Consider the following 72089-nt stretch of genomic DNA (forward strand, 5'->3'; position numbering starts at 1 on the left):
AACCAGAGCTGGTGGGTTAGTGTGACGCCAGCAAAATGTAAATTTTCAGTAACATAAATAACACACCTGAGAGAGAAGGTTATTCAGCAAGACATACAGGTAACACTGAAACCACTGCACTTGACAAAGAAATAGTAGATTTCTTGGAATGATGGATTACACTAGGACAATTGCACTTTATACTGCCGCCTGCATAAATAAATAGAGAATGCTCCTATACAATGACATTGCCTGACCTTAATAAAAAAGTCTAAGAAGTAAAAGGAATTAATTTAAGAGAATGGTATGTACAGAACTATATTGTCCACAGGTACCTCTAAGAAGGATTTTGGTACAATCTTCTTTCAGGAGGGTAGACCCAGCTAGAGAGCAAGGGTTTATGCATAGTAGATGCTAACAGGAAATGAGAGTTAATAAGCTCAGATAGAGAAGGAGGCTTTGGCATGGTTGTAAAAGACTTCATGTCTTAGTTGTGGGAGGCCTTAGCTATTACTATTTTATTAGCTGAAATCGACTGCAAACCACTTATTGCTGTTACTGAAAATGGCCTTGCAAACACTCCAGAGAATTCTCAGCTTATTTTTTTTCAGCTACAAATGGATGATTTGTAAATTGAATCTGAACCTGGAAGAGATTTGGAGATGCAGACATGCTCTTTAAAGCATTTGACAGAGGTGGTAAAGTCCAACATTAGCATGTTATGCTAATAAAAATAAACTTTGTGTTCTGAGGTGAGCTGAGGACCATGAGTTTCAGATTGACTACTTAGGATGAGGCTCTACACAAAGTAATTAAGGTTAAAATGATAGTGGCAAAACCAGCATATTCCTCATCACTGTTTTCGGTGTAAAGAGAACTAACACCACTGCATGAAATCCAGTTTCAAGAATCATTACTCCTAAGTTGCTGTTAAAAAATATGTGAAAACTAGTTGTGGATGTCGATAGGGATTCTTTGAGGAAAAAAAATCTAAAGGAAAGAGGAGAGTTATTTTGACCTTAAATGAACAGTAGTATCAAAGAGGCTCTTAAGTTTTGCTGCACATGCCAGAAATAAAGATCAAGTTGTAGAAAAGTGTTGTATTGATGGTACAGAGAAAAAAACTCACTGGTGCAAAGTATGCATAGATTATTTACATCGATTAGGGGGAAAAAAGTCCAAAACAGAACTCTATGAACTATGTACTTACTATTATTCTGACTCCTCTGTGATATTTTTGTTGGAACATAACAGGTAAAGAACTGATGATAGACATCAAAGTTCTTGTTCTGCCAAATACACTTTACTTGACAGCAGGATTAGGTGCATGTGAATGCAAACAGTTTGCAGTGCAATATTGGCTTAATCAGCTATGTTGACTTAAACAGTTGTGTGTTAGTCCCGATGAGCTCCTGTCCAGCAGGCGGGTGAAATGCAATGTCTGAGACAGGAACAAACCCAATGTGTTTAGATAATAGGTCTCCAGGTTATCAACTAGCCAGGAGAAGCAGCCATCCTGTCTTCTGACAGGAGCAGGTCTGATCTTCCAGAAGAAGCAAGAGCCCACTTCAGACACTGTTGGACAGTTTAGTTATTGTTGTGACTTCATGTGTTTGCATTAATAATGATTTTAATTATAGCTGTCATTACATTCTGCCTTGGAATGGAACGTGTGGTATTTGGGGCTGCGCCTTCAAAGGCCAAGCAGCTTGGCAGGGCACTGTGAGGCTCTTGTTGCAGCGCACAGACAGCTGGAGGCAGACAGAGGATTATTCCCAGCACCTCCGCTGCCCAGTGGCACTGGAGACCACAGAGGGAAGAGCTACTGAGGGCCAGAAGACAGCCAAGAGGCAACTTGCCCTCCACCTATGATTGATCGGCTAAGACCCTGTGGGAGATAGGCCATTTGCTCCTGCTGGCAGAGGAGATGCCAACCCACCCAGAGACAGGGATTCTGAGAAGTCTCTGAAAGGGGAACCTCAAGGAATGTCCGTCCTCCTGCCGGCAGTCATTCCTGCGGGAAACACCGCCTGCCTCTTAGGGAGGTGGTGAGTCCCAGCGTCTGTGATAACAGGCAGAAAAGCTCCTTCTGCCCATTTTCAGTGATGTGAAAGGCCATCAGGATTTGGTCTATGGACAGTAGAAATTGTAAGGCTTACGTTAATATGAAATAAGCTGACAGGTACTGCAGGTGAGACATTTTTCTGGTATGTACAACTTTGGCAGGTTGAGATGGCGTGACTTGGTTCCAAGCCTAATAAACCAACAGAACTTGTGTTTCCTATGAATGGGCTCATTCATTTCAATGGCAATGTGTGTACACATATGTTTGCGTGTGTGCCTGCATGTAGAGAGAAGAGAATCACTCTTCTCCCTTCTCCTCCTGGCCTATATCATACAGCATGCCGACATATTCAGTCTATCAAGTCCTTCATAAGGAATCTGAAAGAGAGAGTCCAAGGAAACTTTAACAGCTTCGTAGCTTGTAATTCTCTTTTGGCCACATTTTGTTTGTCAGGGAGAGCACAAGAATGAGGCCACACATAATTTAACACCTTTCCCTATTTAGAGTTTGTTAGTTTAACTTTTTCTGAGATTGTTTTTTTTTTTAATGTTTGTCTGAATTTAGTGGTTGTGAAGGAAAGTAACAGCCCTAAATATGGTAGTTTTCCTTGCAGAATGGGCATGGGACAAGCTCCAGGAGCAGAGTGAGCTTCCCCATATTACCACCCTGATTTGACCTTGAATGACCTTTTGCAGGACTCGGTAGAGTCAGTCTTCATGTCTTCCCAGTTCTTGGCCTTTTTGCTAAGACTGACAGCTGGGCTGTGCCAAACAGGGCGGTGCTTCTGGGAGGCCGATATATGTCCAAATCAGAACCTGACTTTTTTCACATAGGCACAGTGTTGTAATAACCTTTCCAACAATAAGGAGGCTGGCGAGCAGAGCTAATGAGATGGAAATCTCACGGTAAGTATTTCAACACCTGCAGCCATGGAAGGGCCACCTTTCCCAAGGGCTCTATTATTACAGCCGTGTTTGGGCTCTAATGCTTGCTAGGCCTTGTATTAACCTAGAGCAAGACAGGAAAAAAAACGTGGGAGGAGAAATGCTTAAAGCCACAATCCCTCCTACCAGATCTCTTCAATAAAGAAGCAGAGTGAAATATTAACAGAATAGCTTTCCCTACCGCAGTTAAGTGGACAAAAGGACTCGACTACTCCAGTGTCCTGGTTAGCACGGTGCATTGATCCTGCTGTGTTTTGAAGGTGGATGATGAGAGGCTGAGCTTACCTGCAGCAAGTAGGTAATGGCTCAGGCAGCAAGGTTTTACTTTGCTGCAAACCCAAGTTTTGATATGTTTTGGAGGTTTTTGAAAACAAGGTCCCACTCCTGAATATGCTTTAACAAAAGCCCACCCCATAACTTTTCTTAACAAAGATTCTCCAGTCTAGGCACAGTGTCCTCAAACCTCATGCTGGCATCACCATAGGGGCCGGTGAACTCGCCACTGCAAACAGTTTTGTGCTCATTTCACCCCTGCTTTAATACAACATTATTTGTTTTTTTCCAGCAAGATGTGACCAAAATCTGAATCTGGATTTTGATTTCAGTGTCTGGGAGCATGACTCTGAACATGGTTTCTTGTGGGAGTTTATTTGGGACTGTAATAAAGACAGAGACATTTAGACGCTGTTTACCAACTTCCTGCAAAATTCTGGCTTTTAAATCCAGAAAGTTTGTTGGGCCTATCTCTGTAGAAAACTTCTCTATCGCATTTAATCTTTTTCACATGGTATCAAAATTAGCAATGGCTAGTGAAGAAATTACTATTATTATTCATTAACTCTGGTCTCTCAGAGGAACCATATGTGCAGAGCAGACGGAAAAGAATACTGTTGGTTTTTAATACTGAATCACTGTTGCTGATTAAGTATTTCTATCTTTTTTTTTTTTTTTCTTTCTGAGAAAAACAAATTAAAAAAAAGTCTGTTTTTTTGATGAAGCCTAAATGTCAGGAGAGCTGATTTCCCCTAGGTGACACAGTGTCTTCAGAAAGTCTTAGTCCAGCAGGCCACAGTGATATCAACCAGCACTTGTTTTAAAGGATATCTGTAAAAAATTCCTGGTTAGATTCCTGCATCTCAGGTCACAGGAGAACGTGACTATTAACAAGTTCCAGCTGCTTTATGGAGTTTCACCAGCCATTTGTGGATATTTTTTTTAAGGAAATCTTTTAACTGCATTTTTTTTTTCCTGGAGGTATATTAAACCTTTAAATCTTTTTATTTTTTTAAAGTTCACATTAAATACTCCCTTTGTGTCCATGCTGAGGAAGTCTTTAATTATATTAGTTAAAAAAAAAAAGAAGAAAAAGAAGGAATAGTTCTGATTTTGCTCTCAATTGCTCTATGATTGCGCAGTCTCTTCTAGTCATGTTTTTTGTATTTATTTTCTCAGCAAGGTACCTGTTTTAATACTGCAGCTGATGATCTAAAAATGCATGAGATATGTTTTATTATACACAAAGCGCATAATGTGGATGGCCTGCTCTCTGGGGCTAGCTGAGCTGTGCTGCACTCAGCACTGAGAAGAGCAGCTCCAAACATCTTGCTCTTCCACACCAGATCCCCATTGGAGTTCGTGGCAGCCTTGGTGGTGGTGGCGAGGCAGCACCGTTCGGGCAGCACCTGAGTTCAAGGAGGTCCAGCTGTGGCTCCTTGCAGTCTCAGCCTGCTCCTCTTGCTGGAGCCTATCCCAGCGGCTTGATGCCACCTAAGAACTGCCTTGCTCCCTCCTCCAAGGAGTTTTGCTCAACGCCCTGCAGCTGCCAGAGCTGGGGCTCAGCACCAACCAGTCTGTTCTACCTCCACTGCTGTTCGTTCAGAACTGGAAAATGCTGAATAAGAAAAACAAATATAACAACGTTGTTTTTCTCTCCAAATTTAGGGGTCTAAAATTTTGGCAAGAAAATCTTTGTTTGGGCATTTGGGCCCAGATCATGAAGAGAGCAAACACAGTGACTTACTGTAATATCTGTGTTTGAATTTAAATGAGAGTAGGCAAAGGTATTTCTTCATTTAAAGTTGCAGTATTCAGAAAGTGAGAGTCTGCTCAAAGATGCATACTATGAAGAAACCACAAGAACAACCCTTTGCCAAGTGATTATTAACAGCAACAAAAATATGCAAATTATTTCTTGCAGATTTGGTGTTTGCTACACTTGTGTTTATCCTACAGGCATATATAGCCTCCTGAATGTAGGTATGCATATCTATATCACACATATGTGGGTGTGTACTTACAGTATGTATATATATCTATCTATATATAAATATATATATTTCGTGGATGGAGGTCATCATTCTAGGTAAGGAAGATGAACACAGAATAAAATAGCATTTTAGTCAGTATCTATTCAGGATTTTATAGGAAATCTGGGGCATTGCCATGACAATTCCAAAAATGGTTAGTTAATACTTTTGTATTCTTGTAAACACATACTCATTTACTGCAGCAGTGGTGAAAACTTATTGAGAGTGCTTGTTCAGGCCAAGTATACATAGAAAACTTAGAATAATCCTCCTTCTTCTGTAAAATTATTGTTTTTCTTAGCACAAATGTAAATTGATACAAATAAATAAATTCTAATTACCATGAATCTCTGCATGTCTACAAAGTTTGGCATGAATTAGGAAATGCACCTGGAACTTTGTAGCTCTTATGTAAAATTAATAATAAATGTTTTCTTGCCAACATCAATATGTTTATATTATGGTCATGGGACTCTCTCTGATGCCTAAATTATTTAACACATTAATTTTTTATCTCCACTCTAGCCTGCTACAGAAAGTTGCTGAGTTTGTTATCAAAGGTGGCGGTTCCAATCAAACTGATATTGCATTTTAATTAAAATGGTGTGAGGACACAGCTCACAGCTCAGGCAAAATGTACTGGAGTAGCCAAACCTTGCTTTTCCTCAGCTTCTGGCCTTGCCAGATGCTGGCATGGCTGGAGGTAGGCAGGCATCACATGCAAATACTGCCTCACTCCTTGCTCCATATTTTTATTTGCCACTTTTATTAACAGGTTGTACTACTTAAGGCTGTGCCACAGAAGAAAAAGTCAGGGCTGAGTCACATGCCAGATCCTCAGTGCCATTCTCATCATACTGTGAAATACGTGTGAATGAAACTGTGAAGATTCCCAGCCTGAGGGCAGATGTATCCTTCTGTCCCCTGAAGAACACACATGGTATCTCAGTGGAAAGGCAGTCATGCTTGGACAAGTGCCTGGTTGGTGAGATTTTGGGCTTGATCAAGGATACAAGGGAAGCTTGACCTGGATGTGCTGATACAGTTCTTTTACCCTTAACTGAAGCAAAGGTCTTAAGCACACAGGATCTGCTTCAGGTTTTGACTTCCAAAGTTCTCCTTTGCCAGGGTCACTTCCAGCCCCTGCCTTCTCCGGCTCTGTGCTGCTCTTGGGTCCTCTCGGGTTCGGTGAATTTCACGTCTGGAAGAAACTGATAAGCAAACAGATGACTGTAAGCTACTGATGGGTCTTCTGCTTCTTCTTGTTGTAGCAAACAAGCAGACCTCTACCCTTTTTGAGGGAGAGGTTTGTTCAAAAATTAAGAACAGTGATCTGTCACTACAGGAAGAAAAGACTCAAAAGCCCAACCTTCCTCCTGGAGAGATGAGCTGGCATCTGGCAGTTTCCCAATGAAACTGTCATTTTGGAAAACACTGAGACCAACACACTACTTTTTTCTTTTTTTTTTGTTTTTTTTTTTTCCTTCATTTTTTTTTTTTCCCCAGGATAGCTTCAGTCACAACAAATGAGTGGCCTAGGATCTCTAAGAAAATGCTTGTATGATACTTTTGAGTCGCAATGACTTAAGGCACTTGCTTGAGATACCTGAGTTTGAGTGATGCTGACTCTCATGTAACATTGTGGGCATGCTTTTCTCAGTCTGCTGGTCAGCTGAGTAGCTGCAGAAGGGCCAGTTGTCCTTTTCAGCACCTCCCCATCATGGCTGTGAGGTAACAAGGGTCTTGGCCATGTAATTGCCTGAGCTGCTGCTGTTTAAGAATTGCAGTTAATTGTTAGTAATTAACCACTGATAAATTAATAGCTCAGGGACCTCTGGTATCCTCTCCCATGTCCCTTCTGTTACCATCTCATGCCTACAGTCTTCTACACTGCATAGTCTTAGCTTCATAGATATTTCTTTCTACCAAGAATAATTACTTTACTATACCTAAATAAAAAATATGGTTGCCTCAAACAGCTATGAAAAACTGAACAGAGGTTTATCAAACAGAAGAATAAGCTGGGCAATAGCGAGCTTGTCATCAGGTGATTGCTGATACAGCTAAAACAAAGGTTCGGGTAGGTGAAGACAAGTCCAGACGAAGCCTTAAGAGTTTTGAGACCTTACAGAATTAGTGTGAAGCCTGTATCTCATTACTAATGATTTACTAGGATATTGGACAACATGCTGCTTGGCTTAAAAACTCAGTCCACTTCCAGCTCTTCCCTATAATCACTCTCTAGGCAGCAGGCTCCTTCCCTGGGAGGATGAACGGATGTATAAACAGTGAGTTTCCTTACCCTCCCTTGTCAGAAGCAGCTCTTTCTCTGATGAATCATTCTGTGTTTGCCTCACTCCCAGAGAGGGGAAACAGTCTCCTGTACAGAGCACCAGCTGCTCTTCTGTCTTCAGGGATATGCACCATCCTGTCATGGAGCATCTCTTTGTGTATGAGTTCCCATACTAAGCAGGGTGCTCCCAAATTAATTCGCTTCTCAAGCTCCTGTGAAAGTCTTCTGGAAGCCACAGCCATCATCTGAGCTTGTGTTTGCCGTGAAATAACTCTGCTCTTGAAACATTTCTCTATACTCTATTCTCTCTGCCAGGGTAGTTCTCCTTGAGGCAAGAGTATTCAGACACTGCCTTTTATTCAGCATAAGATGAAATGAACAGATATCACTGAAGCCAAAGGCCTATCTCTGGATACTGTCAACATATTTCCCCTATTTCTTTTTTTTCCAAAATACTGAGGCCAGACCTTGCTACCCTGTGTTATATTCTCTCTGCAGCAGCCTCACAGGAAGATTTTGGGCCTCCATGAATCTATGTTTTGTGTTCAAGAAGGACACAACTGTCATGACTGGTGACAGCTGACCATTCAAAAATGATGTTTGCACATTCCTACCTATCACTAGTCCTCTTTTAGTCCTCTTTTTTTCTTTTTTGGTGTCACTATTTTTTTTCCTTATTCACAGGAGGTGGCTCCTCAAATGACATTTGTTGCTGCTCCTGTTGAATTATCATGCTTTCTTCCTTCCTTGCTACCTTGTGCATTTACCTGTAAGTTATCTTGCTAGGAGATATGTGTCTCTGGTCTGACAGTCTCTGATTTCTTCAGTAGCCTGCTCTCCTTCACCTGCAAGCTCTTTCTCTATGAAACTCTCTTTTGTAGTGATGTTTCCAGACAGACACAACATCTTGCTAAAGATTCTTGTTTTGAATTGGAACTCTTCTTGTAAATTCTCTGGATTTAATACACATCAGGCTCTGCCTGCCATACACCTGCCGGTGAGCAGCCAGTGTTTTAGTCAGTGCTCAATCAGATGAATGTTACTCCATGAAAAACAAGGAACCTCAGATATAACCCAGGCTCTTCCTTTCTAAGCCATTCCTCACAGGTGTATGTCTAATTCATTTAGCAGATCTCCATTTATGAGGTCTTCACAACATTTCTGCACCTGTGGCATTAGAACAGATCCCAACGTCTAGCTTAGACTTCTTTTGCTGTAATGAAAGCCTGCTGGGTTCAGCCTATTTGTCATGGATGTGGAGAACAGCACATCCTTGCCATACTGTTTTCCAAGGAAGACAGATCCAGCACAGCTGTCCTTATAGACAGCACATGCAGGAATGTGGGGACTGAACTGAACTGAAAACTCCTGTAACAACAGAGGTATTTGTTACTCATAGGAGCACCTTGCCTATCTCCTGTAGGGAAATAGTCTCTGTGACTCTGAGTACCCAAGGGCAGGTCTTCACACTCATGGTGAGACCCAAAGAGCACTGAGATCCATAGCAGTCCTACGCCTTTACTGACTTAAGTGGCCTAAAAAATAGAGGAGCCGTATTAGCATTGACCTCTAACAGATGGTAGCAAAATGACTGCTCCAGAAAGCACCATGACATTAGAATCACATCCAGCTTGGCAGTGCTGGAAGGGCCTATACAAGATCCTATATAAAACCCCAAATGTCTGTGAATGTTTATGACTTAAAAGATAGTGCAGGCTCTGAGACTGCTCACTGAAAGACAGCTGCCCTCCTACAGGGAAGGAAGAGTGTTTCTCTACCAGACTCATCCTCTTTCTGCTTACCAGCCCAGATGCCTCCCTTCCTCAGATCTGTTAATCATGCTGCTGTGTGAAAAGCATATTAGAAAAGGGCTTTCTTTACTTATAGTTTTTTTTACCCTCTCCTATGGCCAAAGCAACATGCATCTTTTTTTTTTACAAAATACCCGACCCATGATTTCTGACTTGTGTCTGGTTCCTTCTCAGATGAATAGCGAAGTGTGAGCTTATCCGTCTTTTTCTTAAAATAGCATAGGTGTGAAATATTTTGTAATCCTCTGCAATTAGGGCACAGAGCAGGGCTTGAGTTGCTTCTCAGTGAAATCATAATCACAAATATTTCTTGTATTACATTGTTCAGTATGAGGACTCTTGTTAATTCTTTGTCTCTGCAGAATGGGCATGTGTTTTGGCTCTATAATCTAAAAGTTCAAGACTAGCATTTTTCTGATTCTTGTTGTCCTGCATCTTGTAAGCTGAGTATTTAAGTTTTAAGAGTAGCATGTTTATTTATATATGTTGCTACTAATCCAAACTGTCTGCTAAACTAATCCCTTGTTAAAATGAAATCAAGTCAGCTATTTTAGATTACGAAGTTAAAACAATAGCTCAGTCAGACACTTCACACATCTGTTTTACTTTTCCTGAATAGGTATGCAGTTTTTCTTACATTCTTTCTCTGCAAAAGTGCCACCAATTAGCTATACTTTTTTTTCTTTCATTTTTCTCTTGTGACCTAAGTCTTTTGTTTTCTCAGTTCTATTGCTGATTACTTTTGAAAAGCTGGCTTTTTTATGTGTTTGTTTTCTTTTTCAGTAATACATTTTAAAATGGATAAAAATTTCATGCTTATTACTTGTTAATATGTTATCGTACTCTATTACCCAAATTTGGACCAGAGGTAATTCCAATGTGGGAAATGCCAAAATAATACATTCTTGGAGATGAGATCTTAGACAGATATGGCAACCCAAAGTAGGCTTTGATTTACTTACAGTCTACAGGAAATGAAGCATTACCATCAATGTGGTACATAGAGATTTTAACTGAAGATAACTTTATTTCAGCTTTACCTGCTGCTTTGATTCAAAGTGTTTTTCACATCATCTAATTTTTCATAAGCTTTCACATGTTTAAGGTTTGGCTTTTTTAGGGGATTGTATAAGTTTTCATTTTGTGCAGAAGCCCCCCTCTTATTTAGTGTATGTGGAAAGCATTTTAAAATGACATCAGGTGAGGGTTCCTCCAGACTTCTGGAGCCAAAAATGTGGAACAATACCCCTTGCTGCTGCACGTGGGGTTTACCTCACCGCTTTTTAATAAACTCCATTTTGGACTGATATTCTGAGAGGATGGCCCTGTTTCAGCCAAGGTAAACTTCAGGCCCACTCCAATCTGATATCCTTTTCTTGATCCACTTCTTGTGTTGGCCATCTTTGAAAGGTGGAAAAGCAGCCTTCTGAGACAGATTGATCCCGTCTCAGCCCTATATTTAACTTTACATCAACCACTTGGAGGATTATCAGCTGAGCAACTTTCAGGACTTCACCTGGCCCAGAAACTTGAATGACTGTGCATCATGGGCAGGTGGGAAGAATTAATACTTCCTTTCCACTAAAGAGAAACTAAGGCATAGAAAAATCATATAACGTAAATTCTGATTGTTCCATAACACAGGCAGGCTGTGACATGGTCAGGAAACAAAGCTGGCTCAGCTTGCCTACCTGACCTTGTGGGAGCCACGTCTATGTGCTGAGCACCACACTGTCCTCTCAGCAGCCCTTCTGAGGGTAAACACCTCCTGCCACTGAGGACTCTTTCCCCGTGGATGCTCACAGGTATACATTACCTTTGCCTTCCTAGCAGGTCTTTTTAGCCCCTGTGCCCAAACACCCATGCTGCCTTGACCAGTCTTTCACACACCATAGCACATTCCTATAGGCTTTAAGTTCAGCAGGGTTGCGATACTGGCCTTAACAAGGACATATGGTTGCAGCCTTGGACCCAGTGGTAACTGCAATATTCACACAAGCACCTACCAAAGGTGTGAAAATCCAGCTTACATTCCCAAACGTGGGCCAGGCAGGGTACACCTCTCAGCCAGTGTCTGAGTGCATGTCCTCTCTGCCAAAGGTCTCCATGTTCTTGGGCAGCACTAAGCAGCTCCCCGTAACTGCCTCTGATCTGAAGTTGGACTCACTGGTTCCTACCTAGCCGATATGCTGGTGGCAGTATGACAGGAGATCATATCAATGTCATTATTCTTTTCCATGATGAAGTCCAAACCCTATTGAAATAATTAGGAAGCGAGCATTTTACTTCAGTGTTTAAATCAAGATGTCAAGACTGCATATTTCCTACACAATTTTGTCATATGGTGGAAGAAGTAGGGTCTGAGTATAGTCAATGAGAAGGACAAACACCTCCATAAGGAAGCTCAGTTAGTCTCTGGCAATGGGTTTGATATCTTCATGCCTCATGTGAAAGATCTGACAATTTTTTTAGCGTGGTGGCTGCTGTCTCACAGGGTCTGGCAGGAGTAGGTGCCCACCATGACAGACAAAACTGCCAGACACATGGTTAGATTTTTTTTGCCTCCTGGATTTCAGGCCTCCTGGCTGAAGGAGTGACTTCAGCAAGTCAGTGGTGGCACAGTGATCTCCAAATAACGTCCCTTCCCTCCAGACCTGCACAGACCCCACTCGTTGCAGTTCCTGCAGGCAGAAGAGCTAATCTGTGCCACTCGGGGCTACCACTGAGGTCCTGAACTGCAGCAGGGCCACTCTAGAGGCAAATGGGGTCAGGCTACTCAGCACATTAAAGCTGAGCTTGACACTGAGGACATATGTGGAAGACAGCAGGAGTTTGCCTGTGTAATTTTTATCAATTTGCTAGTGCACATGAAGCCTCTACAGCCTGGATGAACCTCTGCTGTCACAGCTCCACCAAACTCTTTCAGGCCACATGTCTTCCAGCACTTCGTGTCCTTCCTGCGCTGATACTCAAAACCCTGCTTAGATCTGTTTCCCAGAGATGGGAATCACTGCCTCGGCCTTCTCCTGTTGACAGCTGCATCTGAGCTGGTTACTCAGAGCTCTTTCTGTAGGTGATGGAAACAAATAAGTGCTTTTAGGATGTGATACATATGGCTTCTGCTTTTGGAGGAAGTGAGTTGGGTCTTATAAGGGCCCATTTTCTTTCCATCAGCTTTAACAGGAATTTAGGGTAGCAAACTCTGATGCAGATATCTTACTTGAGAAGACGATCGATGTTATCTCAACACTCTGAATGTGAAAAACACCACGCAACTACTGCATATTGATGTTTTTTTGGTGAAGGACTGTAAAAGCATGTGGCAAGTTAAAGTGTGTGGTGTTTTGTATACTTAGCACACTTTCTGGATGGGCTGTTATTTACTTTTCTGTTATCCCTGTAGCATATAGGCATGTTCAGTCCTGGATGAGAAGTGTACAACTGGATCACGGTATTAATAATTTGTCAGGTCTCTCACCAGAGATAGAGGAATATTTCAGCTAGTCTGCCATGCCCTGTTCTGTTGACCTTCTATTGTAATCAGCAAAAACAGCAAATAAGAAATAGCAGGAGGTTATCTCTGCAGCTCATGCTGACTCTCTTTCTGGAAAGAAAGATATTTACCTAGCTTAATAAATAAGTCTGTAATGTTAGTGCTATGAAGGAATTGGTTTTGAGAAAGACTCTGGCATTTGGAGGATGTCATCCTCTGTCTTCTGATCACATTAGTTTCTTCCCTGTTTATTACAGCTGGGAATCCAGGTACCTCTGGGAACTGCAGCAAAGAGTTGTTGCCAGCATCTTGTGACCCACAAATACATTGTGCTCACAGTATTTTTCCTGCATGTGATCGTCACACATGGAGTAGCTGACCAGGTGATGTCCTAGTCATGCTTTTGCTGTGACACCAAAGAAAACTTACAAGTGACTTGGTCCTAGACAATATGCTCAAGAAAATATTGGCTTGCATTAGAACAAGGTGCTGGATTTCTAACATTGATGAAAGAAGGCTCTAGTATGCTATTTTGGAGCAGAATATTAATTATTATTAATTAATATTAATAATATTGATCTATATTTTTGCAGAATATGAACCCTGATTCTTAGCATATGTCATGTTTCTAGCATTTTCTATTCCCTTCTTAGCCATTTTCATGGTTCTTGTACCACAATTTTACATTATCATAGCTTTTGAGTTGAGGGGTAGTGGACACAAGAAATTCAATGATTCCTGTATTCCAGTTTTTAAAATCTGAGATCTATTTCACTTTCCATTGCATCTCTTTTTCAAGTGTCTTGATACTTCAGTGATTCCCTGTGCTATGATATCTGCTTTTTTTCCCCCATGTTTTCCCTCTAGGTACTGCTGTATGATAGGAAAGTGTGATTATGGCTTTCTAAGCTTCAGTGTTACAAACAAAATAATGAAGATATTTTAGAACCAAATTTATGTTAAATAGTTGAGAATCTGGGGTAAGGTAACTTATCCAAGTGTCACAAAAAGATCTGTGATGAAGTAGGCAACTGAGTAAGCAAAGTAGGGAAACCTCCAAATCCCAAATTAGAGGCCTTTTGACTGACTATTTTTTTTCTCCAGGAAACACTGAAGCTGTAACTAAAAGGAGAAGGGGTAACCAACATTATTCCAGACTTCTCACAGTTATACAAAACCAACTGAGATTCATGAGGTGTGCCAGCAGAGAATGAACCATGACAAACAGCCAGGACCAAATCTGCAACTGTAATCTGGCAAAGCTTTACATTACCAGCATGCCATTTAAGAGCTGGAGGTGATTCTGCCTGGTAATTTCTTCTTCATGTTTTTAACAAGATGAGGTGTGAGTAGGTCTTTGAGGCACCTATGACATGCTCCAGTATCTTCACTGAATCAAGAAGTACTGTGCACGCTGCTGGTTCTCGGAAGCTTTATGGGAGGCACATTGCAGTGGAAAGCTTGGCAGAAGGCAACATCTTTTACCTTGTCCAAAACTATAGAGTTGAACCCCCAGTTTATTCATTCCTTATGTTTACTGATTTGTTTGTCTTTTTTTACACCAGGGAACATTTTTCCCAGAAGTTTTGCTAATTGAGAAGATGAGATTAAGCTGGTGTGTTTGCTTGATCCCATTCTCTAAACAAAAAAATGAGCAAAAGTCACTCTTAAGGAGAAGGGGAGGACACTGCATGGGATGGGGGTAGGGGAAGAAGGAGGGAACAGGAGAAGGCAGAGAGAGAGAGTTGTGCAGATTTCCTGCCCACACTTCAAAAGGAGCTCTCTTCTCCTGTATTATTTCCTTTCTCATTAGCTTCACTTTGTTGGCTTATGGTTCCAAAATGCACCAGGAGTCAACTCCAGTGCAAACCTGATATTAAAAACTAACAGGCTAATGCCAGGGAAAACACACTCTCCTCCTGGTTTCAAAGACAGATTTTTTTTTTTTCATAAGTGCAGCCATGCTTTTCTAATAAAAATTCATTAAACAATGGTTATGAAGGATGAAGGGTGGGGGAGGGGGAAGGAATACAATCAAGTGAGTCCCTTTGAACTCACTTGAAAAAATACAAAAGCAAACAACCAAGCTGTTAGTGTCACACGTTTCCCTTATGAACAGAGAGGCCTATCCAGGTTTGCTCACAGTCAAGAGAGTAAAGATGAGTTAGGCACCTTCTCTAAACTTCTCCCTCCAAAAACTGTAGGGTTTCTATTCCGTAAACATGGATGTGGAGGCTCTTTTATGTTGCTTCAGTTTACATTATTGCGGGTCTAAACGAGTCTAGTAGAGGCTGCTTAATTCGTTTATGTAAAGTAAAAACAAATGTAGAAGCCCTCACTATTTTTTATTGTTAACATCCCATTGGGAGGCAGGAGAGTAAATATTTTAGAAGTTTAAAGCAATCTACTTAAGCTTAATAATAATGCTGGGTTTCAAGTAACAGAGAAGAGTACAAGTCACTGGAAGATCAAAGATTACACTGAGTTTTATAGCAAATCTGGGCAACGATCTCCTGGGAGGGGTAAATCTTCAGAACTCTCCTTTCCCAGTCTTTCATGGTGATTGTTTGACATCTATGGAACAAGAAAGTGAGGAAGCGAGAATTCAGGCAGTTCTTGGGTGCCCAGAGAAACAGGAGGCCAGAAAACTGAAGGAATTCTGGCATTTTGGATAGCTTATAGCTTAAAAATTCTTAAAAAAAAGAGGAAAATAATAATTAAAAAAAACATGTGCCAGAGCTACTCTTTATTTTCCTGATCAGCTGGTAATCTCATGCTAATTGAATTTTGAGTGACTCATCTCTAAATAAGATTGCTGACAGTTTGCCTGGGTTTATGTTAAGTGCTTTTGCTTGTCAGCAAATTTTCTGAAACATTTACCTGTTGAGAGACACTAGACACTCTTTACATTCTTCTGAGCAACATCGTCACTTTCATCTGAAACACGAAGAAAAGATTTCTGTGTTTTGGGCCATGGGCATGATAGTATATTAAAAATAAAAAGAAAAAGGAGGAAAAAAAGGAACATCAAGAAGATGAACTGATAGTGAATGATGCTACATAACAATACCGCAATATCAGGTATGTGTGTGTGTAGATGTGTTCAGGGGATTGATATTTAGAGAGCATAATCAGGAATCTCTAACATAGGAACAGAAACTGGGCCACATTTTTTTCCCATGGCTGAGAAAGTTTCCACTGGCCTGGCTTCCAATTATAAAAACACTGGAGTCTTCAGCCGTCACACCAAAGCTTGTAAATCTGCTAATGAATATTTAAAATAACCCTATGGAGTTTTTTAATGTTAATGTATTTCAGCCTTTGACTAACACGAATATCCTACAGGGCTACCATCATGTTTAGCTACATGGTTAATTCCATTCTTTTCTTTTAATGCTAAAATATAATGCTAGAGAAAAAAAAAAAAAATCTTTGCTTCAGCTACTTTTGGTCTGCATTTTATGTGTTTTTTTTTGCCACAATGAAGTTCCAGACATGGAGAAGACCCACACAACCAGTTTCTTTCTAGGCTCTCTTACAACACAAAAGTGATGTGTGCACTGCCCCCCCCAAAAAAAAAAAAACAAACCAAACCCAAACAGTTATTGAAAATCAATACCATAATAATGGTGAGCAGAGCTGTGTTTTTTCCTTGATAGCCAATTATGAGCAATTTACTAAAGTTGTCAACTCATGGCAAAACAAATAGTGTTAATAGTGTAGATTTCATAAAGACCTATCTGTCTTGTTATTGCTGCAGTCTAAGCGGCGTTCCAAGTTCAGGATGGTAATGGAGCAATAACTCACCTGGTGATGGAGAAAGTACCATCGCCAGCACCATTGCCTTTGCAGCAGCGGGACTGAGTGCCGCTGCCATGCAATATGTCCAAATGTGATTCCCTCTCCATAAATAACCACAGGGTTTTTACAGGAAAGGTGGAGAAACATAATACCTAACAAATTTCTTATGTGCTTTTGGGGTGTTTTTGGACAAGGCAATAATCCACGGCAAGTATTTCGGGAAGAATTTTTGGACAGGGAAGTTAATGCTGTATTTTTGATTGCTGGCTTCAGGCTTGAAGGCAGGCAATGCAAGTTTGCCATGTGTTTGCATAGCATCTAGCACAACAGGAACTTCGCGGCTTCTCAGTGCTACTGGCGTGCCAAATTATAAGATGAAGGAGCATAAAAGTGATGTTAATATAGTAGATGAAAAGTTTGGTATCAAATCAAACAGATTTCTTTGTGTTGATGACAGTGTTACTAGGACAAGTTCTGCCAAATCGCTGTAACTGTGGGAAGCTGTATCTCATACATTGCAGCATACATAACAGTCTCCGCCCTTGGGAGAGGAACACGGTGATGATCTTGGCATTGTGTACTTGCAAAATGATTCTCATCAAGTAGGGCTATATTCCGCTTTCCTGCGACAAAAAACAACAGTGCAGAGAAGGTGAGTAAAAAGCTCTCTGGATCTGAGGTGTTCCCACCAGGGGAAAAGGTGTGAAGGGGGCAGGTTTCTTTTTCTAGCCCTTAGGAAATTCTCAGAGATGAAGGGTGTTCATGTGAGATCAGATGTACTGTGTATGTCTTCCCAGTTGAGCTTGACCATGATTGGAGTTGTTCTTTAAACTCTTAAAAGTGTATAAAAAAGTATTCTGGTGCCAGCTCAGGGCATGCTGAGAAGGAAACCCACCTCATGGTTGAGCTGTCCAAATGGTCTATGCTCCTGCTGAAAGCCTTGGGAGGGTGAGCAGAGTTACACCAAGTGTGCACCTGCCCAGGCTGAGCTCAGCTCTTTCAAATCCAGGCTTTGAGTTTGTATCTGAACTATGGCCAGGCTTCAGCCCAGATCACAGATGGAAAAGCCCCCTGGAACGTGGGACTTTAGCCCATGTTCAGGTTTCTTTGTGCTCCTCAGCTCAGCTCTCCACCTCTTTGGGAAGACACCATTCCTAGTCCCAACCTTTGCCTTTGCATAGGTGCAAGAGCAAGATGTGGGAACACAAACCAGAGTCAGCAAATGTTCATCCCTGGATTTATGAAGGACCATTGCTGTGCATTGAGAGTTTCCAAGCCAGCCTCATCCTCTGGTCTTTAAGCATTGTGTAAACCTACAACAGCAAGGCATTACTCTAAGAGACAGGAGAGGAGACATGAGACTTCTTGTAAGCTCCTGGCCTTCCTGCCTTCTGAAAAATGTGTGTGTGTGTATTTGGCATTTAAGTGGAGTTTCCTCCTTTTTTATCCATCCAGCTAAGCATTGGAGAAGCAACATGGGCCTTCCACTTGCAAGTAGCTGCCAACAGCTGTGTCTGGTGTGATGTCTGCCACGCACATGTGGCGCTCCCTAATGACGGTCTGGCGAGGGTCTGAAGATAGCAGCAGCACTTGCTGGCAACTTTGAGACACTGTTCTGCTTTCCTTTTGTGTGTCTCAGGCTCCGGAGCAAGTGCATGCTCTGCTCTCCCTCCCTAGGCGCAGCTGTCAATGAAGAAGGGGTGTCTACACTGGGAACTCACTCCAAATGCTCCCTTAAGCTGCCTTGTCTGTTCTAATCTACAGTCTCCTTTCCCACATACTGGAACAGCCGCCTACACTGCAAACTCCAGCTGGTGCTCACAGGGTGACTTAAGTGCCTTAACGTGTTTCTCTGCTGGAGATTGTGAACATCTCCCTTGTCATAATCCCAGCTGCGTGTGGCAGGGGTGGGAGCTGGTGGAGCTGGTGTCCCACCTTTCCTGGACAGCTTTAGCAATTAAGTCTTTCTGGAAAACAAAGGGTTGATTTTTTTTTTTTTTTTTTTGCTTTTTGCCTAATCTCTTTCTAGCTAAACTGAGCCTGGCGAGCAAATTTTAGGTGCCTCTTTAAGCATTTGCAGATCCTGCTAGGAAAGAAGAGGAAACTGGCTTGGGGAAAATAAAAAACAGCCTTCACATGAAGGAGAAATTGGAATCAATTTCCGTGTCAAGTTTAAGGTCTGTTTTAAAGTTGAAGTTTGAAGCTGAGGTGCAGAACAAAGTTTGGTAGCGCTGAAACAGGGCAAGCTGTTTTGTGAGGTTTCTTCACTAGCAGACATATATCCAAGAAGCAACCTGGCCTTAAGGGATTTCTACCATCTTGGTTTGTGTAGGAAAAAGAGCTGGAGTCCTTGGACCCTTGTTATGCTGGATTTGTCCTGACACTGAAACAAAAGGGAAAGTATCTCACTACTTAACAATGAACGGGTGGATGTGGAGATTTATTTAGTAGTTCAGAGCAACCTCCTCTGCCATTTTAAGGCATGAAGAGAGGAATAACAAGCCCTTCAAATGATTCTGCATGGAGTCCTTGATGAGGCAATGCTCATGCAATTTGGCCAAGATGCTGTCATTAGTACAGCTCTTCTTGGTCAAAAAACCCCACACGATCTGTAATTGACCACAAGTTATCAAAGTTATCAAAGGAAAAACAGGTGCATAAACTGGAGGAATACCACCAGTAAACTCTGCATAATTACCCACATATGTGTCCAGTCATGACCAGAGCAGCAAAGCGAGTCTGAGTGATGAGGAACACAACACTGTATGTGAGAACTAGTAGTCCAGTAGGTCTTCCTTTCCACACACATCACATCACATCACAGCAGGCCTGTGTTGGGAGTGTAGAGGAAACATCAGTTGAAAAATGGAAGGCTGGAAGATCTGGCTTGGGAAGGAAATGCCTCCATTTCAGTCATTTAAATACCCTCAGTTTGGAGCATGATACTATTACTTGTCACTAGATTTCTACCTATGAGTAGGTGAATGATTTTGATGCCATTTTGGTGTATCTCTGTACCTCTGCTATTTGGCTAAACCTTGACAGTAATTTTCCAGAATCACTGGTTCTAGAAAGTGGATCTCCCCAGAGAAGAGTCAATATGATTTCTGTTGAGATTACTTGCCTGAAACTCATGTGTCATACTGCTGGTCCTTGCAGACTGGTTCTCTCTGCTCCCATGTGTATATGGGAATTGTCCTTCTTGGTTGCCATCCAGTGGTTGCTGCATGACATTATAATGAATATTCACAACTTCTCACTTTATGTCCCTAATGCAAGTGTCTAAATTTGGAATTTAGACTCATGTTTCCCTCTGTAGTGTTCTCCAGATGGCAAAAGATAGTATGAGCCCAAACTAAATAGTGTGAATGGTCCTCCAGAGCAGCCTTTCTGTCCCTGTTGTTTACAAAGAGGTTCTAGGAAAAGCCACACCCTAATTAAGTCCTGAATTTTGATGCCTTTGCAGTGTGAGTGAATGTCCTCTGTGTGTTTTGCTCTACCAAAACCGTGACATCAGTGATCTGGTCTGTGGAAAAGGTGCTGCTGACAAAGCCCATTTGGAGAAAAACTGGGTACTAAAACTCTTTGTCTTGAATAATTTATTTCATACACTGCCTCTCTTCTGGTGTGCGAATTGCGTGCTAATAGCTTGCAGTTTTCTCACATTTGTTGGTTATTTGAAACTATTGTCTGAATAATTTCTATGAATAATTCTTGATCTATAGGTCTTTCACACTCATTTCACTGGGATTATTTTAAAACTGAAATTCATCTTTCAAGCTGAGTTAGTTTTTATTGGTCTCATAGATCATAAAATGTATTTCTTTTCATGGAATTGACTGTTGAAAAGTAGCATGTATTGTCCTATAAAGAAATACATTTGGGTTCCTGATGAGCAAATCTCATCTGTTTGTAGGGTCTATTTAATTTGTTTGAACTATCATTCATAGAAACAACCATGCTATCAAACAAGCTCATTGGTTCACCTAGCCCAGTCCCTTGAAATATCAGGTCATTGTGTAGTAATTAAAATATTTGAGTATTGATTCAAATACTTACAGATTTTTAGTCTATAAATCAGCTAGGGAGTAACTTCCCTTATGCTTTTGATCAAGTTGCAGGTTCTGAAAACATTAACCATTTTCTTATGGACATTTTATTTCTTGTACATCTGGTTAATGTTGCATGTAGAAAAGTCATAGAGAAACACGGAATATAAGAAAGGTAAGATGTAAGATACCATCACTAAGGCTAGGCAATATTTTAAAGAGGAAAAGATAAATATTTATAAGCCTTAGAGAATAGTTTATTTTGGATTAGTTTTGCATATGAAAGTTTGGGTTGGTTTCTTTTTATCTCAGGAGGCTCTGTTATGCCTGTTAGTCACTTCTCTGCAGGAGTACCTCAAGGAACTTCCTATCGCATTTGTGAGTAAACTGCAAACATTCATGTCGGCTGGCTGCTTCTTGTCCAGAAGTGAGACCACGTGTGGAAGTCCATTTTAATATTTAAGTGCTTTTTTTGTGTGTTAACATCACTACTATGCTCTTCAGCATATTCTCCTCATTCTTACTGGAGAATCGTTTTGCTTTTATGCACATCCCGCAGTGTAAAAGCAGAGAGAAAACAGGGAATTAGTTCTGGAGACACTCCGTTGTTAAATTTTCTTCTCAGTATCAGCCAAAAATAACTGCAGTGAGCAGAACAAAATGTAATGATGTAAAGTCTTTTATTCCCAACCCCCAAAATTCCTACTTTCTAGTAACAAGCAATAAACAATTCAATATCATTTACACTTCAGTCAATTTGGATCCCATACATGAATTTTTATTAATCAGTAATTAATTAATCAATTCGGACTCTTGTTTCTCTATTAAAAGTAGTCAAATCTTAAAGGTCCACCACACGAACATGAATGCTTCCACTGTGTACCATGAAAGTAACACTTCTGTGCTCACTGCCCATCTTGACTGAGTCCTTCAAGAATATTTCCCCTAAATGTAATATTGTAATACAAAAGAGAGAGACTTTGGGACATGAATTTTGATTACCTCTGCATTCACAGACCCCCAGGAGACAGCTGGTGGACCAGTACAGTCAGAAGCAGGAGGTGATGGCAATGCTGTTCCAAAAATATATTTGGGCAGTAGGATGGCACATGCCAAACCATGGATCTGCTCAATTAAGTGAGTGATACTAGGGGCATACGTTACCTGCTGTGGGATGCCAGGACATCATAGAGCTGGAAGGGATCTTGGAAAGTTGCCTGGTCCAGCCTCCTACCCCAGGGCAGGTCCATTATCTGTCTCATTCTGGTGGGTGTTTGTCTAAGACTCAGTGATGCTAACACCATGGTCTTGCCAAGCAGTCTGTGTTGGTGTTAGAAAGCTTCTCCTAGACATAGCTTGAATCATTCCATCTATTATTTTAGCCCACAATTTCTGAAGTTATCAAACACAGGCACAAGGAAGAGATTATCCGCTTTTTGCAGGAGAACTCTTACACAATTGAAGACTATTTCTGAGTTTTTTCAAAAATTTATTTCTTAAATACTTCCAGTTCATTCAATCTTTCCTTATTTCAGGTTGTTTTCTCTAGACCTTTATGTGTCTTTGTTCTCCTCTAAATGATACCTTCTTGCAGTGCCTGACCTGAATACAGGATTCCTGTGGTGGTCTGCTTACTGATGTGAAGGGAAAACCTCATACATCTTGTGACCAGTGCTTCTTTTTATATACAGGCCAGTACATTGCGTGCTTCCTTCAGAATAATGATATTGTTGCCCTGATCTTAATTGAAAGCTGATAATTCCTGATTATATTACTAATACACTCTTGAATTAAACCGTCTGTCAATTTTGAGCTGAGTAGCTTAGCTGATCCATGGCCATTTCACTCTATCATGCTGTACCTATCTTCTAGAATATGTTGCCAAAATCTTTGCAATTCCCTTAACTGTGTGCAGGCACAGGTAGGCACAATACCTGGTATTGTATTAACACTATTGCCACAAGCTCAACTTGAACAAGTGCAACATATATTTACTGCTTGAAAAAAGCCTAAACCAAATAGCTATTCTCCTTTCCAGAGAGAAGAAAAAGATGGTTTTCAATTCCTAAGTTGTCAGCTTGCTTTCAGGATTAGCATCTGGGAAGCTCTAGCCTGGTCATGGTTATACATGAGGAAATCTAACTTGCTTCTAACAGTGCTACAGTATTACAGGATAAGTGAAGCCAAGTTCATCCAAAGATGTTGATATGCAATGCAATAAGCCCTTTGAAAATTTGCCCAGTTTCTGCCTATCTGGGGCTGGAACCATCTGGGAAATCTGGGTGCAGCAGGAAATACTGAACTAATTTGGGCTACCAGCTCAGGGCTCCAGAAAATGAGTTGCTGCTGGAAGAGTTTTTGGTACCAGAAGGTTTTCAGCCAGTTGAAATGTTAGATCCCTTTTAATGCTTCAGCCTTAGCCTGCTCTACATTTACTTTTTAAATTCCTCACTCTCTTCCTCAAAGCAAGATAACTAGACAGCTATGTGTTTGGGGTATGTTGGCAAGCATCCGCTACAAGGAGACACGCTTTTTTCTCATGAATTTTGAGCAAACTGTTACCTCCCTTCTCTAGGGGTGAATGGTTAGCTGCATTAACTCATGTCTACTGTTTTAAACCACATACCAGCCACCTTCACTGTAAAGTCAGCCGTCAGATGCGATAACACCCCCATTCAGCTACTTCAAACAGTTGTTGCACCACCTGTGTGATAGATTAAGTAAAGGACAATAGAGGGAAAAAAATACACAGCTGTCAGTTTGAATTAGATAGGTGTTTTTCTGCAGTTTTATAACTTATCAATTGCTGACTAACAGCCATGTCTTTGTTCCCAGTATTGTTTCTCACTTCCTAATGAAGTATGTATGTGCTCATGACCTCAAATATGCATGTAGGCACCAAGGTTTTCACAGAATCACAGAATGTTAGGGTTTGGGCGGGACCTCGAAAGATCATCTAGTCCAATCCCCCTGCCGGAGCAGGAACACCCAGATGAGGCTACACAGGAATGTGTCCAGGCGGGTTTTGAATGTCTCCAGAGAAGGAGACTCCACAACCCCCCTGGGCAGCCTGTTCCAGTGTTCTGTTACCCTGACTGTGAAGAAGTTTCTTCTCAAATTTAAGTGGAACCTCTTGTGTTCCAGTTTGAACCCATTACCCCTTGTCCAAAGATGTTGGTTGTCACCGAGAAGAACAGTTGTCCTACCGTTGGTTGTCACCCAGAAGAGCCTGGCTCCATCCTCGTGACACTCACCCTTTATATATTTGTAAACATTAATGAGGTCACCTCTCAGTCTCCTCCAGGCTAAAGAGACCCAACTCCCTCAGCCTTTCCTCATAAGGGAGATGCTCCATTCTCTTAATCATCTTTGTTGCCCTATGCTGGACTCCCTCCAGCAGTTCCCTGTCCTTCTTGAACTGAGGGGCCCAGAACGGGACACAATATTCCAGGTGTGGTCTCACCAGGGCAGAGTAGAGGGGGAGGAGAACCTCTCTCGACCTACTAACCATCCCCCTTCTAATACACCCCAGGATGCCATTGGCCTTCCTGGCCACAAGGGCACAGTGCTGGCTCATGGTCGTCCTGCTGTCCACCAGGACCCCCAGGGCCCTTTCCCCTACACTACTCTCTAATAGGTCATTCCCCAACTTATACTGGAACCTGGGGTTGTTCCTGCCCACATGCAAGACTCTACACTTGCCCTTGTTATATTTAATTAAATTTTTCCCCGCCCAACTCTGCAGCCTGTCCAGGTCCTGCTGGATGGCAGCACAGCCTTCTGGCGTGTCAGCCACTCCTCCCAGCTTGGTGTCATCAGCAAACTTGGTAGTACACTCTATTCCCTATTGTGTCTCACGAGGCAGATAACTACAAAAGTAGACACATGCCTATGGCAGGCACCTGCATTTAGCTGCAGGTGACTACAAAAACTAGATAGGTCAATGCTTTCCACAAAACAACCCACACGACCTCCCAAAGGTGGATTTTCAAAGTTAGTTCTAGCCTGAGAAATGTGCAAAGGAATGACAGAGCCCTACTCCTTCAAAGCCCACCTGAAGTTAAATACAGCTGCCTCCAGCAAGATGATCAGCACAAAGTACCTTTCAGGCAGAAGGAGACAGAGTGTTTGCCCACACACAGCATTTGCAAATGGAGGTTGTGAGCTGGAGGAGTATGGAGTGTTGTTTTGTTGTTTGTGGCCACAGGTTCATTGGTTTTGGAGCCAGACAAAGTGGTGGGGCAGGCAATTCAGCTGTCTATACCACCACAAGTATTTGAACACCTGCAGAGAATAGAGAAAGGGAGTTTGTCAAAACTTTCTGTTCATATCCCGCTCGTAGCTTTTCTAGGCATTACACTAACCACAGCCTAATAAAATACAAGTAGGACAACAGGTTCCAGCAAGAGGAAGACTCTGTGGTGTCGATGATCTTCAGGAGTGAGGACACTGAGTACGTAACAGGAGCCCTTGGACCTTTCCTTGCCTCTGCCACTGTCCAGTCTCCCAACCTAGAGTTTCTCTAACCATGTGAAATGTAAGACCTGGGACTTTCTCTTGCTCCATATTTGAATAGTACTTAGTAACAGCCTGTACATACTATTGTAATAAAAAGTACACTAGTAAAGTTCCTCTAGACACCTGCTGGAGAACTGTTCAGCAAACAAATAGGAAACAAGATAATGTAAGGTGCAATATGCAATACCTCCCAAGTAACTATGCAGTGAAGATGTAGTGATCACGGACAGGTGACCAAACAATACATCAGCTGCAGAAGAAAATTATGCCAGTTTCAGAAACTGGAGAAAACTGTGATTATGAAATCCCCTTGAAAGTAAACCAGTCTTTAACTATCTGACCCTGAGGTGTCTGGAAGTGACTTGGCAAACAAGTAGGTACTTTTGATGTTGGGACTTTCAACAAGAATGGGATCCAGCTGCTCATGCCAGTGGTTGCTGCTGTGACTGCTTTTGCTCTGTTAATTGTCGTTTGATTAATTTTGTGTAAATCTGGGCTCACCTAGTCACCATAAACAGGGAATCATTTTAATTTCTCTTTTCAGAAGGGGAAGTGCCTACTGGCTCCTTCCAGATACCAGATTTGGTTAATAACAGTACCAACCTGGGTTGCCACAGTACATGTGTTTCAGCTTTTGGTGTTTTCAATACATCTGAAGTGTTTGATCATCTGTGAAAGTGTACAAACAACCACAGAAGAATGAAGACATGGAAATTTCCTAAGGCAATGACAAGAAAGATATTTTTGTCTTTTTATTTGCTCTGAAACCCCAAGTGTGGTAGAGCTTAGGTGGTCAGTTGTAGACACAGGAAAGATATTTTTGAGGTTACAGGACACTCTTTGAGATGACTGTTTACTTGAATCAAGATCAGATAAGAAACTTTGACTCATGTCCAAGTTTGCTTGAGGTCTGAGAAGTGCAGGGCTTGGATCTCCCTTCGGTACCTCAATAGTGTAAAGCCCCACCTCTGTCAGTACAGGTGCACCTTAGTCCAGAGAGCTGACTGCAGCTCCTACAGGTAGATCCATATCGGCTTTTATCTACTCAGCTTGTGTATCAATAACTACAGAGTGAGAACAAGAGGTAACTCAGAGCTGGCTGTAAAAACAATCCCAACAAGTGATGGGGTATAGACTTCCAGAGCTACCTAGCTTTGAACTCTTGTGTTGTCACGGCTGAATGGCCATCTTGCCACCTCAGCTATCTAATTTAAAGATATGCCTGTGCCCTCTATGAATACTGTGTGCACTGTCATCCATACACAGATGGAGGTGAGCCTGCTCCCAGCAGATTCTGCGCTGTGTCAGGGGGAGAGGAGCATATTGAAGCCCCTGACAAATTGCATTCCTCATGTCCTACTGGGCTTCTGCTGGTGCTGCTTTGTGCAAGTTGACTTGAAATCAGGTTTTTGCTACAGCATGGAGGGAGGTTTTAGCCCTTAGTTCATGCTGCCAAGGGCAAGCAGCCTAATTATGACTTTCTGTGATACTGGGTTTCTTGGTAGCTGAATAGGTGCATTGGACCTCCATCCCTTTTTCTGTCCCTCTGCAGGGCAGACAGACCTGAAGCATTTATTATTTCCTAGGTGTGAAGCAGGTGCTTAGAGAAGAGCATAAATCATACAGAGCTAAGAGGAAAAAAAAAAAAAACACCAACCACTTGGTAAAATAGATGCTAGGGGAAAAAGAATACAAATCAGTAATTCTGCCACCAGGCACCTGCTGGCATTGTCAGCAAAGTTTAGTAAGAGAGGTGTACAGAGCCATAGCTTTTGCAAATGCTTTTTTTCGAAGCCTGTTATAGGTCTCTCTGCATGTTTATTTATTACCTTCTTCACAGCACTTCATTCAGGCTTTTTAAATGATTCTGAAAGGCAAGAGGTTTAACATCCACAGGTCTGATGTCATGCTTTAACCTCCAGAAGAGGACCAGCAAGGGCAGCATCTGGGTGACATTTCCCACACTGTTCCAGCAGTGTGTCTCTTGACTCCTCCTGGAAAACTGACTGCTTGGGGTGAGAGGAAGAGGTCATCTGCACACTCACACCAACAGTCCTTGACCTTTCTGTTGACAGTATCCACAAGGTGTCCTTTCTGGCAGCTACAGCGACAGAACAGTTTTGTGATAGGGACACATGTTCAGGCTGAAATCAGCAGTGCATTTCATCTAAGCTGCTGAGTAGCTATTAGAAAGTTAGTGCTTTTTGGCTGCTCAAACAACTGCTCTGATTTTGAACTAGTGGCCTTTTGGTGACAGGCTCTGATATCCTATTACTAATTCCCAAGCCATCCAGCCCCTCTAAACACATGCACACTCAAAAACCAATTACATAAAAATGTAAATTACTCTGAAGTGTCAAGTGATAGAGATGTGACCTTCACCTGGGTTGGTTGGATTGTGTGAGGCAGCATGAACTGGAGGTAAGGTGACACCTACAGCTTGGTTGTTTTGGCAATTTCGGAAACAGACTCTAGCCCCAGACCCTTGCTGCCCTTTGCTTCCCTTCACCTCCACCCTGCTTACGAACAATAAAAACAAGACGCAATATATCACTTTTGTGATGGCTCTATTTTCAATCGAAATGGGAGATCAGGATCTTGCAATGACTTGTGAGATTTACGTTCGACTGCTGTACAGGGTTGTTAGGAAGCTGTAGTTTGGGCCACTTCAAAGTACTTTTATTTTGAAAAATTGGCCAGAACTTCAGCTGGTGTACATCAACACAGCTCTGTTGCTTCAGTAGAACTGATTTACTCCAGCTGAGGATGTGGCCTCATATCATATGGCTGTTTTTTAACATAAAAGTGTATAATGCTGCCAGGTAGAAGACAGGCAGACACAGGGTTCACTATGAGAGTAAAGGAGAATTCTTTGTAGGAAGATCTTGCTCCTGTATAAAGATGTTTATAGCAAATGATTAAGAAATTATGTGTCTCTACATTTTCTATGCATGCCATGTTTGGATATGATTGTGTTACTTTGAATATTATTACTTCCATTTACAAAGTGAAATTCCAGCCCTGCTCTTTGAAAATTTGCCTCTTCGTACTTAATAAATCATAATTATACTGTCACAGCGGTTACCAGTGGACCCTGAGGGTCAGTGGACTACTTCTAAGGGAATCACAAAAGGTAACTAAGAAAATCAAATCTATTGTTAATAATCTTGAATTCATTATGCACGGATGTGCAGCACCACTGAAAAATGATTTGGGGATTGTAATTTGTAAAAGGCTGGAAAGTGCTTTCAATGAGGTTATATTTCTTTCCACCTTTCTTGTTTTTTTCTCATGTTCTGTTCCTATTTCGTTTTCAATCTCTTCCTGATGGTGTATTTATGTTTTCTTTCTTTTCACAGGACAGGATCTTGAGTCTTTAAAATGTATCTATCTAACCTACACCAAGGCATCAGCGAATGTTAAGATATTATCCCCATCCTCAGAGCTTTAGAAGTGGCCATCACTGATGTCACTTGAAGAAGGCGTTTAGGACAGGACCAACTGTCCAGATGTGATATTCCCATCCTGACAAATCAAGTGCTTTGTGAATTAGCTGTGTTGAGCTTATGCTTCTTAGAACTTTGACTTTCTTTGGTTCCTGCTGTAAAAGATCTGAGTCTTTCAACTGAATAAGTGCCTTATATGAGATTGGTGATCCTGTCAGAAACCTACAGCAAAATACTGAACAAATATTTATAATAAAAAGATAACTTCTTTATCAAAGAATATACAGTCTAGACAAAGTGCCTTTAAACAGCTCCCTGATACACTGCTGACCTGTGTAAATGGGAAACTTTCTGTCCCCATGCCCTTGCTTTCTTCTGTGTTCAAATTCTACTGTCAGGGAAGCATGCAGCTCTCCAAAGGAGCTTGCTCATTTGCATTTTCGTCTTTTGCTTCTCCCTGTATGCTGATAGCTTAGCTGGGACAGAGGGAATGAATTTCCTTCAAACACCTCATCAAACAAAGACTTCTAAAAAATGCTCACTTCTCAATGGCTATTTAGCAATTGGAGTTGATTTAGAATTTCCAGGGCCAATTCTCACATCAGTTGACATATACGCTATTGAATCAAAAATCGATATAATGAACACCAGGATGGGTAACAATGAGGATTAAGTGTACATATCATTAACAAAATTGTATCCTATTCTTACACAGAATGAAAGGGAGAAACTGCTGCTAGAAAGTCTTCAGTCTTGGGTAGGAACTCTTCAGCCTAGGGTAGAAAGTGAGGACAAGAAAATACATCTGAGGTTTTATCCACAGCTTCTGTAAGTGAAGTGAAGTTATTAGCAGGGTACTCACCCTCTGAGGGGTATAAAAGTATTCCATAACTAAGGTGTTAGGAAAAGCTGATCAAGTAGCTTGTTTATTTTAATTGCTTGTTTGCAGAGACGTAAGAATAGCTAAAAAGTGTCCATTTTCCATCAGGAAAACTGAAACATACTCATTAGAAGTAATATCTCACACAACGTTTTTTTCCTGAAGAAGGGAGGATATTTTGTCTTTTCCATTCTCCTCCATGTGCTGGCAAAACAGAAAAAAAGGACATAAAGAAGAGGGGAAGAACGTGAAAAAAATATATGTGGAAATGCAAAAATAGTAACATATATTAAAAAGTTCCTGTTTTCACTGCAAGACAAAAGAATTTTGAAGAAAATGAAAATATTCCTCATTTTCTTTCCAGAAATATTTTTGATCTATCTCCCTTACTAGAACTATTTATGGTGTTTATCAACAAATAGATCAGCAACACCACATAATTAAAAATGCTTTTGAAAAGAAGTAGAAACTTACAGCTTAGATGTGAAATAGCAATGGAAAACACCTCTCTGGACATATTTAACTACCAACCTACAATTCTGTTTAAGGCTGAAAGAGAACAAGTTGTTATAATACCATATAAACCCCTCCTCAATTTCCTTCCCAATAATATGTTCTTATCTCCTCTCCTTGGGGCTGGCCAGAGCAGTCATACAGTTGGATAGCAATCTGGATTAAGGAACTTAACTGGCTGAAAATTAAACCAGGGAAATAAAAAGAAGTTTTTAGTTTTCTCACCAAACTGTTTTGTGGCCATCAGTGTGAGTCTTGGCACAAGAGAGCAATGAGTTCTGTCTGGGAACATCTTGGCCTTGTGTGTAGGCCTTGTCCCACATTTTGGGCAAGGTCTTTGGGATGCTGACTCGCACTGGGGAAATTCTGGAAATGGGGTTTTCTGTATTGTACACGTTGTGACCTGACATGGGGCTGACACAGGACCTGTTGTATGAAACAGGCAATGCAGTTTGTTAAGCCGGAGCTCTACTTCTGCCTTGACTTCAAATGTAATGGTTTCATGGCAGCTACTTCTTACTCACATCACAGCAGGAGAGGAGATATTCTGTGGTTCGTGTCATAACTTTTTAACAAAGGGAAACTGGAAAAAATTGCACCAGCCTTCAAATTATATAACTTCTGAATATTTTCTTACAGGTAATGAAATGCATGACATGGCCTTCTAAAATTGTACTACAGCACCTACCTACTGGGTATATATTGTCAGTTCTGTTTCCTCTATATAGGCTGAGAAACTGAAGAACTGACAAATTAAACCCAAAACCACACAGCAAATTTGTGTCACAGCTTGGACTAGAACTCAGATCCCCATCAGGAATATTTAGCAAAATAAGCTATACAAATATATGTGTATTTCTAAGTGGTGTAACAGAATCCATTGGAAGACTAGGTAGATAGAAAAGTTGAGGAGTTCTATTTTTTAAACTGGCATAGGAAAGAAAGATAGGTATCTTGCAGTTCACAGCCCTTGATCTGATTTTTAACCATCTCACACTGCTGCAAACTATTTGCCCAAGCTGAGGTGAACGCCTGGCCTAAACAACTCGCTCCAATACACACAGAAGAGTTTTTTGTGAACTTGAATTTCCTTTCAGATAATTTTTCACCATGTCTGCCTGGACCTTTTTTTTTTTTTTTTTTTTTTTATGTATTCCTTCAGTACCATTAGTGAGGCAGTGCAATGCCATTTTTCTAAGGTCCTGAATGTTTACTTCTCCAGGTAGGGTGATTATGGGCATGATAGAATGATGTCTTTAGTCAAGTGTAGATCTTATCTTCCCATGTAACAAGGTAGCCTAATGAAATGAGTTTTATTCAAAGACCTTGTCTCATAACGCTTCAGGAAAACATGATAAATTGAATGATTCTTTTAGCAAATGCATCACACAAAGCACTGGCATATTGCTTATGAAGTTTAATTTTGTAATAGTTCATGGGGTATAATATACCTGTAGCTATTTCAGTGGAATGAATCTTACAAGCTCATTACAAAAGCAGAACTGTTGTCCCAAAATATTGCTTTTCTTGTTGAACTGTTGCTCAGATTCAGGGCAATTTGCATGTATAACCTCCCAAGGAATCTCTGCATCTCACTTTTAATTTTTTTTCCTTTGATCGTGCTATTATTATGAACTATGGAGAAAGTATTTTATCTAAGTACTGAGAGCTTAGCTGTTATTAGCAGTGGTTTTACTGACCAAATGTGGCAGACAAAATCTAAATCCAGAAAGAAATTAGGTATTTTTTAAACTAAGAAAAGTTTGGTTGTTTAACAGATATAAGAATGTAAAACTAGACAAAAGCAAACATAGTGTGATTTGGACATACATTTGTTGTCTTTGATCTTAAACTTTTTTTTTAACTTTTCTTAAGACATATATTAACTTTAACTGAAAGATGGCTGATTCAATTACTTATAAAAATGATAAATTACTTTCCTGATACAGCTATGTTTCCAATAGTAATTCAACATTCCTTTTACTATAGAAAAGTGCATAAGGTAGTGACACTTGTGATAAACCTTGTGTTTATATTACCTGTCCTTCATTGTCCATTTGGGCTTGTCTCTAGCTGTGGTGGGCCAGGAGTGGCACTTGTCACTCCCATCTGTGCAAGACTTTCAGTCCATCCAGGATTTCCTAGTGCATTTCCAGGAGTGGTGTCATGAGTGTGGGCATGAATACAGTGTCCCACTTCCCACTAGCATGAGAACTCCCCTTCTACTTCAGCAGAATCTCCACATATACTCTTATTGGCTGCTGGGGAAAATGTAAAGGTTGATGGTATACTTTCCTCTAGTGAGAATGGGTGTGGGAGTGACCTAGTAATATGCATGGGTATAATCTAAGTGATTTACTGAAGTTTTTGGCAAAGTATGTACTTGGTGTCTCCTGGTCCCTGGAGACTGGTACCATAAGCATTTCACTGTTTATCCTTTCTTAAATAGGGTAGCATATTTTTAAGTACACTGAGTTGCTGTGCATACAATAGCAGTTTCTTGAGACTGCTAAACTGACCCTCCAATGAGTGCTGTGCTTACACCCACGCTGTATATCCACTACCTCTTCAACCAGAAACCAGTGTGAGAGCAAGAGCTGATACAGATGTAGGTCTTGCCCCTGTATTGTTTTGGGATGCAAGAGTACGCATCCATAGGTTCCTAGACCAAGGGTCTCTAAAACACTCCAGGTAGACCTTTTTGGATATAGATTGTAAAACATCTGGAACTGTCACAACACACTGGGGTCATTACATTTCCATAGCTTTTTCTCAGCTCCATTTATTTCTTCTTGCTGTTTCCTTCCCTACAATATCTCTAGAATTAGAAAGACTGAAAAGTACAGAGGATGAGTTTGTGGAAGCAGGATCAAAGAGCAGAGCTGAAGTCCATTGAAATCAATGTGAATTTTTCAAAAGGGTAGAATACCACAGGCTTTTTTAATGCTTTCATTCTGTGTTGTTTGTGTTACAGTAGTCTTTAGAGGAGCCTAATGAAACTGGAGCCTCACTGTCAGCCATGGCAAATGCAGCACTGGCTAGATCTTCGGCTTCCTTGGGTTCATTGGAGTCACGCAAAGGCTGAGTAGTGAGGCTCTGAATCCATCTCTGCTGCAAACATCTTGCTGGATGGGAAACACCTGGCCTCAGGAAGCTCAGATCTGGAGCCTTTACACTCTAGCATAGCAGAAAAGCCCATTACTGCTAACATTAATGTTACGGCAGGGGAGTTGAGTGATTTGCCCTAAGTCATGCAGCAGGCTGTGACAGGACTGAGTCTCCTGGGATCCAGATGCAGACTCTCAGTTCTCTTCTGTCTGTCTGAGGAAATGCTCTGTCTGAGCACTGTGCCACTCTGGGAGCCAGTTCCAACAGCGATTTCCATGTTTTGAGGGTGAATGGGAGAAGTACATGGGCACGTTAACTAGGAAGAACAAAGGTGGTGCATTTGCTGGAGTCTGAACCCACACTTGAAATATTCTGGGTTCTGAAGGGCAAAAAGTTGGAGTGCAGCGAACTGTAGTATTATCTCAGTTTGTGTTATTTAATCCAGTTGTAATGAGATACACTTTTTTACTGATTACAAGAAATCTCTCCTTTTTGGCTCCTGAGTGAATAAAATGAAACTTTGGTAACTTGACTTTGAACATTGAAAACTGTCATATATATACATATATATATATATATATATATATACAAATATAAATATATAAATATAAATATAAATATAAATATAAATATAAATATAAATATAAATATAAATATATATAAATTATTGATTTATGTAAATCTACAAATTATATTCAGTTTGAAAACTTGCACTCTCAAGATTGTTGAATCTCTTTAGCCATTGTTTATCTCATTTCAAAGCACTGAAAGATGCCTCAGGGGCTGCATCTTGTACAGTCTGGAGTCTACTTTTCCAGATCTTTCCGAAGATTATTGGTTAGGATGTCCAGGCCGTTTAGCTTGAAACTCTTAGTTAATGAAACTTTTAGTAACACTGAACATGGTAGGATTTATCATGGGATAAAGGATTTTAACATCTCTATGGAACTGGTTTGAAATTTATATAATGCATGTACTGTATTGCACATATATACCACAGTCAGTATCTTTAATCACATTTGGTGTCTCTGTCTGTCTGCATATGCTTCACAATTTTTTCTTCTGTAGCTTCAATTAGTGTTTAATGAACTTAGTGAGAGTTAATTATTAAAAAGCGACTTCAGGGGTCAAGCCTGTTTTACTTAGATCCACAAAGACACAGCATGAATGTGGTTTTGCCTCTGTGAAAATTGTAGTGAAAAGCTCATTATTATTTTTTTAATCAAGGAATAAAAAGCTGACCAGTCTAAGTATCCTTTCCATAACACATTCTCTGGCATTGTTACTATACATATTTATAAAGCAGCAACCTGTCCTGTGTTCAGGTATACCACTCTTACAAATCTAACAGCAAGCATCCATTTAAGTCTGACAGCATCATTCAGTTCTTTCCTCCTCCTCGCTGATTTAAAAATGTTATAAAATTGAAGTAGACTGCAGTAAGTACAACGACAATATGTTATTTTCCCATTAAGTACTACAGGACGTGGTCTTATGTACCTTGCTTCAATGCTTGTGATAATTAAACATTAGGGAGGGGTGCTGAATGTATTTTTTTTTAATGACATCAGAGTCACAATGTTAATGCAGAGTCAACATGCCTACAATATTTTGGACTCAAATACATAATTTTTTGCCGCCAACATTGTGTTTTGATGAATGTCTTGCACTGTCCTTTTAGCATTTGAGTCAAAACTCAGGCTGGCATGGGGTATACCTTCCATCAGACCTGAGTAATGCTTGGGCTGTCAGGCCTTGCACTGGCTTCTCCTGACCAAATAAGGAGCAGTGGGTTCTCCCTGCCTCTGCCTGTATTAAGAGCAGAGGGCCAGCAGAAAGCTTCTGTGCAGTGATTAGGGACGACGCATACCGGGACACAGACACAAATTCACGCAGAGGTCTTGTTCTGTAAAAAAGCACAGAGCCTGGCCAAGCAGTGAGCTGACCTAGGCCACTTTCTTTATTCACTATTGACAATTTATAGGATTTACAGTTATGGGCCTGGACTAAGATGTTTATGTAAGATGTTTTTCCACTAATTGTTATTAAAAACACACTAAACTCATGTGGTGTTTGTCTCACTTGTTCTTCCACTCATTCACAGACCAGGCCCAAGGACATTCATGCATCCCATGCACTTGGGGGCAGTTATCCGGCCCAAGATACCATTCTCACGAGTCTGGGCTATAACTCTTTACAACTATGAGAAATGTACTTCAACACAATCTGTCCAAGGCCCTTTATATTTTATTATGATCTGATTATGTTAGTATTATTTCTTTGACCGTCCAGATGGTCATGTTAGTACTGATCTTCCTTTATCATCCAGGTGGCTGGAACCACACATCTTGCTTTCCCACATTTTTACTTTCCAACACTCCTGTACACCTCTGTCCCTCTCATGCCCTTGTCAGGCCTTGTCAGGCTGACCTGCTCTGCTTTCAGGCCTTTGTGTCACCCTGCTGCTTGACTATTCCAGGACATGGATAGACTCAGCTGATAGTTGGCTCTTCTGTGCCTCAAGTCATACCCCAGCTTTCACCAACTAATATTGTTAGGCTGATATTGCACAGCTGGTAATAATGCTGAAGATATTCAGATTTAGCCTACTGATCGCTAACACTCTGCTCTAAATAATAACAGAAACTTATTGTAGGTTTACATTGACAAGAGCATTCTGTGACAATGAACTCTGTGCCTCACATTCAGAGAGGTCAAGCTCTCATTAATCTTCTGCTGTCTTCAAGGATCACTGTTGACTGCTGCTTGGAAGATTCAGAACTGTCACTGCAGTGGCTGATGGAAACTAAAGTCAATCTCTTTTGCACGTAGGCATTTGGTGGTGTTCAAAACCAAGACTCAAACACCTGACCTTTAGCTTTTCATCCTACCCTTATGTTACAGCCACACAGGATCCATTTTATTTGAAGTGCCAGGGCAATTTAGACAAAAATCGCATGCTGCATGTGGTGTTTGTTACCTTGTTGTTTGTCTGAGCCCACACAGCCGATCTGTGGAGGGACAGTGCATGTTTTGTAATGATGGAGCCTTGGTAATTTGAGATGAATTATTAAATGCTGACAATAAATGAGCATCAATACACACACACAAAAAAAGCAATGACAGGGAAAGGCATGAGAGAGGGATAAGAAAAATGGCAAGGTTTCCTGAGGATTGGACAAAGATGTTTCTTTGGGATTATTTTGACTGATGTCAACTCTTCCTTTTATTTAGGAGCAATTTCTTTCAAAGCAATAAATATTTGAAAACTTCATATTTATTAAGTGTTAATTTTACCCTTAGGCCTTTTGAGCTAAAAGTTCAAAACACAACTCTGGAAATACACACAGGCTCCATCTGTTCATCTCCTGCTGCTTGCTTTGAAAAATGTCACCCAAAGCCTTCATTATTTTTAGTGGTGCTACTTTTTCAGGTTTCAGGTCCTTGCTTTAACCTTCAGTATTTGTACCTAGCAATCTCTCTGTAAGTGACCTCTTCAGTAGCCTGTACAACTATGCCTGGTCACTCACTGAAGCTCAGGGAACTCAGGCCACCACCAGGATAAGACCAGTTTCTATTTTTAATGATGGCCTGTGGGCAGGGATCTATATTCAGGACTTTGGCCCACTTTAATCACAGAGGATTTCCCACTGGTGTCACCGGAAAACTGTGCACAAAGATGAAGGGTAGCAAATGGCTTTTTACAGGAACCAAATCAATAATCATCAATGTTATTTAGGTGCCTTGTTTTGTCATTTAGCAGGTGCTCACAGTTTAGATTTTTGGAGGACTATTTATTCTCTGTCTTTCTCTCCTGTCCTCATTCTTGTTCCTCTATTTCATTCCCTTCTGCCTGTTGTGGTCCACCTCCTAACACTTTTCTTCAGCGTTTCCCTTTCTTCAGCAGCTCCCCAAACCTTCCCTGTCTCATAGGTTGAGATGATCAGAATTTGAATAATCACTGTTGACACTTTTGAGTGCCATCATTAGGGGTTCGGTTTAATCCCTTAGGAGAAACAGAGCCCTGGGAGCTCACAGCTTGCAGAGCATTGTCTTTAGTTGTCTGCATGTTCAGCACCATAGGGCTTACATTTTGCTCAGTTTTTGAATATTTTGTAATTTTGTGGCTCATTTAAAGAGAACGACAGTTCAGGTTCTGCAGAACATCTATCATGAAAACATCAAGCCAGTCAAATCCTGTGAATAGAATACAAGCAGGATTTGCTTTGAAAGGTTTTTCATTTCCCCCCCTCGCCTCCCCGCCTTGGGAATTAGGTTACCTATTGTAGTAAGTGGAAACACTGTACATCTGGTATTTCAATGCTTCTGTAAAAGAGGCTATTTATTTATGTGAAATATAGATTTAGATGCAACACTTGAAGCTCCACATCTCAAATACCTTTTTGTGTTCTTGCTGAGAGTAAGCATGAATTCCGCCTCATATGAAATACTAAAATGTGCATGTTCTTGTATTTTGGGTGATAGCTCTTTCCCAATTTCAAAGAAGGCATCACTGAGATTTAATTTCACTGCTACTCCTGAACTTCCTGAACATTAACAAAATGACTTGGAGAACCCTACTCTACTGAGAGACCTGACCTGCACTCCATGATAGGTAAAAGAAATGCTTGTCTCAGAGAACAAAGAGACATATTAGTACTCAGTGCAAAGCCAGGGTACGAATTAAGCTATGTATAAAGGTAAAACCTCAGGGAGAATATAATAATCTTTCATCACTGGACATAAAGAGAAGCTGCTTTTGAGGAAAGGCTTGAACAGACAAAGTGTCATTCTAGGAGGTGAAATTGGTCTCATTAGCTAGCAAATAAAAAAGCCTCTGTACAGACTTTATTTCGAAGAAAGCTGATGATTTCTCACTTTAGAGTCACACTAAACAATGTTGATGAGTTGTACTCAGGATGTTGATTATAATTAACAGCTATCGTTTGATAACTCTGGGCTTTGCCTGTAAAGAACTTGTGACCTCTGGTCCTAGGACTTCTGAGTATAAATTGCTGCAATGAGACCACTCTGAGTTTCTTATTTCCCCATGTGCAGATTTGTTCTCCTCTGTAGTTCCATGTCTCCTTGCGGGAGCTGCACCAGTCCAGGCAAACCACTCTCCATGGCACAGAGATGTTCAGCCTTTCTTAAAGGGAGTGTGCTGGTTCAGGCTTTTCCTGGTTCAGCAGCATCCTTGCCCTACTTTTGGGCAGCACTGAGTCAGGATATTGGTAGCCTTAAACCAGAGTACCTAGCTGCCTCCAGTGAAGCTTGGACCTTCCCTGCACAGTGGGGTGAAGCCAGAGAACTTTCTCATGCAACATCTCCCATGGGATGACAGAAAGGTATAAAGCATGGAGCAAGAGGCAGAAAGATGGGTCTTATCAAATCTTCTGTCATAAGACTACAGAAATCACAGGGTCTCAAAGAGAATGGTTTGGGTTTTTTTCCCAAGCAGTAGCCATTCCTGGGGACCACAACATCTGACCCAGCATCTGCCTAGTTTTGCTCTAAGGTGCTCATCTCCTCCAGTGTTACAAGAGCCTTGAAGAGTTACCTATGTAACCCCTTAAGAGTGGCTTGCCTCTCACAGACACCCCTCTCCTCCCCTTAAAGGGAATGAGCATCTTATTAGAGGTATTACTGACTAGTTATAACAGATTTGCACTCAGGAATCTAAGTTTCTTTAACAGCTTTTTAAAATTCCAGATATAGGGGTTTTGGTGGAAAGGGCTGGGAGAAGGACAAGAAGTCTTTTAATTAAGTGTGTACATTCCCCTTTATACCCTGAGCTGGCCATAAACCTGGGAACAGGACACAACTGTTCAGATTCTAAGTCCAATTATTAAACTGTACAGAATGTTCCTTTTACCATTCTAAATATTAATAACAATAATGTATTTTAATTTCACTATCATAGAGAATGGTGAGAAAAGACAGGTGAAAACAGGTTATTGTAAGAGAATATGGTTGACTCCAGATTTGACTTAAAGGTTAGTAAAAGTAAACCAATTTTTCTGTGTTACAGTTGTGGAATTTTAACAGCATAATTTTAGTGGCATATATCTTTTCTCAGTGTCAGCCTTACCTTTTGTCTCATCTGCACTTCAGAAGTGGCAAGCCTGTTCTCAAAGCATGGCACCCAATGCTAGGCATCTTATACACAAGAACCTGTCTTGTTTCCTCACTTCCAATTTATACTACTGCAGGATGTGGTAACATATTGAGTTATCAGTCAAGCCATTAGGCTGGCTGTAGCTATTTTTAATAAAATACCACAAAATGATAGAAAAAAATATTTGAAAGATGAGGATTTGACCACTTTACATGTGTTATAGATTCTGAACATGATGTGCAAATGGTAAATTCTGAAAAGTTATCTTCCGTATAATGTCATTTCTGCAGAACTCTCTTGCCTCAGGGTTGTGAATTATTGTGCTGTGAACATTATAGGAGAGAATATTTACAATAAATCGTGTAAAACCCCAAATGTTTTGCAATCAGAATATGTCAAATGCTGAGGAATGAGGAACCCACTTTGGTTTATAACTTCCTTCAAGTATGAGCCAAAAAACTGTACAGTACTGTACCTAATGGAAAAGCATCCAGACCAATCTCTATAAATACTTACCACAATCCCATAAACTAACTTATTAGAAGCACTTGACTTTCTCATTTATACCTGTAGAACTGTTGAAAAAAGTTACATAGGCTAAGCTCTTTAATGCTTTCTTAACATTTCTCACACACAAAATAACTTACAATATGCTCTAAAGGATTGTTCATACAATTTTTTTGGCTGACTGTCTGTTATCTAAAATGTGGTTTATCTGAATAATATGAGTTATACTTCCTCCAGTTCCAAATTTATGGTGTTAGAGGCATTCTTGTTTACTTCTCCAATATAGTTAGTATGCTGTAAAAATCTACTGGAATATTCCCAGGTAATAATGTAATAGGAGCCTTCATGATAGTTGTGAAACTAATATAGGATTGTACATTTGTAAAATACTAAAGTTTTTTTTACCAGAAGGTCAGGAAATTAATTCTGTCACATTACTCATCTGCAATATTTGATATACATATAAGATTGCTTTTTATGGTGTGTATCAACATACAAATTTAAAATGAGAAACAGAAAACACTCTGCTGGGAAGGATGTGGGCAAGTAGGTCAACCCACAGATTCTCTTGGATTGCCCTTCAGTATTGGGTTGCAGATATAGAAAACTTCAAAAAAATGTTTGTGAGAGCTTTTTGAGAGAGGCTCAGTATGCTCAGGACTGGTAACAACACTCCCAAGTCTACTGAACAGAAAACAGAAATGGCAAGTCAGAATATTAGCATTAACAGTAGGAAGTACATGCTCCTATTTTTGAACTGTGCAACTATGAACGCAAATAAAATGCAAGATGTAGAAGGGGTCACAGGACAGATTACTTCACCCTTAAAACCATTTGAAGAAGCACTGAACCTGAACCCTGTGAGCCAGAAGTACAAATGAGATACAGAACCTCATGCTAAAATTACAAGATAGAGTTTCATGCACTGCCGGTACCACATCCTGCGCTAGTGCAAACTTGTGTCTCATCTGCTTTACTAATAATTTACAAACTGTTTTGCTGAATGTGAGTGTGGAGACGCTTAAAGCATAACCATAAGGGCAAGGGGTGGGACAGTTTCTGCACCTGACTGCCAAAGACCCCAGCACTCAAACAGCTCTCTGCTGCTCACTTCAAAGCAGTCTTTTTGGAAGGAAAGAAAGAATGCAAGGTACCCCAGAAAATCTATTTTTATCAATCACCTGTGCCTATCAGTCATGTAGATGTAGCATTTCAGTGGGAAGAACAAAGTCTTGCAAACTGCATTGATTATAACGCCACACGGCTGCTACACCACTTAGTTTCCAGTCTACAGCCTGGTGATCACGAGCTGCTTCACTGCAATTGCTGTCTGAAAAACCCAGGAAGATGCATGCTTGATGAACACTCTCACCTTCTGTTCTTATATTTCATGCCAAAGACAGTGACATGCGTAGTGTTGTACATGGCGGCATGTACTGAACTGTCTGGGTGTCATTTTGTTTTCAAAAAGAGCAGTGAATTTAAGGTCAGGCTTCTAGGATTAAGAAGCCTTGCCTTTCCATATAGTCTCTGTTTACGGCATGGTCACAGTGCATCTTTTTCAGTAAGAGCTAGAAAGTCAAGCTTTCAACAAATCTGCTTACGTATTACCAAGGCAAATAAATAATTGCTTTGGAAGCACACTGTATGTGTTGTTAATCCTACAGTATACTGAAGAGTGTATATTTTCAGAGAAATTATATAAAAACAAATTTTCAAATGTTATTTTAATTCCACATGCCCAATCTGATATTTAATGGTTAAGAGCAGCTGCTAAATACCCCATCTCACTAAATTATTAGGTAAAATATCAATATGTAGAAATAAGATTTGTGATATCCATGTAGGAAAACCAGTAGTATGGTTTCATTTTTATTAGTTTTGTAGGAATTTTGATGAGAAATGTAGCTTGTAAAATTTTCAGTGGTATTTCAATTTGACCCAAGTAGAACAAAAGTGCATTTCTGGTCAGGTCATAGAATATACTGATGCTAACAGCGTTTTACTATCCAACTCATTTTTATGTTATTTGGGAATTCTTATGCCAATACTTTTGACAAAGCTGTTGAAATCTGTTGACTAGAGAGAAGATGTTTTTTACTTTACACAAAAAATGGTATCCAACTACAAGAAAATCAAGCAGTTATGCACAATTCTCTATGGTATTTCAAGAAGAAATTTGTCTAGAAAGAAAGTCTAAGTTATCACACAGAAAAATAATCCTGAGCGCATAGGAAACCGGCACAAAAAATGGCAAGTTGCAGGTTACCAGGAACATAGCAGTGCTGTATAAAATGCAGAGCACATTACATTACAGGTAAGTTAGATGAGCAAGACATTTTGTATTTTGTAGCTGTCCTCCTGATAAGATATTTCTCTCTTTCTGTTGATGATTGCCCTTTGAGTTGTTTGGAAAATGCTGATTTTGTCTGTTGTATGGGCTGTAGGAAGAAACAACTGACTTTACCTGTCAAATATCTATAAAGACTGCAGCATTTACTCCGGTATTTTTCCTTACTTTGAGGGAATGCTGTGCCAGAGTCATTGCTGAAGGTACAGGGATGCACAGACACTCTTCATTAGCACTCACATGAAACCAACAGTGGGTTTCTGTGCTTTCTCAAGACCAGTTTGATGGTTTGGTTCTAGGTTTGTTATTCATCTTTACTTATAAAACTGCTTATGTCTGGTGACCGCTAGAGGTATCTTCACCACAAGCACTCTCTATGATGAGTGGAAAGAGTTAAAGACCTTCAAAAGAACATGTAGCCCATCTAAGAACGTGTCACCTGAAAATGAGTATTTTGTAAGAAGGAGCCTGAGTAGAGGAATCCACACAAGTACGCACTTCAGTCAAATTCCTGAAGTCACGTGGGTAAATCCAGGTCCTTTCCCCCCCTTTTTACATCTGTAAAATGTTTTTGGCCCTTAAATCTTTTTTGCAGAGTTGAGAAAAGACAGAGCTGCCATGTCAGAGACTTGTCCCCTGCCCCTCCACCCCCCTCTATATTCTATGTTCTCTTATTAAAGGAAACAAAATGGTTTGGAAATTTATTCCAGACACAAGATTTTTTTTCCTTAATGTATATTTCTGATGCAGCCACATGCTGGGTTCTTTACATTAAACACATTTGGTGATTCAAGTTTACTTTTAGAAACAGCCTGCTTTGTTTTCTGTTCTTAGTTTTCTTTTTTTATCTTTTTTTAAAACCATGGGTTTACTTTTTGTACATCTTGTCCTTTTAAGGAATGCAGACCTCTTCTTCCATCTCCTATTGTTTATTTAGTGCTTTGTGGAAACGCACTGATCTTCATAGCCAGCAGCCCATTGTCAGCCTCCTTGGGTTGCCTCTGGCATTGTAGCTTTAAAAATGATGATTTACATCCAATAAGAGGTAACTTAATTTTGGTTCAGGTTAATCTCATTCAGCTTTAACTGCCTAAAGTTAAAGTATCTATGCCAAGCTAGCTATATGGGCTCCTTCTGAACTTAGGAGGGAAAAAGGGACCTCCAGAAGGTTACTTATCTCAACACTACTGCTTTGTTTGATTTTCTGCATTGGCAGAGTGCCTGGATGACGACCTTAAGCTCTGAGTGGACCCTCCCTCCTAACGTGTGTTTTGTATTTCCGGGTTGACCTATGCAAGGAAAGGATGAGAAGTCTGTTTTGTCATAATGTCCCCAACACACGTACTGCACTGTATGGATAATGCTTTGGCTTAAGGTCTGTTTGTTTCACTTTAGCTTAAATCTCTTCCTAGCTGCCATTTTCTAAACTTAGATTTTAAGTGAGTATACAATTGTTCACCTGCACTTTTGCACCTGGTTAATTAAAAGAAAGATAAAAAATGGATTGAGTTGATCTGATGAAACTCCAAATACAAACAGCTCTAATTGCTCCTCTGATTCTCCCTTATGCATCTAATTTTTCTGTAAAAGGCTGCTCAGGGCCATAGGTTTTGTGTTGGCCAAAGGCTAAACACTTCTAGTGCTGTTTTTCATTCTCAAGACCACAAGTACAGTATATTTCTTTTGCAGTTTCACTCTTCCAGATTCCCTTTGTATTATTATAGATTCCCTCTCGGGATCAGCACAATAATATGTGAAGAATATTAGTGATATGGAAGCTTGCTTCAGGGTTATCTTTAGATATGTGAGTTGAACTCTACCAGTGAGGTACTAAATCTGCCTTGAGATTATCAATACAAGAACAAGTGAAAATGTAGGCTTTAAAAATAGCTTGTACTCCTTTTGTTCTAGGACAGGAGGAGAAAATGAACCCAGCTCTGCAGTCATTGTTGCAACCCAGCTGGCTTCACTGAGCTGGCACTGATGTAGCTGCCAGCAGAGTAAGGCTACATGTATCTTATTTAAAACGGTCAAATATCACAAGGTGTGCAGATAGTATAGCATGAGGAAGGCCTAACAGGAGGTGCAAATGACTGCCCATTTTGCATATAATCATCCTGAGTGATGATGGTAATAGTCACACTATGAGAGTCTTTGACGAAGGTACATATAAAAATGATTTTACAATAGCTTAGAGAAATGACAATACAATAACATTGCAAATGCAAGACTTAAATAAATCACATCGTTACGTGTTCTGTAATATCTTCTGCATGGCTGGCATTTTATTAATGGGCTAAAAAAACTTCAGTTGTACATCTTGCTACTGAGGTCCACAATGAGCCCAGTTATTTTCAAGGAGTAAAGCCAGGCTTCACTAATGCTTTTCCAAGGAGCCAGGTATTACCCTATTCTTAAGGCTGACTGAGTGAGTCTAAAAATTTTACAAGAGCTGGCTGAGATTTAGACCAATAAAAATCTGGTGGTTTTTTTCTTCTTTCATTTTGACAATAAAAATCCATAGGTAAAGCAAAGTTTAACCTTTAAAGGTGTAAAGCTTAGGTTATTGGGCTGTTTGTAATTTTTTTGGCAAAGTTGCAATAATGCATGCTTTTCAAGGAAACTTCATACTCTATTTCTGGAGGACCTGGATATATGGAACCTTCTAATAAATCCTTTTGTCTTCTAAGCTCTTCCACCACAGAAGAGTTCTGTTTTCAAAATAAAAATGCAAATAACCCTCTAATATATTTTTTTCACAAAGGACTGTGCTGTTTTTTCATATTTGTTCCTTCAATTAGCTAGCCTTGCCCAATAAATTTTAGTGTTTTGTTACTAATAACTAATGAAGAACAGGTAACAAAAGCCACAACCGCATATTGTACTCATTAAGAATTGGATCAAACTAGCTTGCACATCGCATGAAGCACAGTGTCACATATAGAAAGCATGAAGTGTCTGGGGCAGCATACATTATTAATTAGAGCTGAAGCTGGACTTCTGTTGTGGCAATCATGACTTTCATGTTCTATTACTTTCATGTTCTAAAAATACTATGCCTGACTCGATGTTTTATGATTTCTTTATGTGAGCGGGTGGACATTAGACACATTTCATGAGGGGCTGCAAGCCTAAATTCTCCTGACTAAAGGAGAGAAGTTCAGCAAGGGCATGGTAGAAACATAAAGCTCTTCTGCTTGTGAGTGAGCATCCATGGAGGGCAGCAGTCATTTCCTGGCACCTTGAACTCAGTAGGATGAAGCTGGCACATCTTTCATGACCCAGAACATCCAAAAATCTCTGGATATTTTGTAACCCCTTCTTTGTTTTGTATTTCTCAAGACTGCTGGTGCTTCTGGTATAGGAGGGACAGCATTCCATGACTATCCTCATATTCACACTTTGGCTGGAAGGGCAATTTCCCCCTTTTAAGATTTCCTGCCAGTTTCTGGAGTTCACTACAGAAATACTCTTCAGGCATTTCATGCTTGCACTGTATGAATAGTCTGAGTGCAGGAAAAATATTGACCTGTTTTTGGGAACTAATTAAATCTGTCTTGTAATGAATTTAAGTATGATCAAGCTGATCATGTTCTTTTCGGGTAGTGGTGGCTAGGTGGGCAACAAAGGTGTCAATACAATGCTTTCCAATGATTGGATCCTCCTTTCTGAAACCAATTAAGAAAAGGTGAATGTGAGACTTTGCTGTTTTCTCTGTTAGCATGGAAAGGTGTATAAACTTGGCAATGTACAGCTGGAAGGGTTAGAAGATGGTCTTCCGACAGGAGCTCCACTGGAGATCAATAGGTCAATAGGATGCAATCAAATGTCTTTTTTTGTGTCATGACTGAATAGCTAAAACACTTATGTGGGTCCTTCAGGCTGAATACTTATATTTTGTGCTGAAGAAGAAGAGCAATGTAAGCACAGCTAAATACTACATTTTACATGGGGGCGAGTTACCAGCAGCTGAACACCAGTGACTTCCTAAACTGATGGAACTTGATCCTCATGATTTTGATTCTGCCTTCAAGTAATGGTAATCACAAGCAAAACTCACTGGTAAGGCTGTTTGCATCCTTTTTGGTGACATAGAATGGACACTGTAAAATCAATTTGTCATTTTGCTATGAAGCCACACTACTGACCTAAGGAAGTTAGAGTTTTTTATTCTTATAGTTGAAATTATTACTTTATGGAATGCAGTGCTGCTCTTGAGTGGATATTTCTCCATGTATCTCATTCTCTTCTATGACAGCTGCAAGATCTTCTGTCTCAGTCCAGTGAGGTCATCTACAAGCAAACTGTTCTGCACATCCATCAAGAAAGACATGATTCATGACATCATCCTCATGTCATTAGTGGGAGCAGAGGATGCTTAGTATCTCATGAAATAGTAATACTGGTGTTATGTGTGAAATTTCTTGTATTTGCAAAGTCAAGCAATTGAGAGATGAGATCAATTAATTATACCTTCTAACACCTTTTTTTCCTCAAATAAAACCGCAAGTATTGTGACTGGACTTCAGCCACCACAGGGTTTTAATGGAAATGCCTAGTATAAATAAAAAGATATAAATAAAAATGAAGAAAGAGGTTAATAAGATTATAACACTTTGTGAGATCTATCTTTTGGCCATCCAGTAAAGTCTTCGTAAATAATTTTGATTGCTTCAAGGGTTCTATTTTCGTTCCTGAAAGATCTTTGTTCAGCCATTTTTTGAAATTACCAGCATTTTCCAGAGCTATAATCTGCTTTGACTAAAGAAAGTCTGAAGATGGTTGATGTTCCAGGGAACATGTGTTTTGAATTGAGGAACAATGATACAGTTTTGTTTGCACTCATAAATAATGAATCTTTTTCTGACCACAAGTAAAGATTATCTAAATTAGTCTCCTGATTCAGTAATTGATCTGAAGCGTATGCTGTGTCAGAGCTATCAATATACTGATGACTGCATGTGTCTAAGAGAGCTACAGTAGTGTTTATGAAGGACATTATAAAAATATAAAGGGGGTTAGAAATGAGCTTTGTGGATTATCTTCGGTTAATGGCATGGCAAATGTCATTTTATGGACCTAATTTACTGAACATTAATAATGCTACAGTTGAGGTAAATCATTTTAATGGCAAGATTTATGTGACTAACACTAGCACTAATTTACCAATGGAATTTACAAAATCCATTTAGCTCTTCTAAAGAGGCGTTAAGTGGATGTTATGGCTTGGTTTTAGGCTGACACTATCATGGGAGCAGGGCAGCCCTGCTCTTTCTTTCTCCCTTGTGCTTGTGCATAGTGAAAGCCAGAAGATGAGTTCAGCAATAGCACTTGAGTGAGTCAGAGAATAACAGAGTGATCAGCGCACATTTTTTCTGTGCCTTCAGCCAAAAGCCCCTGATTAAAGCTATGCCAAAGCAATACTGGGAAGAGGTGCTTGGGGATTGCACCTTCTGCACAATGTCCTCTCTGTATTAAATGAATTTACCTTCAGATAGCTAAGCTGATGTGAAGTGTTCGGATTCTTTAGGGGTACAGAATGCTATTGGAAGAGCAAGATGCTTGGGGTGAAGAAACCCCAATGCCCACACCCATTTTGTTTATGAAATTATTAACTGGTGGTATTAAATGTAGCTATAGTACCTAGGGTGTGGAGATGTCCAGGATGACTGGAGGGCATTTCTCTTCCCAAGAGATGACTGTGTCTTCTTAAGCAGGAACTCTCATGGGGCCAGCAAGACTTCAGCAGGCGAAACTCCCAGGAAGACAGTGTCCTCAAGAGATGGAGCAGAAACAATGCAGAACCTTCTGCCCCCATCAAGAGGACAGTGGTGGTTTCTGCCTTTCAGGAACAAATACAGAAGTCAGATTTTTAAGCCCTAGCATTCAAATTCCATGGACATTTACTGTAAAAACCTGTTTATTCTCAAGGCAAAATGAGCATAACATAAGTAATTGACCGACTTATAAATTAATCAAGTTGGGAAAATAAAAAAAAATAAAGGAAGAAACACAATGTTATTTCTGGTTTTAAATGTATAGAAATTACTTAGACACTGTCACAGTAGGGAACCACATAAGTTGGTGGGGGCGGGGTGGGGAAGAGAGAGAAAGAGATAGCTCATGGAAGAAAAATGAGTAAATACTGTAGTGTTTGCTAATCAGGTGTCTAGTATGAACATACAAGCTGATCAAATAATGCATAATTATCAGTTTAAAAATTATTGCATAGCTCATTTGATCATTTGCAGAAAGTTATGGGCTCAGCTGAGTGTGAGATTTTATGCATGTCTGTTGGAGCTGGTTGTTTATGATGTGACATTCTTTAATGGTAAAATGAAAAACAGCACAGTTCTGTGCCAGGACACAGGAGGGTCATAGGGGGAATGCATATTTATGAAGCAAAATAAATATGAAGATGGAACTTCACTCTCCTTTTCCCATCCCCCGCTTCTTTTTTTTTTTAACTATACAAAGCCCATGACATATAGTTTACACTGGCTTATATACACTGTGGGGAAGCTCACGTCTCTGCATTTTGCTCTGATTATGGTATGGTGTTGCAGGTACCCTCTTTGAAAAGTGGGTGCTGTTGAAGGCATAATTTTTCCTTTATTGCTTTTCGAAGATTCATGTACTCCTGAAATGATGCAATAAGCCAGTTTAGCAGAGATATAGTTCCATTTAATCCATCTATTTTAAATAAACGTAGATACCTCTTTCCTCTCAAACCTCTTGCCATTGGATTTCTCTGTATTCCATATTGCTATCTGTAATGTACTTACTCTCAGGGAAGAGAGGCTTTACTCCTAATTTTATAAGTGAGGACCCAAGAAAGAGACTACTAAAGGTTTCAGAACCAGATTGTGTTGGGGTAAGAAATCAAAGAGAGATGGCTTACATTCTTAGCCTGCACATAATGTACCAAAGTGACTTTTGTTTTCTTAATATTCTCTAGTATCCTTTTTTTTTTTGGTGCTTCTCATGCACTTGCTAACATAGGCAGTACTTCGCATCTTCCCTCAGTTTGTCAGGCTGTAATTTGGGTAGATCTGTGCCCTAGGTTTCTCATCTGTAGCTTTAGGTACATGACTGAAGTACTTAAGCTATCTTAGTGCCCTGAGAAGCACGTACTTCTGTAAAATGATTCAGCCCTCACAAATTTTGATTTAGCCATGAGGATGACAGTCTCCCTTTTACTGGAGGGGGGGCTACAGTATGGAGGTCCTAAGGTAGGGGCTTCAGTTAGGTGACTGATGTTGGACGGGGTGCATGTAAGTTGAACATCTCAATAGTGAGGCAGAGCCTTGATGTCCTGCAGAGCCTGATGGGATCATGATGCATTCTAGCAGTAATTATCAAAGAGAACTGCTCTAAGGAGACTGAATGTGGGGAGTCTGCTAGCACTTATCTTTGCTCATTCATTGAGCAACTATTGTTCAATTTTGCCAGAAACACCTCTTTCCTGCAAGAAGTCTGTTTTTCAGTCCTGGGCATACAGTTGCCAACTTGTCAAATAATGAGGTGTTTTTTGTAGTGTGCACAAATGAAGATGAGAAAAGTGCATTCCTTGTAAATACATTCTCAGAGGAAAAAGGAGACTGGAGTTCTGGATGAGACATGACACATGAAAGTGTTCAGTCTGACTCATATTACCACTAACTCATCATCGCCTTTCCCAATAAAACCAAACTGCCTAAAAATTGTGTTGAATATTTTTTTTTTTTTTCCAGGGAGGAGCAATATTTCAGGTGACAGAGAGAGAACACAGTAGACAGCAAAGAATTCAGTACAGATAAAATACTATGTTTTTGCTCTAATTCTTTTCTTCACTGCAATTTGGTTTCTTCTGAATTCTTTATGGGCTGCATTCTACTGGGGGAAAATGCCCAGAACAAAACAAGTCCTAAGAAGCAATGTGAATTTCAAAGACAACCTGAAATGAAGAGTGAACATTCAAACAACTGAGAGGAAGCATATCCCTCCTTTGAACTCAGGAGGTTAGTACCAACTGGCAATACTTTCTTTCAGACCGTTCCTCAAAATTAAGTACAGCACTGATGAAAACTAAGAGAGGAGATCAATGATGTGTCCTGGAAAGAGCTTGAACCCATAATGCAGCAATCAAGAGCAAATATTTTCTAAACATGGGGTTCTCACAGGGATCAAAAGAATTGCTTCAATAGTCTGTTTATTTACTAGCAAAGGTACTTCTATTTATTACGCTACTGAGAACAAAGAACCAGTGCTGGTACCTGGCGGTTTTATTTCCACAGCTCTGCTATCACCATTAGCAGCTGAGAGAAGTTCCTCAACAGAAATAGAGAATGGGATTGCTCACTTGCCCACAGCTAAATGGTTTGAAGTAAGACTGTTGCAGTGTAATTTTGTTTTCTTGTCTCTAGCTCTCTCCTGTTGAAGAGAGAAGCCCATCTTCCTGTCATGGTGCTTGCTTGCACTGCCCACTCACACATGGTTTCTCAGCTCCCAGTCAGGAACATTTGCGTTACTTTCCTCAGAAAGAGCATCAGAAATCCTACTTTGAGATGTCACAGGGCAGGACTTCAGTTTGTGTGATCTTGGTGGGGAAAATGATAGCTGAGAGCTTCCAAAAGGCAAAGTAGTTTAGTTGTGTCACACAAATGAGTTTTATCATCAGGAGACAGGATGCTAATGGAAAGTTTTGTTTCCATTCCATATATTCTACATTATTTTAATTCTTGGGAATGAGCAGGAAAAATACATACTTGGCTTTGTTTTCCTTTGCAATGTACAGAAAACTGACCATCTTCAGACCTAAAACGGAGAGGACACAACTTTCTATCTAATTCCGTACTTGGACGTTTGTGAGTAATGGGCTTGAGGTGGAGGGACACAGAAACTTGAATCTCTAATCCAAGAGACCACTTACAGACATTTTCTTTTTTTCTCAACATGGGAACAAATCCATTGGAATTAAGAGTTTTGCTGGACTGGGGTCAGAATGCTCATCATCTTGTTTTGAAGAAACATGGGGAGAGAGCTTAGGAATGCATCCACTCACTACAGCAGCACCAGCCAGAGAGAGCCTCCTGGTGAATCTTGCTCATTGTTTTATATGCTATTTATATATTTAAAAGTGTAACAAATGGAAAGATTGTTATAAAATCATGGCAAGTGTTCACAGAATTTAGGAAAAACAAAATAAACAGTCACAGACTCTGAGTTAAAAGGATGAAAAAAAGGAAATTCTTAATTTTTCTCTAATGATAGATTCTATCCCCTGGTGTACATTCTTAGTATAATTCATACAATGCAAAATGAGTAAATACAAGGAAAATCCACAATGTGAGCAAAAAAAGAGGAAGGGGAATGACTCATTTTTTGGCAAAGGATAATCTTAAGAAAAATTAGTATCTGCAGGACCTGTCCACAGAGCCTCTTCCACTTGGATGCAATATTGCTTGGATGCAATAAACAAGGATCTTAGGTTTTAAAATAAGACTATTTTTCTTTTTTTTTAATGATGAAAAATATCCTTAGAGACCATCTATGAGTTATTAGCTCTTTATCTGGGTAGTACAATTAATACTAGAAATGTGTGTCAAAGCAAAAAATAGGTTTCCCTTGTAGCTCACACTTACTCTGTGTACTTACAGTTGCATCTTTCCCAGTTTAATGACCTACTCACTTTACTCTGTGCAACTTACTCAGCTATGTAAGTCCCCAGTATTTGGAATGAGCTTTAGGGCACCATCCAACATAGAAGTCAGTCTTACATAGCAGCTGAATGGCCACAAAGAAGTCATGGTATGTGTGGGATATTTTATCGTTTTTCTAGGACATTGACACAGCAACTGAGAAACTTTGTGTTAAATCAGCTAGAACTGGTGAAATTTTTATCTGTTATAGCATCTTCAGCCAATCTTTGATTGGGGAAAGGGCTATGCCTTTTATTTTTTGTCCTTTGTTTCTTTGGGTTTCATCTTCAGAGGGTCCTAAAGATTCTTGGAGATCCCTGTGGTGGTGAGTTGCTATCAGGGCAATTAGCCATGTTGTTTCAGAGGCTTGCCATGTCTATGTTCCTTCTGATGTGGCTGAACAGAAAGGTTAGCCAGTCCCTGTTAGTAGTTATTGGCTAGTTCTTGCCTTTCCTTTACTCTTTCTCACTGCCCTTCTAGCAACATCATTTTTAAGGACAAAATAGATGCAGACCCTATGTCCCTGCTCTTGCTGTAGGGTTAGACTAGGTTAGCTGTAGGTTAGCTAGGGCATGGCCAGGTGAGAGTAGACCCCATGAAGGGGTTCTTGGGGGCCTCCTCAACACCTCCCCATGCCCAGAGAATGTGTTGCAGCATATTTATTTGTTCCTTGACAAGGCACAGTAGGATCAAATCTGCAGATCTATGGTGATGCCATTGTGGGCAACGATAAAAAAATCTCTGCATAGCTCAGTGGTCACCACATAACCAGTCTTTTAGCAAGAGTTAAGTAGTGGTGGACACAAACAATAGCACGTTTTCCTAAAGTTGATGGGAATGACCTACCAAAGCAAAAAAATTGTATTCAGGTGCAGGTGATGGGCAATTTTGACCTCTGACAACATAGTATTTTTCATATATTCAGCTACTGTGATATTTTTCTATTATGCTCCCTGTAACATTCAGGAGTGTATGTAAGGAGAGGAGTCACCTAGGAAGAACATTCCAGGAGAAGTGGGAATGGACTCTTTCCAAAGTGCTTCAAATATCCAAGAACATCTCTAATATATAATATGGAATTTATTATATTGGGTATTGCCAGCGAGAGAACATTTGTAATGTATCATACACACCTTTGGTCCCTGAGAAAACTAATAATGTGAAGGGTAAGAACACATGACATAATCACAGTTTCAGCCCGATTCTGTCTCCACATTTTTGTGTCTCCATGGGATACTTAAGTTGCAGTCTTGAATGCATTAAGTCCTATGCACGAATTCACACGGCTTGAACTATGGGGCAGACAGAGATTAATTGATTTATAATAGAAAAATACATGCCTGATGCTATTTTCATTGCAATGCATCCTTTCCTGTGTAGTGACTAGTATTCTTTTATCTATCTGAAGGTTAAATCTAGAGCATTATTTACCCTCATTGACACAAACCTTGCAAATGCAATGCTTCCTTTTCACCTGAATCACAGGGTAATGTTTCCATCTCTTTGGTTTGTTCTGTGGTAGATCCCTTCTGTGTACAACTTCTAATTTTGAAAGTCTGTCTTGTGAAGAGCTGTCTCTGTTGCAGACACACTCTTGTGCTGCTGCTGCTTCTTTTTCTACTAGGATACGTGCTGGAGGTGCACGCATCTAGTTAATAAACAGAATAAATATCTTAGATTTGTCAGAAACAGACAGAGTGTGTGTCTGTTTTGGGAAGTGGTGGCTAGTGTGGCATATGGTCTGCTGTCATCTTACCCCACTGAGGCAGTGCATCTCCTTCCTTCTTCACAAGGCCATTTAGAAGTGGACTAGGTCCACCTCTGGGCTTCTCTCGAGCCTTTCCCAGCACATTTAAGATATATATATGTCTGGTGCATTGCTATTCTTACTCTTCAGTGTGTGACGGACCAGACTGGACTGAGCTGCAGTGGGATAATGTTTTGGTCCAGCATGATGGTGTTTCTTTGAAGTACCTTCATCACGGTGTGCATTTGACAGATAAATGTCCTGACTTTGTTCTGCTGGACCACTTATCACAACTGTAACAAGTTGTATAACAAATAGCCATATCTTCACTTTGCTTTTCAGTTTTGTTTTGGTATTTTGGTGCTTTTTGGTCTGTTTAGACAATCAGTTCTTCAGGGCAGGAGCCTGCTGTTGTTAAACATCTGCAGAGTAAAGTTCCTATCAGTGCTATATACATCAAAATAACAAATAAAAAGTGCCTCACTTTTGATTGTACTCACAGAGCATGCCTTACTTTGGGGACAGACACAGTGTAGCTGAGTCACTTGCACTGACATGCAGTGCATGTAATCCTTGAAGGCTGCACCAAGTCCCTCTGATGTGGGCTTGGACAAGATATTGCTTCTTTGTTAGTGACAGAAAGAATGGGTGCTCTCAGCCTCTCTACTGCTGTCACACAATGTAGATCTCCTGCCTGTTGGTAAAGAACCATCTCCACTCCATCTTTGGTGATAAAAACACTAACAGCCAGACTTCACTTCCCAAGGATGCTTCATGATTTTAGAGGAACTAAAACTGTACTTTATTTCCAAGGAAATTGTGACTCCCTTTCTTGAAAAGATGTGGTCATAATATGTAGCTGGTAGAGTGAGGGATTTGCTTTGAGGAAACAACATGCTTTCAAAAAATGCCTGCCATGCAAGATGAAAAGAAAGTGCCACGCCTTTCAGTGCATTCCTTCCAACCTGTGTCAGTTTTATCTATACCTACATGTAAGTATGCAAATCCTAAAATGGTGTATGCTCCTTCTCCAGCTTTCCTTATGTTGGGTGCAACCCCAGTCCTAAAGCTCTCACTTTTCTCATGAAAGATGATCCAACTTTTTTAATAGCTAGAGTTCAAAAGATACCTCTGCCCCTCTGACTTAGCAGTAATTACCCTGCCCCATTTACAGAGATGTCAAACACAGTCCTGAGGCGGATTCTGAAGAAATATTCTGCCATCATCATTCCTAGTAAATTCATAAATTTGATTTAAGCTATCTTTAGAACACACATTTTGTTTCCCAATAAAGAATTCTTTTTGTGACCTCCTAATTAATAAGATTAAGGGAATTTAGCCTGGGAATCTGACAAAAGGCAGCATTCTAGGACCCTCACTGAATATTAATATCCATCTTGTAGCAAAAGCAGAACACTTGTTTGTGTATATTGGAGCCCCACTGGTTTAGGTCTTTACTAGGAAAACAACAAAGAAGAGAAAAAAAATAACAAATTACAGCTGAAACAAATCATCAGCATTGCTGTTTTCAAATTACTATATTTCTGGGGAATTTCAGTCAGTTACATGAAAAAGAAGACACCAGTTTCAATGGAGCTTTGATAGTCAGGTTATGTTAATAATGGGGACTCATGTAAAATGCATAAGGTATACCTAACAGATGAAGAAGATTGCTAATAATTATTCGGTATGCTAAGAGTGTAGCTCTTTCTGAACTGATACATAAAGACTCCTTTACATCCCAGTCTAATTACTTATAGACAGTTGAGCACAAAATTACTTTCATCTGTTTGAACATGTGGAAGGAAAGAGATTAGAGATGTACCTTTCAAAACAGCTGGTTGGCATGTTAAAGAAAAAAACCTACTGGTTCTTCGATTCTGACTGAAAAGTGCATTTCTTTATAATTAGACCTATTAAAGTAAATGTCATGCAGGGGGATTCTCAGAGGTGGTGACTGGGGTGCACAGCATGAAAGTCAGTTGCTCTCTTATGGCTGCTCTAGAAGCTGGAAGAGTTTTCAAAGTTGAGGAAAGACAGGACCAGGTGTTTTGACACCTTGTGTTTTTCCCTAGCCATTTTGGGATTTCTTTTGGTGCACTGGCTTCCATGGAATGGGAACGAGGGTTCCCAGGGATGGCAAATGGCTGTGGGCAGCCACTACTCTGACCCTTGATGTCTTTCTGTCCTTCAGGAATAAGTTAATATGAGTCCTACAGAAAGCAATGACTAACACAGGAAAAAATGTATGGAGAGTCATAAAGGCATAAAGATGATGTAGTTAGATGAGTGATCAATGCATTGAATTTCTATTTGTTTACTTTAGCTGATTTCAGGGAAGGTGCTGCAGAAAAGGAATGGGTATACAAGGGGCCTAATAATGTACTGACTTTATAACAATGAAATGGAATAATGTGCAGTTGTAGCAACACCAACAAGAAAAACCTCTCTCGTCTTTCAGGTTTCTAGTTCTTTCCAAGGCTTTTAATGTGTTCTGAGATAATAGCAATAGTAACAAGTTCTTAGGAGTGCTCTTATCCAGACTTTTCTGAGCATTTCACAAAGCAGAGACCTATTGCTGTCCTCCTTGTACCGAAAGAGTAGTCAAGACTGCACAAGGAGAAGGTGTTATATCAGAAAGGTGGGACGACTACGGATAGATTAGGTGCCTCTCCTCATTTTTCAGGTATAGAGCAAAATAAACAGCCTCTGGGCTCCATGGGGAGGGAACTACGCAGTGCTCTCCAGGTCATCAGAAAGACAACCGTGTACCTGGTGTAACTTGTTCATGTCTGAAGCATGAGCTATCTTGCTATTTGCTCTTTGGTCTCTGCTCTCTGTGAGATCATTGGGTTAGGATGTAAAGGTTGATGTGGAAGAGTAGAATTCTCCCCTTTAAAACACTGTGAAGGTTGTTCGCCTTTCCTCAGCGCTCATTAGACCACATCTAGATATTGCATCCAGTTTTTGTCTCGCAATACAGGAAAGCCAGGGACAAGCTCGAGTGTTGGAACACTTGCCCTTTGAGGTCAGGCTGGGGGAAACTTTTTGGAGTCAGCCTGGAGAATGGATAGCCTCAGGGACATCTAATACCCCCGTAGTACCTATGAGGGGTTATTGAGGAGATGGAGTGGGACTTTTTGGAGCAGTGCATGGTGGGAGGACAAGAGACAATGGGCATAAGTTGAAACAAGAGGAGTTCACACTGGGTATAAGGAGAAACTTTTTCCAAATGAGGACAGCCAGCAAGTGGGGCAGGTTGTCTTGAGAAGCTGTGCAGTCTCTTGTTCCTTGGAGGTTTTCAAGACTCAAATGGACAAAGTCCTGTGCGACGAGGTTTGACCTCATCTCTGTCCCTGCTTTGAGCAGGAGGTTGGACTGGGGATGAGGATCAGTTCCAAGCTAAATTATCCTGTGATCCTATGTGCAAATGGAATACTTCAATGAACTAAGACCAGCTTCAGTCATGCTAACTCATGAATGAGCTGGCCTCTTGTCTTTATTTCTAACTTGGTTTGGACTTTCACCAACTTTCAATTCTTTATGGATAAAATATACTTCTGATTAAAAGATACATCTTGATTTAAAGGACAGTTAGTGTGTCGTACACATAATACATGGCTACCAGGAGTGCTACTGATTGCTGGTAGTTTAATTCCTATAACAGACTAGAGAAAGCTTATTACCTGGCAGCCAGTATTCAATCACTATTTTCTGAAATAAATAGCCTATCAGACAGCTAACGATAAAAAAGCAAATGTGATGTCCTTAATTTTGTGCATTTTTTAACATTATATACTGTGCTAACAGAGACATCCTAAAAGCTGTCTCCCTGTTAATCCTTCTCAATGGCTTTTTCCTGTATTTGTGGCATGGATTATTTAAGTAAATTGTATTGTTACATTAATTTTAAAATCTGATATATAGGCTAAATAAGATAGTATAGTAGAGCATGAAATACACTAAAATGTTGTATTCTGTGTTGTGGTCATGTGGTTCATGGTTGGTTTTTAGCATGTTGTAGAAAAAGAAGCATTTTTAAATAAGTACAACTGCTTATGTATTTCCTTTCATTATCATTGTTCCCAGAACCATAGAAACAACCAGAGGAGAAAAGACTATAGAAACAGACAGGCATCTGGGCCACAGAGAACTAAGTACTAGAGAAGAAAATAATTCTCCCCACCTCCTCAACAACCCAAACCCTCATTTGCTTCCACAGAAAACTTGGTGTTGTAATATGACAAAAGGTAATAAATGGGTTAAGATTGAGGTGTATAATGGAAGTAAGAGGGGAGAATCTATTTCATTTTAATTAATTTATAACTCAAATGATAGAAAATCCATGGAAAAGACATCAGTCTTGAGGCAGTTCACACTCCTATACTCTTGTAGTTGCCTGTCTGGCTGCTTGCATTTCCCACAATACACCAGTCTTGTCTCTCATCAACTAAGTAATACATTCAGTTGAAACGTAGGATTAGTTCATAGGTCAGCCCAAGACTTCTCAAGGGTTTAGAGGATGCAAACTTTCCATTGGAAAACAGATTGAGTTTCAGTTTTGATTGTCATAAATTCAATTCCAGGTGTTCTGACTTTGATAATGCACAATATAAATCTATCCCACTGCAATATATGTAATAAGAATAGACAAATCTGTCTTTATTATTCTTGAAATTACCAAAGTTGAAAACTGAGACTGAAATAAATTTCTGTTAAAAAAAGGCAATGAGAGAAAAAGGGGATAAAATAGTGAAAATCAATTCAGAGATGGGAGTATAAATGTTGAACAAAACTCACATACAGAGATAACATGAGCAAGACAGTGGGGTGTTTCCTTATGGGGATACTGGGGTTGTGGAGATTAAGGAATCTGCCCCTTTTTACCTCCACTTCCCCTTGCAAAACCTGGTTATATCCTAAATGTACCAATAAGCATCAAAGGCTATTGACAGGAAATCAGGTCATAGTTTCTGCTTCCTTTTGAGTGTCCATCTCAAATGATCAGTTGCAGAAAGGTATATACATAAATATATGTATATAACACTTTTGGAAGAAATGGCACAGCTGCTGCCAGCTATACCCTCTGGCACTCCAAGAGGCAGAAGCTCCTCTTGGGTTTTGCAGTATGCTCTGAAGTGGAGTTGTGTTTTAATTGCTCCATCCATCCCTATTAATGGACAGGCAGAAAAGGAAAAAAAAATCTAATGAGAAAACAGACATTGTATATACATTACACTAAATACCTGTGGTTAAAGGAACATTAAAGTTGCTAAATGAAACACTGAAAACCCAGGAAATATTGTATTTATGACTCCTGGTGTAACCTTCATTTAGCTTCTGCAGTCAACAGCATTATGACACAGTTCCAGAGAATTCTGCTTCACCTAATGAACGACTGACTGGTCCTTCATGACTTCTCTACTCTTGACAGGTGCTATGGAGTCCCAAGCCTTATTTATCCTATAAAATACAAACCCTATTCTAAGGACAAGGTTATTAATTTCCCCACAATTTTTCATTTAGTCCCCCTACTACAGTCTTTTAATGGTACTCGTGGTACTCATCATTATAATATTAAATGTCTTCAAGAACATTCAATAATGCATTTCTGCAAAATTCTGGAAGGTGGTGGATGATGGCTATTATTTTTTACATGTGTTGTTATGCTCACAATATTGTTTACGGGCAAAGAGGAAATACACTTTATATATAAAGCTAAGAATTTTGTGTTGTCATAACTAAAATCTTTACAGTATAATCCAAGAATCATTTTTCCAAAATTTAATTACTTCAGAAAATAATATTTTCATATAGAAAGTCTCATTAATAGTAATAATATAGTTTAAATTGTTACACACACACATTCAGTTTCTACCCCTTTTTCTGTTGCTATGCTCAGCCTTTCCCTGCTCCTCTGGGTCCTAAGCTTGGGATTTTCATTTTGCTCTTGAGGGTGTTGGGAGTACAATGCAGATTTGTCAGCACTGAGAGTCCTTCATTGAGAAAAATATGATGTTCATCTTGATGTTTTCTTCTCCCTCACTGTAGAATCTACTTGAGTGTTTTTTTATGCTTGCTAACATGTACTTATTTGCACTTCCCTCATGTGTCTGCAGCTTTAAGTTTTGTGTGTACAAATTTAAAATGTATGGTGCCCTTTTGGTATACTAGATATTATGTCTTTATTTGCTGTCACACATAAATCCAGTTTTGTCCAGACCCAGGTCTGCATTTCTTTAACTGACCATTGGTGATTTGCTTATAGCTGTGGGTCTCAAGTGCCAAGCCTATGTCACATTTCTTATCACCTCAAGCAGGTTTTCCTCTACTCTTCATCCTGTCTCTCCACTTCTCTGCTGTAATACCAGGCCTGCATCTCTCTACGCTACATAATTATGAGTTAGAGGTGTAAAATCATGGAGGCACCATACCTGCTCCGGCAGGGGGATTGGACTAGATGATCTTTCGAGGTCCCTTCCAATCCCTAACATTCTGTGATTCTGTGAGAAATAAGAAAAATTAGCCAGAGATACCTGGTAAAAAAAGAGGTTAGAGATAAACAAAGAAAACCGATGTTGCCAGCAGGTCAAGAAAATTCCAGGCAGAGCAAACCTGGCAAGCTTCAGTCCTGAGGCCTTGCAAACTCAGTGCAAAGCTTATAGGCTGCTACTGGCAATGGCAATACCATACTGCAGGGCTTGCAATTATAGTGTGAGTCTTGGGAAATACGTGAATTAGAAAGAAAATGCTATACTTTACAGAACACTTACCTGAACTCATTGAAAGTGATGTTGTTTTGTGTGTTTTTTTTTTTTTAGTTCTTTTGTTTGTTAGTTAGTTTGTTTGTTTTTTTAACATTATGTTTCAAGTATTGTTAATTGACTGAAAGTACTTTTCTTTCCTAATTAGATCATTACAATAGCACTCTAAACAAAGACAATGATGAGCAGACACATGCTGAGTTTGGATACTAGGTCTACTAGGAATGGACACATTGAAGAGTTTTGGAGTTAGGTTGCAGTTCAGCTCAAAGCCCAGAAATTCAGAGTGAGTTCCACTGGTACTGGCTGCTGTGAGCTGTTCTGGGGATGCAAAGCAGTCACAAACTTGACTTAAATGGCCAGTAAAGTGGTTTTTACTGTTGCTTTGTGTCACCAGATTTCTCCAAAGCAGCTGGAATATCCCATGAATCTGGCCCCAGATGTTTGCGTGGAGTTTATTCAAACTATTCTAACTTCTTTGACTATGAAATCTACTGGAAACCTCATAAGAATAAGCTGTCTCTCCTTCTTTTGCTCTGAAACAGAAATGGCAAAAGAACAGGCAGCCTTTCAGTTTCATCGCACTTTTGATCTGAGGAAGACTGCAAATGGAAAATAAACCCATCAAAACTTACATAAGTGTTTCAGAATTACTCCTCACACACAACTTATTCTAAGAAGACCCACTGTGTTTTGATGGTGGCGACACCACCTTACTTATATCCAAATTGATTAGTTTTTTACTGTTGTTGAGATACATCTTGCAGGGCTCATCTTCTAGTATGTGGTCTAACATCTAATTGCTCTGATTTTCAGTTGAGTTGCAAATAACTTATGTGTTACAAAATAATTTATCTGTTCTGTTTTATTCCATTCTAGTTACCATGTCATCTACTGCTGTATTCCAGCAGATAGTCTTTTGTGGGGTTGATTACTGGAGATCAGGCATTTTCAACTGAGTTAGTAACCTTTCATTCTCTTTAGAGGTGATGGTGTGAAAGATGCAACTATATCATCTCACTCATCTGGACACGTAATCTGTGAGTTCCAAACAATGTTAGAATTATTTTATAACAACTTTGAATGGAATTGTCATGTAAAATTGCTTTCACTTTTGGTGAAAGTTTACAGTACCCTCATTCATACTAAATACAGACTCACAATAAGTTGGCAAACACAAGTCAAGGAACATGCCTGTGGAGTAAAGTACTTCTTGACATGAATAAGATCCTCACAGTCTGCCCATTCTGGTGCCAGCTCCAATCTGGCTGCTCTGTACTGCTCTTATAATGAAGTTCAAGTAGCAAGGAAGAGCTAGCTGGTCCATATTCTGCATAAGGTCACAGATTTTTCTGATGTTCAGGATAGTCTTTATCATGACACTGATGTCACCTTTGGTACATTTCTCCCTACCAGAGGCAAGTCCAAATTTTCACAAGATAGAAATAATGTAACATTACATAAAAATATTTCTGGCTTGAGTCACTTGAAGCACAGCCAAGCAAAGTAGTGGAGACCACATTGGAAGGAATGCCTTTTATTTTTGGCAGCATAGATGAGCTAGCTGTCCTAATAGAAAATAACTATCTCTAATATCTTTGATTAGAATTCCTTAACTTCTGGCATACATTTATAAAAACATTGAACTTTAAGTTTATATTTTACAACAACCTTGAATAAAAGTTCCGCAAACATGACTTTTCTCTTAATAAGAGGTGCACTAGTGGATCGAGAAAAAGGACTGTGACCAAGATGAAGGCTAAATAAAATATTGATTATCATAGAATCATAGAATGCTTTGGGTTGGAAAGGACCTTAAAGACCATCTAGTTCCAACCCCCTGCTATGAGCAAGGACACGTTCACTGGACCAGGTTGCTCAAAGCTCCATCCAGCCTGGCCTTGAACACTTCAAGGGAGTGGACATCCACAGCTTCTCTGGGCAGCCTGTCCCAGTGCTTCGTCACCCTTAAAGGGAAAAATTTCTTCCTTATATCTAATCTAAATCTACCCTCTTTCTGTTTAAAGCCATTCCCCCTTGTCCTGTCACTACAGAAGTAGTTTTATACATCATACTCAAAACAAGTTAAACTGGCATTTTCTTCAACAGGGATATTAAATCTAATCCTATTTTTATGCTGTGATTAGATGCTACATTTTATTTAATGTGTTTTACAATAATAAGGTTTTTGTATAGGTCACGTAGCAATGCTTTTAAATATCTACATGAAAAGCATGACCTTAAAAAGGAGGCAGGAGGGACAGAATAGCTGAATTGTTAACACATGAATAATTGGTTTTGAGAAATGTCAGCAGAGCCTGCTTGTCTACACTACAGCCGTTCCAGGAGAGGTAAACAGAGGTAGTCTTTTTGCTGCAATTACATGTGCAACATTCAGAGGGATTCTTCTAATGACCCACATGCCTGAGATTACTTGGTCCACAGCGGGCTGGAGCCAAATCTGAATCAAGTAACACACTGCATGGTGACCAGGTTATTAGTCCAGGAATATATTTATTTAAAATAAAGGTAGTAGCCCCAAATTAGGTGACAATTCTTTTCTTAGGCTGTATGTTGTACCAATAGCTAAGTCCATCAAACATAGAGAAAAAGAGCAGCCTGTTCAAACATAGTTTTATGAATACTTAGCACCCAGCTGGTAACAGAAACTTTAAGGGCATTCATCATTTAAAAAATGGAATTTGGAGGACCATGTTATGCAGAGGTTGCACAAACTCAGCAACCTTGTACTAAAAACTTAATTGCATAAGTAAACAGGGTGGACAGAGGGTGGGAGAAAGAATGGGGTGGTCTGCATGTGTTCACACAGCAGAAGGAGTGGTAGGACCCAGGGTGTTCTTTATGCAGTCATTGCATGATCCTGCAGTCCACTCTGCTACCTCTCAGACTGCATAGTCCTGCTTTTCTGCTCTGCAAAGTCCTTCTATGTAATAGTCTTGTTACATATACCCCAAACAATAACCCAGTGGGTCAGGTATCACTTTATTAATATTGCATTGATTACTGTTTTATTGAGAAGCTGGACATAACTATTAGGACTTCTGGACTCTCTTATTACTTGAAGATTAACTTGTGACCTAAAATGCATCCCTCACTCATGCTGCAAACTGCAGAGATCATCCTATCTAGTTGAAGTACCTGTCATATTCTTTTTAGGTGAGAGGTTTTATTTTAAAACAGATATCAGGAGATATTGTTGGACGTGTGGTTTAAAAGGCTTCCAGAACTCCCTGCTAAATTTCTTGAAAGTGTCACTAACATCTGAGTTCAGAGAAGAGTCTGTAGTTACAGACTCAGATGCTGCTTTGTGTCTTCATCTACCAAATATCTTCACAGTCACCAGCCTGCTGTGCTCTGTGCTTGTGTTTGCTCACTTTCCCATCATCACCCAGTTCAGCTGCCTACCAGCAACCTCAGGCTCCTGCACTGGCCCTCTTATCCCTCCCCTACTTCTGCATTAGTCAAAGCAGAAATACTTTAAAAAATCTCTTTTGACTATCAAAGGTTCTCATGAGAACTCTAATTCCAAGAATACATCTGTTCAGTATAAGATCCCACTTGTAGGATTAAACTTTCTAGAAAGCAGAAGTCAAACAGTGCTGTGTGAGAGACTTTCCGCACCCAGGACATGTGGGTTACATGTCAGAACCATGACCCACATGTGTACTTTTATTTATATGCTTTCCTCCCATACACGTGAGCAGATATGACTAGTCACAACTGTGTCTGTATACAGCAACCGCTGCCTACAGGAATGTTCGATTATTTTTAAGTAGTACTCAATATAGGACCTTTTCATCTCTTCTGTACCTCTGTAACTCTGTTAGGAATTACCTCTTGGTAGGTACAAACAAGAAATTGACAGTTTTAATTGACAGCTTTCATTGTGATCACTGATATTTTACAAACTGCAATAAATATAAGCTACATATGTGCTGAAGTTCTTCGAAATTATTTTGCTATGCACAGAAGTGTAGACTTTATCTTATTACCTTTCCTCTTTTCACCAAAACATTTCTGACTGAAGGTACTATTGGATGAGTATTTTAATGGACATAAAGTGTGAGCTTTGCTTTTGAATTTCTAATTGATCAGTCTTACTATGGCAGGTACCTTGTATCAGGTTACATTAGCTGTTACAGTATAAGAGTCCAGTTGGAGAAAAAAGAGTTAGAAAAAGAATCCTATCCATCCAGGCATTGAGACAAGATGCCATCCATTTTTGATGAATCTGCACTTTTGGATCTGCTTATCTTCAATTAATTCATTGATACTTCTTGCTGATTCATGCCCCAAGATCCTCTATATTACTTTTGCATAACTATATCAGGCACATAATATTTTTCTTATTATGTTGCCTTTTTTTTCTTTCAAAAGCCATCTCTTTCCTTGATGTTAGCAGTGTGAACTGTTTGATGGGGTAGCATTTATAAACACTATCCTTTAAAACTTGCACATCTGGCTGAAACCAATAGTTCTTATAGAAGTGTTTCCAAGGCTAAAACACTTTTATGATGCTTCCAATTTTTTGTTTCCTAGAAAAAAAAATGACTGAAAATCCTGGATGTGACTAAAAGAGCTCATATTCTACTTCTGGTCTTTCACCAATATTTATTATTTATCATTGTCTTCAGAAATTTAGGCCAACATGTTGTCATATTTGGATACAACTTTAAAGTACCACTGAATGTTAAAAAGAGAGGCATTACAAAACAAACCACATCCGAAACTATGTGCTTATGGTTTCTGGATTCAAAAAAAAGAAAAAAAAAAAAAGAAAAAAAAAGAAAAATAAAGGTGGTCAGAATAGCTTTGGAGAAAACTTGAAGATTCTGGATTATTAGGTACTTCTAGGTAAACCAGACATTTTTATATTCAGCTTATGCTTCTTCTCCAAACAATCAAGCCACATCTTATGTTTAAATTGGCCATGATCTGTATTTTTTTAAAGGAAAGAAATGCAATTGCATATAAATAGAGAGACAGATCCAGAAGATGTAATCAGGTAGCTTCACTCATATGTGTAACTTCACTCATATTCATTACTAGAATGATTATGGAGTGGGTGAAATTATGCAAGAGTCTAGCAATATGTCTCACTAGATTGGGAGTCTCTTGTGAGTCATCCTGACTCCACACCAAGGTCAAATGCCAAAAGGAGTGGAGCGTTCAACCAACAGAATGCCCATTTAAAAAGCCAGAAATGTAGGTAATGTGAGCATGATGTATTGTCTGTGTAACAAGACTGAGCACTTACTGGGACTTGATCATTTGATATTAGCCAGTTTATTCCCCATGACACAAGAGTGGTATCACAGAGTCAGTAGAGCACAGATGTGTTCTTAGCCCTGAGCTAAAGTCTCGAGCAACAAACAGAACTCAGGGGCTCTTGAGTTTTCTGTGGTTGTTGTCACTGTTATTTGTTCAGAGGGTTATGGAAATCTGAGGTATTCTGTATTTCAGTATCCCCTTACCGCACAGTTGTACTTCATATAGCTGTTCATATAGTTGTCCATATAGGATTCTGTTGGAATTACAGTGAACCTCAAAAGTTATCACAGATATTGGACCAATCATCCCCCAGGCACTCTGGACATATCATTAGGGAACTGTCCAGCAACTATTTCTCCCTTGAAGAGAGTTTTAGTACTGTGTCCCTTTCAGGGGTGTTACCAGCTGCAGACAGGGAAGGGCAGACTGTGAAGTGGCAATAGGTGAGCTGAGGGAGAGAATGTAACTGCCTGTGGTGGGCTATGGCTTCCCCTCTCTGCCTGATCCTACAAGGAACAGTTGTTCTTCAGATCAAGCAATAGGGATAGATTCAGTTCCCAAAGACGACTGAGGTGGTAGTGGACATATGAGGAAAATCAAGCTTCTCTTCCATTTAACTGCCTAATACAACCCACTGTCTGCCCACAAAATGCAAAACCTGGGTGTTGATGCATGCTGGACTGGAAGTAGGAAAGATGGGCAGGTCATAAGCTTGGCGCTGAGCCCAAATATTCAAACTCCCTCTGTCTAACTCTCTCTGTCTATGATTTCTTCTGGTCTTCCTTGGCTGGAGATTTCTCTCTTTGCTTTCAAAATTCTTTCATAAGTTGCTGCAGAATGTTTTTGTGAATGGGGTCTACCCATGTATCAACCAAAACTTGAGAAGTTTGAAGGGACACTTCAATATTATTCAGTCTTCTATGCAGAGTTCTTTGCATGCAGTTGGACATTTTACTACAAAATATATTCTTATTTCTTTGACAGTAAGGATATGTACATAGCAGAAGTTACCTTTTTGTCTGAGCCTTCCTTTGATATGACTCTTCTTTTGACATTTTAGTTCCACCACTTTTTGACCCTGGTTGTGTTCCCCTGCTTAATAACATGCTAAAAGTTTCTGCCTACCCCTCCACCTACAATGAGTCCCCTCATTAATATCCTATTAGATACCTTGCATGGATACCTAGTGATGAGCAACAAACATAGCTGAAAGAGTGCACAGGCAATTTCAAGACAGAAATGATATATGGCAAAATGTCTTCACTCTGCTTACGTAATTGTCTGGCTCTTGATTTAAGATTCTCCTGCTGCCAGAAATGAATTATGCCACAGAACCTGTGTTCTTCCCATCTGAACTCTGGAGTGCCATTAGTGATGATTTGTGACAGATATCATTAAAATTATGCATGAAAAATACAAATTGTCTGCAAAGTAATTACAAGCTTGCAGTTCCAGACCATTTTTGGTCACCCCAAGCTCTCTCTGTTTTGAATGAGAGTTCTACATACAGAAAAAAGAAGGTTGTCTTGGGTCCTTGAAGTTGATTTCAGAATTTTTTTTTCTTTTCTTCAAAAGCAGGCAGTGACTCAGGAGCTCAAGTCTTATTTAAATGCCAAGTGAATTTGTTGCCCAAGCACCTTAGCAAATCTGGGTGTGAGAACACCTGAATTTGAGTGTACTTGAGATATGTGACTCTAGCTGAAGTAAAAACAGCCAGTACTTCAGAACACTGAAAACGTGAACTGCTTGTTGGTATGTTTTATTTCTGTGATGTATTTAATTCAGTAGAAATGTGACTGCTAACCCTCATTTGAACCAGGTACAGTGTGGGCAGATATTATACAAATTTCCCTACACAAGATCTGCTAATGTATCTCAGTTTGAATTTGTAGATCTGCCAAGTTTCACTCATTTGGAGAGAGGTTTCGTCATCTGGGATTAATTTTAAGACTCTTTTAAAAAGTGTCTCCACTTGTGATGAAACATTTTGCTGTGTGTGAATGAGATGTATAAAATCTCATTCTAAAGGCCAAATTCATCTCTGGTGTAACTTCTGTGGAATTCCCACGATGCTTTGAAATCTTCCTCATTCAGATGATCACAGCTCAAGGAGCTTGAACACTCCTTCAATTTGATCCCTGTGTGTTTTGCATGGAGTACCAGTCATATATTGGTTTTCTGATATGTTCATATGGAGTGAGAGATGACGTAGTCACAGATCATTTTCATTTTAGCCTAAGCCAGGATGAAAACTCTACTGATGAAGTGAATGTGACATACAGCTTAGCTGTTCGTACTAAGAATAACATACACCTCAAAACATATAAAATGACGTATAGAATAGTAAAACTTCCCTTTTTCCTTTCTTCATTTCTCCAAAATAAACATATTAAGAAAGCAGCTAGCAAAAGAAGCTGCTACTGGTGTAAAGACATCTATATATTATAACTGAGACACTCACCTGCCTTTTTGAACACAAAAAATGTCCAGGAACCAAACAGAAAACAAAAACCCAAGACAAAAACAAACAATCCCAAGCCCAAACAGTTCATGTTAGCTGATAATATCATTCAGGACTAAAGATTCCTTTTGTCTTCTGTGTGATACTAAAAAACTCTCAGGCTGATAAAATCAACAAGGACAGAGCAATTGTCATTGCTCATTTTATGACCTCGGGCATTGCTCCAGTGCCTCAGACTGCCTTGGCACCATTAGTCCCTAGACTGCTTCTGCTGATCTTAAAGAGACTTTTGTTGGTAATCAGTACAGACTCTGGAATCCCAGGACACCACTGCTAGTTATGCTGAGCTAAAATCATAAGGAGTGCAGGCAATAACAAGCACCAAGGCCCATGCTGACCCTCAGCAGCTGTTTATATGCAATCATAACTGAGCAAATGACTTTCCAAATGAAAAGGCATGTTTTTGGAACTGATAATAAATCAATCTTTAAAGAACAAGAAATACTTATTAGTTTTATTCTCTGCTAGGTTGTAAAAAAACGAAATAAGAACCCCTGCCTTAGAGCCAGACGGTTTTCACATGTATAGGGAGATTTAAAGGGGTTGCACATCAAAAGGGAGCATTTTTAATACAGCTCACATGACAGAAGAACACTACTGCATTTCTGAAAGTGATACACTCCAACTTAATGAAAGGTAACTTTCAGAAAACCAACTAAATTCCCACTAAATCTCTGGCAATTAGTAAAAATAAAACATATAAACTCTTAACAGTAAAAAGGAATAATAAACAACATAATTCTGATAGTGTGAATTTCAGTGTCATGGATAATGTGGTAAGGCTGTTCTTACTTCAAAAAGTTTGAAAGTAATTAATAACAGAAGAGATTTTTTACAGATGCGGGCAAGAGAAGGTAAAAGCACCATGCGTGAAGGGGGACAGGCCGCACTGCCCCAGCACCGTGAACGCCCTGTGGTCCCGCTCCTGCTCCTGCTCCCACTCCTGTTGTTGCTCCTGTTCCTGCTCTGCTGGGGACCCTCAGTGGGAAGTTGGTGCCCATGCCTGGACTGGCAGCACAGCTGCTGGCAGGCTCCACCACTTCCTTCTCTAGCCGATGTACCAAGAGTGACCCTGGTGGGTGAGGAGGTAGAGAGACAGTCACCCATGCCACCCTGATGATGGCCACCTATTCCTGACGAGACATTCATTGCAGATGTAGCTACTTTCTCTCTCTCACCCTGTGCACCAACTTAGTAAATCAATGGAGTTTGTGAGGAACAGACTGAAGGGAGGGTTCAGTTGGCTGAATTAGGGGTTTATATTTGAGCTGGCCAGCTTTTCTCCAAATGATTTGTCTCATCCTCAAGAAGACAATCTGTAAAACAGTTCAAATGAGCCACACCATGGAAGTACAGCCTTTTCACTGACGTTGAAGGGAGCTGATGATTACTGTTCTAGGTACAGAGGTCTGTAAGGCAGACATCTTAAGCGCAGGTGAAATAAAACCCCTCCAAGAGCCTGGAGGCTCATCTTAAGCTTAAGTGAAACAAAACCCCTCCAAGAGCCAATCCTCGTGTTTTCCTTTTGTTGGTTATGAATCCTGGGTTAAGAAAAGGTTGGGGATATTAGACCAAGATGAGCAACATCATGTTTGTAGCCATGGTGCTTTTTTGAATTTTTACAGAGGACTACCACACCCATGTGATGTTTTATTCCTAACATACCGACGGCTGCAAAATTGGCACAAACATGTAATATTAATGGAAGAAATCTGGTTTGAATTCCCTTAAAGTCAACGTTCTTGTAAATCTAATAAGTATTTGGATATTGACGTGCTAGTCACCACCTGCAAAATTTAAAAATCTGAAATTTATTTAAGTCTTATAATTAATAAACAAAAATCCTCAGACTTAAAATGTCAAAGACATCATTAGTTACGCTATATTTTTATGATGCTGTCCCTAAAAGCATATTAAAGTGCTCTGAAAGTGGCCTGATCACTTACTATGCTGTTGTAAGAGGAATGTTTTTCATCACCATTCTACATAGAAACCAAAGAAATTACTGATATAGGTGAAGCCTTGAAATGAGGGGAAAGTCTTGCTTGATCAACTGAATTTCTTTCTACAACAAGGTTACCCACCTATTTGACCAAAAGAAACCTGTTGATGTGATCTTTTTGGATTTTGGTAAAGTCTTTGATACTGTTTCTCTCTGTATCCTCCTGGACAAGATGTTCAGCATACAGCTGGATAAACACACAGTGCAGTGGGTGAGCAATGGGCTGACGGACCGGGCTCAAAGGGTTCTAGTAAATGGGGCTGGTGACCAGTCACTACTGGGGTTCCACAGAGATCCATCTTAGGGCCAGTGCTCTTCAATGTCTTTATAAATGACTTGGACACAGGACTTGAGGGAATACTAAGTAAGTTCGCTGATAACACAAAACTATGAGGAGTGGTTGACACTCTCAAGGACAGAGATGCCCTGGAGAGGGATCTGGACAAATTGGAAAACTGGGCAATAACCAACCACATGAAGTTCAACAAGGGCAAGTGCCAGATTTTGCATCTGGGACATGGCAACCTTGGCTGTACATACAGACTGGGGGACCAGATGCTGGAAAGCAGCTCCACAGAGAGACATCTGGGGATTCTGGTTAATGGCAAGTTGAACATGAGCCAACAGTGTGCCCTGACAACCAAGAGGGCCAACTGTGTGCTGGGGTGCATCAAGCACAGCATTGCCAGCTGGATGAAGGAGGTGATTGTCCTGCTCTGCTCTTCACTGGTGTGGCCTCACCTGGACCACTGTGTGCAGTTCTGGGCAACACAGCATTAAAAGGATATAAAGCTACTAGATAGTGTCCAGAAGAGGGACACAAAGTTGGTGAAGGGTTTGGAGGGGAAGCTGTATGAGCGGAAGCTAAAGTCACTGGGTTTGTTCAGCCTGGAGAACAGGAGACTGAAGGGAGACCTCATGGGGCTACAGCTTCCTCACAAGGGGAGGAGGAGGGGCAGGCGCTGAGCTCTTCTCTCTGGTGACCAATGATAGAACTGGTGGAATGGCAGGAAGATGTGCCAGGTGAGGTTTAGGTTGGAAACTAGGAAAAGATTCTTCACCCAGAGGGTGGTGGAGCACTGGAACAGGCTCTCCGGGGTGGTTGTCATGGCCCAAAGCCTGGTAGTGTTCCAGAAGCAGTTGGAAAACACCCTCAGATACATGGTGTGAATTTTGGCGTCGTCATATGCAGGGTCAGGAGTTGGACTCTTGTGGGTCCCTTTCAACTCAGGACAATCTATAATTCCTTCCTTGCCTGTCCCTTCTGAACATCTTGTAGCTATTGATCACCGTTGCTTTGTACAGGTGTGAGGGTGGTCATGGTTGCTCTGGCAGCACCCAGGTCTCATCAGCATCTATTACAAGAGCTGTGGCTCTTGGGGATCTTCCTCCACTGCCCTGGCATTTCCCTGCCTCAGGAAACCCCCATGCATGACCTTGTCAAGTCTTAAGAAAGATAAGGACAAACTTTTTGATAGGGCCTGTAGGAACAGGACAAGGGTTAATGGCTTTAAACTAAAAGAAGGGAGATTCCGACTAGATATAAAGAAGACGTTTTTTACAATGAGAGTGGTGAGACACTGGCACAGGTTGCCCGGAGAGGTAGTACATCCTCCATCCCCAGAGACATTCAAGGCCAGGCTGGACAAGGCTCTGAGCAACCTGATCTAGTTGAAGATGTCCCTGCTCATTGCAGGGGGTTGGACTAGATGACCTTAGAAGGTCCTTAGAAGGTCTGGAAAAATGGGCTGATTCCAATGGGATGAAGTTCAATAAGGCCAAGTGCCGGGTGCTGCACTTTGGTCACAACAACCCCCTGCAGCGCTACAGGCTGGGCGCAGAGTGGCTGGAGAGCAGTCAGACAGAAAGGGACCTGGGGGTACTAATTGACAGGAAGCTCAA

This window comes from Streptopelia decaocto, assembly GCF_964273445.1.
Source record: "Streptopelia decaocto genome assembly, chromosome: 1".
Classification (NCBI taxonomy): Eukaryota; Metazoa; Chordata; class Aves; order Columbiformes; family Columbidae; genus Streptopelia; species Streptopelia decaocto.